The following is a 60,948-nucleotide window of genomic DNA, read 5'->3' on the forward strand; positions in this document are numbered from 1 at the left end:
TTTGTCAAAAGTGATTCCCTTGTTAGAGAGACTTCCCTTAAGCAGGAATACCTATCAGCTGACTTCAATCTAAAAAAGGTGCAGCTCTAACACCCACTACTGCAGGAATTTTCCCATGAGTGATCCCACCAACCCCACCTATGCTGTCACCTATAAGCTTTGCCAACCTCCCCTTCCCATACCTGTTGAGGTGCAGGCCGGGTCTAGTGAAACCCGTCCTGCTGATAGACTCCACTGACACCACTGAAATGTGACCCATGCTTTCTGGCATCAGCGCACCCCCAAGTCTCATGTTATTACGCCTGACGGCTGGATTAAGATGAGGCCGATCGTGACGCTGAAACAGTTCCATGAAATGCACATTCGTGTTGCCAGTCTGAGTGGCTATCTTTTCCAGGTCACCATCTACGTCATACTCCCCATCCCTATCAATACTATTACCAGCCCCACCCACAATCACTACTTGATCCTCTTTAGCAAAATCCCTACATAACCCCCCTATGTTAACAGTCACCTGAGCCAACCATGCATTAGGCTTCACAATGCTGGTGACCTGGTACTCACTCCCCAGCACTTCCTGCAACTGCTGGCCTACACCTCTGCCATGAGAACTACCTAACAGCAGAACCTTCTTCTTCCTCTTCGACTTTGCAACTGTTATAGGCACAGTAACTACTGAGGTCTGCGGCATACTTCCTACATCTACAGCCACTAGAGATTCCTCTCCACTAGACTCTGACAGTTGGTCATATCTATTGTAAACACCAATAGTAAAACTATCTGAAAATCTTCTTCTCCTAGCAGATCTCTTGCCAACAGCCAGCTCCAATTCCCCAACCCCCTTCTCCCTCCTCATCCTATCTAGCTCCTCCTGTGCGTTTTTCAACTGCACCTGAAGGGCACAGATCTTACGCTCCTGCTCCTCTATCAGCTTACTCTTGCTACATAACCTGCAGTTCCAGGAGAGGATCTCACCAGAATGCCCACTGGCTTCCCCACTGCATTCCCCCCAGTGAAAATACTTCGAACAAGTCTCACACAGCAATCCACTACTCACGAACCTACGGCAAAGCCCACACTTCTCACTCATGGTAAAATTTTACTTTTTCTAAGTTCCGCTACTACAATAAGAAGATGTTACAAACCTGACTACAATAATCACAAACTTACTCTACAAGGGAAGTAACGACTATTATTAACAGTATTAATAGACAACAAATGTGAATATAACAAGACTAATACAGAAAGAGAATCAAACGTCTAATGACACAGTAACGAAGCTGAAAACAGTTCCCAAAAGGTTCTTCTGAAATTATTTCACCAGAAAACACCAAGAACACCGGTTGAAGACTACTAAAGTTACTAAATAAACCACTATACACAAACAATTAATTAGTACTTAGCTTTCGATGCGCCGTTACAGCTGCAACTGGTCAGCGCGGAATGTAAACACAGGCAAGAGGTTAAGTTGCTCGATACGAAACAGTCACAAATATCAGGTCACAACACAAGAAAGGCAGAGGTGAATGAAGAAACCACTAATACATCACTTATATAGTAAATATTATCACAAAAACCGTTAAAATACATATCTGAAACCTAAAAATATATGAAAACTTAGAGAGCGATCTCACATGCAGTCACTCGCTTCCACGAACTCACGCGATTTGTAAATGGTTGCGAAAACACACTTGACCTCTTAGCTACAAACAATCCAGAGCTAATAGAGAGCATCATGCCTGATACAGGGATTAGTGATCACAAGGCCTTTATAGCTAGGCTCAATACCGTTTCTTCCAGATCCATCAGAAACAAACGCAAAATAATTTTATTTAAAAAAGCGGATAAAGTGTCACTAGAAGCCTTCCTAAGAGACAATCTCCATTCCTTCCGAACTGACTATGCAAATGTAGACGAGATGTGGCTGAAATTTAAAGATATAGTAGTAACAGCAATTGAGAGTTTCATACCTCATAAATTGGTAAGAGATGGAACTGATCCCCCATGGAACACAAAACAGGTCCGAACGCTGTAGCAGAGGCAACGGAAAAAGCATGCGAAGTTCAGAAGAACGCGGAATCCCGAAGACTGACTACAATTTACAGACGCGCGGAATTTGGCACGGAATTCAATGCGAGATGCCTTAAATAGGTTCCACAACGAAACATTGTCTCGAAATTTGGTAGAAAATCCGAAGAAATGCTGGTCTTATGTAAAGTACACAAGCGGCAAGACGCAGTCAATACCTTCGCTGCGCAGTGCCGATGGTACTGTTACCGACGACTGTGCCGCTAAAGCGGAGTTATTGAACGCAGTTTTCCGAAATTCCTTCAGCAGGGAAGAAGAATGGAATATTCCAGAAATTGAAACACGAACAGCTGCTAGCATGAGTTTCTTAGAAGTCGATACCTTAGGGGTTGCGAAGCAACTCAAATCGCTTGATACGGGCAAGTCTTCAGGTCCAGATTGTGTACCGATTAGGTTCCTTTCAGATTACGCTGATACAATAGTTCCCTACTTAGCAATCATATACAACCGCTCGCTCACCGATAGATCTGTACCTACAGATTGGAAAATTGCGCAGGTCGTATAAGTGTTTAAGAAGGGTAGTAGGAGTAATCCATCGAACTACAGACCTATATCATTGACGTCGGTTTGCAGTAAGGTTTTGGAGCATATACTGTATTCAAACATTATGAACCACCTCGAAGGGAACGATCTATTGATACGTAATCAGCATGGATTCAGAAAACATCGTTCTTGTGCAACGCAGCTAGCTCTTCATTCGCAAGAAGTAATGGCCGCTATCGACAGCGGATCTCAAGTTGATTCCGTATTTCTAGATTTCCGGAAAGCTTTTGACACCGTTCCTCACAAGCGACTTCTAATCAAGCGGCGGGCCTATGGGGTATCGTCTCAGTTGTGCGACTGGATTCGTGATTTCCTGTCAGAAAGGTCGCAGTTCGTAGTAATAGACGGCAATTCATCGAGTAAAACTGAAGTGATATCAGGTGTTCCCCAGGGAAGCGTCCTGGGACCTCTGCTGTTCCTGATCTATATAAATGACCTGGGTGACAATCTGAGCAGTTCTCTTACGTTGTTCGCAGATGATGCTGTAATTTACCGTCTAGTGAGGTCATCCGAAGACCAGTATCAGTTGCAAAGCGATTTAGAAAAGATTGCTGTATGGTGAGGCAGGTGGCAGTTGACGCTAAATAACGAAAAGTGTGAGGTGATCTACACGAGTTCCAAAAGAAATCTGTTGGAATTCGATTACTCGATAAATAGTACAATTCTCAAGGCTGTCAATTCAACTAAGTACCTGGATGTTAAAATTACGAACAACTTCAAAAAAATGGTTCAAATGGCTCTGAGCACTATGGGACTCAACTGCTGTGGTCATCAGTCCCCTAGAACTTAGAACTAATTAAACCTAACTAACCTAAGGACATCACACACATCCATGCCCGAGGCAGGATTCGAACCTGCGACCGTAGCAGCAGCGCGGCTCCGGACTGGAGCGCCTAGAACCGCACGACCACCGCGGCCGGCACGAACAACTTCAGTTGGAAAGACCACATAGATAATATTGTGGGGAAGGCGAGCCAAAGGTTGCGTTTCATTGGCAGGACACTTAGAAGATGCAACAAGTCCACTAAAGAGACAGCTTACACTACACTCGTTCGTCCTCTGTTAGAATATTGCTGCGCGGTGTGGGATCCTTGCCAGGTGGGATTGACGGAGGACATCGAAAGGATGCAAAAAAAGGACAGCTCGTTTTGTATTATCACGTAATAGAGGAGAGAGTGTGGCAGATATGACACGCTAGTTGGGATGGAAGTCATTAAAGCAAAGACGTTTTTCGTCGCAGCGAGATCTATTTACGAAATTTCAGTCACCAACTTTCTCTTCCGAATGCGAAAATATTTTGTTGAACCCAACCTACATAGGTAGGAATGATCATCAAAATAAAATAAGAGAAATCAGAGCTCGAACAGAAAGGTTTAGGTGTTCGTTTTTCCCGCGCGCTGTTCGGTTGTGGAATGGTAGGGAGACAGTATGATTGTGGTTCGATGAACCCTCTGCCAAGCACTTAAATGTGAATTGCAGAGTAATCATGTAGATGTAGATGTAGAATATGAGTTTAGGTGTTCGTTTTTCCCGCGCGCTGTTCGGGAGTGGAATGGTAGGGAGACAGTATGATTGTGGTTCGATGAACCCTCTGCCAAGCACTTAAATGTGAATTGCAGAGTAATCATGTAGATGTAGATGTAGAATATGAGTTTGCCACAGGAAAGACACATTACAAATGCGAAGGCACAGAGTAGTTAGTAACTTAGCACACATCAATATACACTCCTGGAAATTGAAATAAGAACACCGTGAATTCATTGTCCCAGGAAGGGGAAACTTTATTGACACATTCCTGGGGTCAGATACATCACATGATCACACTGACAGAACCACAGGCACATAGACACAGGCAACAGAGCATGCACAATGTCGGCACTAGTACAGTGTATATCCACCTTTCGCAGCAATGCAGGCTGCTATTCTCCCACGGAGACGATCGTAGAGATGCTGGATGTAGTCCTGTGGAACGGCTTGCCATGCCATTTCCACCTGCCGCCTCAGTTGGACCAGCGTTCGTGCTGGACGTGCAGACCGCGTGAGACGACGCTTCATCCAGTCCCAAACATGCTCAATGGGGGACAAATCCGGAGATCTTGCTGGCCAGGGTAGTTGACTTACACCTTCAAGAGCACGTTGGGTGGCACGGGATACATGCGGACGTGCATTGTCCTGTTGGAACAGCAAGTTCCCTTGCCGGTCTAGGAATGGTAGAACGATGGGTTCGATGACGGTTTGGATGTACCGTGCACTATTCAGTGTCCCCTCGACGATCACCAGTGGTGTACGGCCAGTGTAGGTGATCGCTCCCCACACCATGATGCCGGGTGTTGGCCCTGTGTGCCTCGGTCGTATGCAGTCCTGATTGTGGCGCTCACCTGCACGGCGCCAAACACGCATACGACCATCATTGGCACCAAGGCAGAAGCGACTCTCATCGCTGAAGACGACACGTCTCCATTCGTCCCTCCATTCACGCCTGTCGCGACACCACTGGAGGCGGGCTGCACGATGTTGGGGCGTGAGCGGAAGACGGCCTAACGGTGTGCGGGACCGTAGCCCAGCTTCATGGAGACGGTTGCGAATGGTCCTCGCCGATACCCCAGGAGCAACAGTGTCCCTAATTTGCTGGGAAGTGGCGGTGCGGTCCCCTACGGCACTGCGTAGGATCCTACGGTCTTGGCGTGCATCCGTGCGTCGCTGCGGTCCGGTCCCAGGTCGACGGGCACGTGCACCTTCCGCCGACCACTGGCGACAACATCTATGTACTGTGGAGACCTCACGCCCCACGTGTTGAGCAATTCGGCGGTACATCCACCCGGCCTCCCGCATGCCCACTATACGCCCTCGCTCAAAGTCCGTCAACTGCACATACGGTTCACGTCCACGCTGTCGCGGCATGCTACCAGTGTTAAAGACTGCGATGGAGCGCCGTATGCCACGGCAAACTGGCTGACACTGACGGCGGCGGTGCACAAATGCTGCGCAGCTAGCGCCATTCGACGGCCAACACCGCGGTTCCTGGTGTGTCCGCTGTGCCGTGCGTGTGATCATTGCTTGTACAGCCCTCTCGCAGTGTCCGGAGCAAGTATGGTGGGTCTGACATACCGGTGTCAATGTGTTCTTTTTTCCATTTCCAGGAGTGTACATTGAGCATCATCACTGTTTGAAGGTCCTGTGACTTTAGAAATACTGTTGTGGCTTCCACGTAAAAAGTGACAACGAATATTCGACCAGTCTTTGTAAAAACAAATCTGCAGGTTAGAGTTCTGACGAATAAAACCATTGAACGACATGACGCGATGAGTAATCTGTCACTTCGCCTTCAACAATGTGAGCATAATTTCTCGATAAATCATCTGAAACAAATAAATTCACTAAACAAATTCAGTGTGGTTCATGGTGTGGGTTCCTGTAGTCATGTCCTAGTTCATGAACCACGGGCAACGTATGAGTGGCCAAGTAAGTGGTCCCGACAGTCGGGATACCAGTTACTTTGGAATAAGGCAGGGCATCTCGGACATATTCTGAGTCGTGGTCACCTTTGTGCTCATACGACAAAGACTACCAAATCCACCGGTTAGTCCCTCAACCGTTAGGGGTAATACCCAATGGGACTCAGGGCAAGTAAGGCTAGCAACCTGCTTCCCTGGTACTTTAAATATGATGCTGGCAACCATCAGAGCAAAATGCCTCGGACCTTTGGAGGTGACGGAGTCCCACCTCTAACTGACAAACCAGGGACTCCTAAGATACGACTTGGCAAACAAATGGTAATGAGACGGGGAGTGATTAATATCAATGGAGGCTACTCTGGGAAGAAGGTAAAGCTGGCAGAGGCTGCAAGTAAGATGGGGCTGGACGTTTTAGCTGTTAGTGACATTCGGGTAAGGGGTGAGAAGTGGGAGAATACAAGGTCTACCTGTCAGGAGTCAAAGCAGGAATAGCACAATGGGGTGTAGGGCTTTACATCAGGAAAGAAATAGAACCCAGCGTAGTTGCAATAATGTATGTAAACGAACGACTGATGTGGATAGATTTGACAGTGTCTAGCAAGAAAATTAGGATTGTGTCAGTATATTCACATTGTGAAGGGACAGATCAAGATAAGATGGATAGTTTTTATGAGGCACTCAGTGATGTCGTTGTTAGAGTAAAGGAACAAGGACAGTGTTCTGCTCATGGGTGATTTTAACGCCAGGATTGGAAATCGAACAGAAGGGTATGAACAGGTTATGGGTAAATTTGGAGAGGATATGGAGGCCAACAGGAACGGGAAACAACTCTTGGATTTCTGTGCCAGTATGGACTTAGTAATCACAAACTCCTTTTTAAAACATAAGAACATTCACCGGTATACTTGGGAAGGCAGGGGAACCAGATCTGTCATTGACTATATAATAACAGATCAGGAATTCAGGAAGGCTGTGAGGGACACACGTGTATTCAGGGGATTCTTTGATGACACTGATCATTATTTAATCTGCAGTGAAATTGGGATTGTGAGGCCGAAAGTGCAGGAGGTCAGGTCCATATGTAGGAGGATAAGAGTGGAGAAACTTCAGGATAAGGAAATCAGGCACAAGTACATAACAGCGATCTCAGAAAGGTACCAGTTATTTGAATGTAGTCAATTACAGTAATTGGAAAAGGAATGGACAAGGTACAGGGACACAGTACTAGAAGTGGCTAAAGAATGTCTTCGAACAGTAGTGTGTAAAAGTAGGATGAAGCAAACAGGTTGGTGGAATGACACAGTCAAGGCAGCCTGTAAAAGGAAAAAGAAGGCGTATCAAAAATGGCTACATACTAGAACTCAGGTAGACAGAGAAAGTTATGTTGTAGAAAGAAACAAAGCCAAACAGATAATTGCTGCATCCAAGAAGAAATCTTGGGAAGACTTTGGAAACAGGTTGGAGACTATGGGTCAAGCTGCTGGAAAACCATACTGGAGTGTAATTAGCAGTCTTCGAAAGGGAGGTAAGAAGGAAATGACAAGTATTTTGGACAGGTCAGGAAAACTGCTGGTGAATCCTGTGGATGCCTTGGCAGATGGAGGGAATATTTTGAAGAGTTGCTCAATGTAGGTGAAAATACGATCAGTAATGTTTCAAATTTCGAGGTAGAATTGGATAGAAATGATGATGGAAATAGGATCACATTTGAGGAAGTGGAGAAAATGTTCAATAGATTGCAGTGCAATAAAGCAACTGGGGTGGATGAAATTAAGTCAGAACTCATCAAATACAGTGGAATGTCAGGTCTTAAATGGCTACACAGGATAATTGAAATGGCCCGGGAGTCAGGACAGGTTCCATCAGACTGGACAAAAGCAGTAATCACACCAATCTTTAATCATGGAAACAGAAAAGATTGTAACAGTTACAGAGGTATCTCTTTAATCAGCGTTGTGGGTAAAATCTTCTCAGGTATTGTTGAAAGGAAAGTGCGAGTATTAGTTGAGGACCAATTGGATGAAAATCAGTGTGGGTTTAGGCCTCTTAGAGGTTGTCAGGACCAGATCTTTAGCTTACGGCAAATGATGAAGAAGTGTTATGAGTGGAACAGAGAATTGTATCTATGCTATATAGATCTAGAAAAGGCATATGACCGAGTTCCTAGGAGGAAGTTATTGTCTGTTCTACGAGATTATGGAATAGGAGGCAAACTTTTGCAAGCAATTAAAGGTCTTTACATGGATAGTCAGGCAGCAGTTAGAGTTGACGGTAAATTGAGTTCATGGTTCAGAGTAGTTTCAGGGGTAAGACAAGGCTGCAACCTGTCTCCACTGTTGTTCATATTATTTATGGATCATATGTTGAAAACAATAGACTGGCTGGGTGAGATTAAGATATGTGAACACAAAATAAGCAGTCTTGCATATGCGGATGACTTAGTTGTGACGGCAGATTCGATTCAAAGTTTGCAAAGTAATATTTCAGAGTTAGATCAGAAATGTAAGGACTATGGTATGAAGATTAGCATCTCCAAAACGAAAGTAATGTCAGTGGGAAAGAAATATAAACGGATTGAGTGCCAAATAGGAGGAATAAAGTTAGAACAGATGGACAGTTTCAAGTACTTAGGATGTATATTCTCACAGGATGGCAACATAGTGAAAGAACTGGAAGCGAGGTGTAGCAAAGCTAATGCAGTGAGCGCTCAGCTACGATCTACTCTCTTCTGCAAGAAGGAAATCAGTACCAAGACTAAGTTATCTGTGCACCGTTCAATCTTTCGACCAACTTTGTTGTATGGGAGCGAAAGCTGGGTGGATTCAGGCTACCTTATCAACAAGGTTGAGGTTACGGATATGAAAGTAGCTAGGATGATTTCAGGTACTAGTAGATGGGAACAATGGCAGGAGGGTGTCCACAATGGGGAAATCAAAGAAAAACTGTGAATGAACTCTATAGATGTAGCAGTCAGGGCGAACAGGCTTAGATGGTGGGGTTATGTTACACGCATGGGAGAAGCAAGGTTACCCAAGGGACTCATGGGCTCAGCAGTAGAGGGTAGGAAGAGTCGGGGCAGACCTAGGAGAAGGTACCTGGATTCGGTTAAGAATGATTTTGAATTAATAGGTTTAACATCAGAAGAGGCACCAATGTTAGCACTGAATAGGGGATCGTGGAGGAATTTTATAAGGGGGTCTATGCTCCAGAGTGAACGCTGAAAGGCATAATCAGTCTTAAATGATGATGATGATGAACAAATTCAGTATGGCGATATTAAAATATTCATTAAAATAACTAGCAGATACTGATATTTATGAATGAAAGTACTATTATTTCATAAAAATACGCAATACGAGATATCATTTACTTTACCTCTTACTACTACGAAGGCTAAAAGAGAAGTAAGATATTAGAGAAGGATGTCTACGGTACATTCACATATAATTTCTTTTGTTTTAGAAAAATTAAAGTTATTTCTCACAGTGGTCTCTTTTTCCATTTCATATACACAGCCTGTGAATTTTCATTAAAATTTGTTAATCATTTACATTGCTCATTATTCATAGTATAATAATCATTAAAACATTGAAATTTCTTCGCTTAATGTTTTTTACGAGCTGCATTTTAGTAGTCAAGTTATTAGCAAACTAAATAGACTCCATAACCTGCAGTCCTGTTCTTCCTGTCATCACACTTCACTGATTTGAGCGACACGATCATTCTACCGTGTGGACTGAATGTGTACATTCACTATCATTGTCACCAACAATGTTTCACCTGTCTTCCATTGCGAGAGTACTTGCGCTGTATTCTGGCCATTGTAGTATGCACGGAACTAAAATTAACAGTGAGTCGAATTGTGGCTAAGATTTTGTCACAGAAGAAGACTGCGCTGTCATGTGCGCCGTTATGTCCACAACCCACCCACGATGCTGTGCCACACATAACAAACATCTGTTGACTGTGTTGTTCCTTTCCCAAGAAAAAGCGACTTCTCTCCAACAAGCTGGCCAGCCACTGGCTGCGCTATTCGTCTTCCCTTATTGGCTCTCGTGAATCCATTCAGTTTATAACAGTTTGATGGTTTCTACATTTACTCATTCCTTTTACATTTCAGTCTACCTTCAACACTAATCAGAATTTTAAAAGGCCACCATACAGCCTCCGCCAGTCATCAGGCACTCTGAAACATGACCTTATGCGTTCGCAAGAAGGACGGCACAGCGGCACTCAGCTCAAACATCGTAAGAGAGCATCGTACTTCGAAACGGTGCATAATCGTTACACCGCCATACCTTAAGGGGAGTTGGAACACCCTATCCCGACAATGTTAAATTTAGTGACTTGGCTTCCCTCTGTTTCAGGACCACTGTAGCCATTGACATGAAACTTTTAAAGGACGTTAAACTGTATGTTCTGAGTCTATTAAACCACAATAATTGCATTTCAGCCACTGCTTTCGGAAATAAAATTTTTTAATAACACGATTAAAATTTTGTGTACATTTTTTGGACGTAATCCTAAATAATTATAATTATACACAACACTATGTTCTCCGCCGGCCGGATTGGCCGAGCGGTTCTAGGCGCTACAGTCTGGAGCCGAGCGACCGCTACGGTCGCAGGTTCGAATCCTGCCTCGGGCATGGATGTGTGTGATGTCCTTAGGTTAGTTAGGTTTAAGTCGTTCTAAGTCCTAGGCGACTGATGACCTCAGCAGTTAAGTCGCATAGTGCTCAGAACCAGCCACTATGCTCTTCTTTTAGTTCAGTAGATTCGGAATATGTAAGTTATTACTCCCTGAAAATTTGAATTCTCTACTCGAAATGGTTTCTGAGATTTAGGGAAAAATGCAACAGAAAATGTTAATTTTCAGGAAGGGCTTCTGAAGTTTAGAGAGACTGTAACTCAATACATGCTTAATTTTTTTATTTTTATTTTTAGTTACTCAGAAGCACCCTGCCCATACTGCTCTTTTTCCAAGTTTTTTCTTCTTTTCTTCTTTCTGGACTCCTTACTGGCCAACTGTGCTGCATACTCTGCTTTATCAATGCGAACCTTGTCCACCTGTTCAAGTTTTCTGATGCAGTTTGCTCCAGGATTAATTCCCATATGCTGTAGCACTTTCACCCTACCAATGTTGACATCATTAAAAGGAATAACATCACTGATCCCCCACTTCAGTGCCTTCATTCCAAGAAAAACATTTTTTTGGTAAGCGAGTCCATGTAATATTATTGAACGACTCATTGGGATTTTGAGTCAGACCATGCAGACACTTCTCCAGTAATTAAGGATTTGCCAGGTCTCTCTGTAAATGGGTTTTACGATATCCATGACTGCTGCTGGGATGGAAAGTTTATCGCTGCATGAAGTGTTTGAGTACTGGGCACTGCGGTAATTGCACTATGAATCAGGTCCAGGAGGGCAAAGGTGGCGTACTGCTTTTTCATCAGTTGACAGTCTGTGTAACAAGGTAGCCCATACTGCCTGCTTCATTTTCAACAAATCCTCAGTATTATTTCTAATGGCTGTCCCATAATACTGCTGTAGTTCATGAATCATTTTGTCTGTCAGCCTGTCTCTTATAGTTTTGCCATCAGAAAGTTTCTTGTCTCTCAAACTTTGTTTCAGCTTCCTCAAGCCGGTGCCCATCCTATTCTGGACATGGCCCACAGCCTTCTATATAAAAAAAATTACCGATTTTATTAGATCTTGAAGTATGCACGTAAAAATTTCAACATTTTCAATCAGTATAGATTATACGTATTTTAACATTTACGTATTTTAACATTTTCAACCAGTGTAGATTATACGTATTTAAAAACTAAAATACTTCCCATGTGAGTTTATGAGTGATCATTTTATTTGGAAAATTGCAAATTTTATAATGAGATACAAATCTGAAAATGTGAAAAAAAACTTTTTTTCCGTTGTAACTCCCCTTATGGCTAAGGAGAAAGTGTCACTTAGCACATTAACGATAGATTTTGAAAAGGTGAATTGCTACTTAGCTCGAGAAATTGCCATCAACTGCATGGAGAAAATGCTGGACGAAAATATTGATGATTTGATGTTGAAACGAAAGATTAATGTTGCTCTAACCTGAGTTTCATATGTCCGGAAAACTGCCGACAAAAAGGAATGGTCGAGCCTCTTACTCCCTTTCAATGAGTTTGCGTTGCCAAGCAATGTGATGACGACGTAAGACAATTGTTCAGATATGACCGTGCAGCTTTTCAATGGGTCCCTTCTCTGAAAGGCAGAATGTCCATGAGCACAAAGTCAGCGATGTATGCAACGTTCAATCTGATGCAACAAGAAGTGGACCTTGACAAGAGTAAAGGTACAGTGATTGGCGGTGTACACCTTTTACACAAAGTTATGTGGATTGTAACTACAACAGCCACGTTAGAACCCGTATGTGACATCCATATGGACTGTGTGCAAAAACACATAGGATGTAACGGTGTATTAGTTTTTGATGAGTATCCTAGTAATGTTCGTTACCAAGAAACGAAAGAACAGAACGATCGCTTTGTGATTTAATGCCCTCGTACACAATTAACCTTCTCCCTAAGAACAGCCGTTACAGAGTCACAAGAAAACTTTTTATCCGACGAGACGAACAGAAGGAACCTCCTCTCAATACTGATGACTGGAATGGCACCAAGGGGCAGTGCAGTTAACCATGCACAAGAAGAAAACGATATGATGGTAATGTACAGCGCTGTAACAAAGGCTGCTGGTTTTGATAGTGTCACCAGCATAGGTTGAGACAAGCATTTCGGGAAGAGTGGGAGGGATAAGTCCCACAGAGTTCTGTGCTCTTCAGCAGTTCAATACACGGGGTATTTGTGGGGATCCTTAACTCACTTTTCCACTTCTAGTGCTACGTTCTGGCATGTTGCAAACTGGACAGGTCAGTTTGTCCAGTATAATGGCCCGCTCCCTGTCTGTAATTTTGCAACTGTGCTCGTACTGTGAGTGCCTACCTGTCCCTTTGTTCGGGGCAGGCAAGTATTGCTGGGGAGCCACAGTGAGCAGATTCGGCAGTTGCCTTGGAGACTAAACGGTGAGCAGATGTATGTCTCAGCCAGGCAATGATCGGAGAGCACTGTATCTTGCCATGTGTTAGAGTAACAGCTACCTTGAGGACTACATAGCGAACGGACATCTTCTCAGACAGACAAACGCTACAGCATGCAGTGAATAAACGTATGTTTATGTAACAAGTTGTGTTCTGTCTTATCATTTAACTGAAGATTAGGGGATGGCAGTGAGTCCTCTGGCACTATACACTCAAAACTTAACTGTACCAATGCAGGGCCAGAAGCCTGCAAATGAATAGCGTACAATATCTTTTTTTCTCTCCACGCAGCATGCCTGTGTGACAATACTTCAGTCCGCTTTGGACAAAGGAAGACCAAAAGTCAGCATTGTTTACGAGAGAAACCCTTCCATGTCTGATTCGGTATTTCAAACAGCCAGGCGCAAAAGCTCGCCAAATTTCTAAAGTAGTGGAAAAGTTTCTTGTGACATTGTATGCTGGACACACGAACAGAGATGCACTAGGCAATGCTCCCTAATAATAACACACTGCCTGACAACTGCTAGGGAACAGAGACATTGTTGGACAGGAATAATCACAGGCAATGATGGACGACATGAAACACAGTGTGTAATATAGGTGGAGTAGTATATTTATGACGAAAAATGGTACAGATTTCGCCACATGGGAAAGCAAGATAACAGACATAAATATCGTTTGTATTTGACACAGATCAGACACCCAACGGAAAGGTCAATATCGGACTGTCAGTATGGAACATGCCCTCCTCGGGCACTAATGTGCATTTTTCACCTGTTATTCATGCCTGTCTACCAACTGTTGAGAAGTCCTTGGGGGATATTGTTCCACTCCTCTCTCAAGGCGGTTTTAGGTTCTTGCACGGCTCGGGGAGTGGGTGGTCGTTGAGAAATAGATTTGACAAGAGCATCCCAGGCACGTTCTATAGGGTTTAGGTCCAGGGAGTCCGCAGATCATTCCATACAACAAACAGTCGGAACCTACCGCACCCCTAAAAAGCTAGGCGCGATCCACAATACTTTCCCTGCAATATCCCTGTACTGTAATAGTACCTCACACAAAGATATGCAATGGTGTTCTGCCATTGCGCATAATGTCTGTCCACACTCATAACGTCCAGGCAATTTTTGCTATAGAGCCGAGGCCGGGAACTTGTAGTCCCTAGTGATGGACACTCACCTGAAGATGGCTGGACGACTGCCAGCCGAAATATCGTGGCAAGAAGTCAACATGGTCTGCCTGCAATTCTGAAACCTTATCGAACATTCAGTACACCAGGAAAACTTCAAGAATAACAACAATACTGGTGACGTTCTTGAACATTCAGTCGTGTGTAACAGTAACTCCACATTAACTAGAGGCCAGACTCAACTTTCCACAGTGAAGCGGGATTGTCGGAGATCACTCTGGATCACTGTTGCTGACCCTAACCAACTAGCTCCCTACACGGGTCTACTGAAGAACGGGATACAACCCGTCAGCGTTGACCAATGACGTCAGAATTTGCCAGAGATCATTTATTACACAGATGTAACAGCTGAGAGGAGTTTTCAGAAACAGGAGAGAAAAAATATGGTAGACATATATCAAGGCGAGTGATATTTCGACCTTAATGCTAAGGATATTGCTTGTTTGTGCCCTAGTACTTCTTTGGAAAATAAAGGGGTTCAAAAATGATTCAAATGGCTCTGTGCACTATGCGACTTAACTTCTGAGGTCATTAGTCACCTAGAACTTAGAACTAATTAAACCTAACTAACCTAAGGACATCACACACATCCATGCCCGAGGCAGGATTCGAACCTGCGACCGTAGCGGTCTCTCGGCTCCAGGCTAGCGCCCAGAACCGCACGGCCACTCCGGCCGGCTGGAAAATAAAGGGTAAAAAAGGGATAGAAGTAGCAGTAGCATTATCTATGGCTGGAAAGTAAAGACATTAATATCTATGAGCAACCCAATACGTCATTGTTCAAAGCCGACGGGTTGTATCCCGTGCTTCAGTAGACCCCCCTACACCAATGAACTCTTTCTCGACGATAGTGTGGCTGAAGTGGGGTGCATTCAACAGACTTCCGAGCACACATACCAGCCTGATTTAATCGCCGCGAAATGAGTCTGACAGGTGTACTAGCAACCGTTGCAAAATCTGCAGCGATCTGCCTAGGAGGAGATGTCTGTTCCTTTTGGCCATTAGGGCTAGGTCCGCATACGACGGCCGGCATGCTTTCGCATAACATGTCCACATTCAGCGGCCTTGTCTAGTCGCGAACAGACACTCTTGGACACACTCATTACTGTGGCCACGGTAGAGACACTTTGACCGGGCCAGTAGCGACACTTTGACCGTCTTCGAGCCGTCCAACGGTTTGCCCTCGATCGTATGCTCTCAAATATCTTGCAGGCGTGTTGCCGTACCACACGGAATGTCGCACTAAACGGTTACACAACAATCTCCATCAAACACTATATTGCTTAAACTATCGAATACGTACAGAGCGTTCGTCAACCGCTTCACTGCAGTTAACACGTCTATTTCCTTTATTACTGTCTCATTGGTCGGGTGTTGCGTAGCAATTGTTGATTGTTCCACAGGAACTGGCAGTTGTTCCCTAACAATTGTTTAGTAGTGTAACTCTAACTAGGCGGCAAAATGCAAAATCCAACTTGCGAGATTTCACCTACTCAAGACGCCGCCCAGCACAATTTTTCATATCTACCTACATAGTAGGTATATACGAATGGCATGGCTGAGTAACGAAAAGAATCCGTCAGTTTGGGGCTAGAAACGTAAAAGAGGAGGGGTGAGTCCCATAACAGCAACGAAAAATGCAGTTCCAGATTCCTTACTGAAAAAGATATCTTGCAGATGCCATTTGTAAACACTGTTGTCGCATGCATGTGAAAATTCAGCCTCCTCAACGAGGAGGATGCTGACATTAAATGGCACTTAATGAGATTTGACTCAATGTCAATAAACAAACATTATTTTTAAGATTGACCTAGTATTCTTTGTTTAAAAAACCGTCCATCTCCCGTGTGTCACCCTGTATAATTTGAAAACTTTGTTTTCAATCTTTATATCTTCGTAATAGGCGGTATAAAAAAAACGTTTAAGCAGTGAGAAGTGCGGGAAACTTAACACACTACGAGAAGGTCCAAGTGCTTTTCGTCATAGGACCCAAGGATCCAGAGAAAACGACTATAGACAAAAAACTGAAAAATACTAAAATTTTGAGGCTATTCGGCCCCTCCCAGGAGGTCGAAAACTTGGATTCTACACTACAGAATACCTACGCACAACATACTAAATGTTTATAAAATTCGGACCTGTTGTAAGTTACTTGCACAGATTACCATTCCACTTGCCATGTGCGGAGACGCGGTTATAGCGTACACCGTCGTGCATCAACGCCCCATCTAGCCGCAACATTTGGTTGCCAGACATAGCACATCTTCAAATGGAGCAACCCTTCCTGTGACTTTCCGTCATTTATTTTATAGCCTGTTTTGCAAAGAACTGAGTTAACTGTGCTTTATACCGACTTATGTGGCACGCCATCCACCAATAAATAGACAATAGTTTCTTTCTAATCTCAGTTGCATTTCAGGAAGTGCACGATTTTACAGGTCTCTAAATTAAAAATTAGTGTCTAGTTCTTATTGATAGCCACATCATCTGTGAGGAAACCGAGGTTGCAGATATTATTACCCGCCAATACTTAATACGCACCATCAAGTGAACTGGCCTTATGACAGTTCCCTGGGGCACATCCCAAATTAATTCTCTTTTGTGAATGGCTCGTCTGTCCAGACTTACGTACTGAGACATGTCTGTCGAGAAATCTTCAACTTATTTCACACGTGGCTTGATCTTCTGTACAAATATATAAGGGGCAGACAAATGAAACCAAACACCTGTCACAACAGGACCATGGGAATGTTTCCATTTAAAACTAATTTCCAAACACGTTAAGACATTTAGCCAACTGAGAGACGAGATGATCAAATCCTGTTTCGTAGAACCCAGTCAGCCGCTGACAGATCCACAACCGCAACCACTTTTGCACATCCTCACCTGACTGGAACCGTCAAAGTGAAAATCATATGGTGAACGATCCGGGATTTGCAGAGGATGTTGCAGTGTTTCCCAACAAAATCAATGAATCATGGCCTTCGTCTGATTAGCAGCATCGAGCGGGCGTTATCGTACAACTGGTTGATTCCATTCCACAGTATTCCTGAGTGTTTTGACTTTATGGTGCATCACAGTTTCTGCAAAGTGTCTTCGTAGTACAGCGCATTGGTTGTGGTTTAACGCCCGAGGAACTTTACGAGCAGAATGGCCCTGCAGTCAAAGACGGTCATCATCATCTTACCAGAACTTGTGTGAACAGCTTTGGATTTCTTCGACAGAGGAGGTGTCGGATGTTTCATCTACATACGTACTCTGCAAGCCACCTAATTTATCGAATCTCATCTTCATCGTCCTTACGTGCAATATATGTTGGCGGCAGTAGAATCGTTCAGCAGTCAGCTTCAAATACCGGTTCTCTACATTTTCTCAATAGTGTTTCTCGAAAAGAATGTCACCTTCCCTCCACAGATTGCCATTTGAGTTCCCCAAGTGATGGAGAGCATTCTGTACCATCACTAGTCATTTCCTTTCCTGTTCCACTCGCAAATAGAACGAGGGAAAAACGGCTATCTATATGCACCCATATGAGTCCTAATTTATCGAATCTCATCTTCATCGTCCTTACGTGCAATATATGTTGGCGGCAGTAGAATCGTTCAGCAGTCAGCTTCAAATACCGGTTCTCTACATTTTCTCAATAGTGTTTCTCGAAAAGAATGTCACCTTCCCTCCACAGATTGCCATTTGAGTTCCCAAAGCACATCCGTAACACTTATGTTTATTCGAACCTACTGGCAACAAACCTAACAGCCCAATTTGATGTCTTCCTTCAGTCTGACCTGGTACGGATCCATACACTTGAGCAGTACTCAAGAACGGGTCGCACCAGCGTCCTATAAGCAGTATCCTTCACAGGTAACCAAGCACTCCTTCCTAAATTCTACCAATAAACCGAAGTCCACGATTCGTCTTTCCTGCCACAGTTCTCACATGCTCTTTCCATTTCATATCACTTTGCAGCGTTATTTTCACATATTTAAACAACTTGACTGTGTGAAGTAGGACACTAGTAAAACTGCGTACTGTAAGACCTTCGGTACACACACCATCAGATTATTTGACTTGTCTCTCTAGCTGCCGTTAGGTCAGACGATAGAAATGCCACTTGCACGCTTAGAGTAGCAGATTGACGGTGACCAACTTTAAACAGAATTTGATTAATTTTCACACACATTTATTAAAATAATAAAAATCATAGACATTACGTAACTTGATTCTGGATGCTGTTTACAATTGACAATCTGAAGTTCCTTTGGTCTAGGTACGTTAATCTTATTCTCACATCTCTCTGATACTTGACAAAGTGTCTATTCATTTGTCTTCATGGCTATGGACAGGAATATGATAATCTTATTAGGCGCAGACTGAAACTTGATTGCAGACTAATGCAGACTGACTAATCGGAGGTCTGTACACTCGTTATAATACCTCGCGCGTTCAGGTATCACTGCGCGAGTGTGATCCGCGAGGAGAAAAGGTTCTACGTTAGCAGCAATCTCATTGGCTGCGTTACATATTAATACGCGGATCGGCGGAAGCAGTATTTGGTCCGTCTTTGTGGTAGTGCGGATACGGACGAGCGCTGCGCCTGCGCTGTTGTGCTTAGCGGGGCGCGCTCTAGTGGGAAAGTTGTGTACGCGCTGACTGCGCGGGACTATGTACACAACAGAACATTACAGGCTTTTTCTTCCTATTCATCCCCGTTAATTTACATTTTTCCACATTTAGAGCTAGCTGCCATTCATCACACCAACTGGAAACGTTGTCTCAGTCGTCCTGTATCTTCCTACAGTCACTAATCTTCGACACCTTACCGCAAACCACACCATCATCAGCAAACAACAGCAGATTGCTACCCACCCTGGCCGCCAAATCTTTTATGTACATAGAGAACAACAGCGGTTCTATCACACTTCCCTGTGACACACCTGACGATATCCTCGTCTCTGATGAACACTCGCCATCGAGGAAAACACACTGGGTTCTATTACTTAGGATGTCTCCGAGCCACTCGCATACCTGTGAACTTATTTCATACGCTCATATCTTTGCAAACAGCCTGCAGTGGGGCACCGTGTTAAATACTTTGTGGAAATCTGGAAATATGAAATCTGCCTATCGCCCTTCATCCATAGTTCCTCAGTTGACTTTGCCATTTGCCCTAGGGCTCGAAATGGTAGCAACACGTAAGATCATGATTACCTTCTTTCTCGACTGCAGGGGTCCTCTACTCGTCGAGTTCCTTCATAAGATTTCAAAGTAGCCAATGACTGGCAGTTTGCTTTAAATATTCAGAACTGTGAGATTGTGGACTTTACAAAATGAAAATGTAGTATCCTATAACTACAGTTTTAACAATTCACAACTGGAATTGGAACTCATAGCTGTGTGTAACATTTTGTAACGGTATGGAATGGAACGATCACCTAGGTTAAGTTGTAAGCAAAGTGGGTGATAGGCTTCGATTCCTCGGTACAATACGAGAAGAACACATTCAGTCAACAAAGGAGCTTGCTTACAAAACCCTCATGCGACTCATCCTAGAAGATTGCTCAGGTGTGAGAATCCGTATCAAAGAAGACTGCCGCGCGGGATTAGCCCAGCCGTTTAAGGCGCTGCAGTCATGGACTGTGCGGCTGGTCCCGGCGGAGGTTCGAGTCCTCCCTCGGGCATGGGTGTGTGTTTGTCCTTAGGATAATTTAGGTTAAGTAGTGTGAAAGCTTCGGGAATGATGACCTTAGCAGTTAAGTCCCATTAGATTTCACACACATTTTTTGAAAGAAGATTAACAGCGAATATTGGACATTTACAGAGAATGACAGCACTAATAGTCACAGGTTTGTTTGACCCGTATGAGAGTGCCACGGAGAGGCTAAAAAAAAAAAAAAAAAAAAAACCGAACTGGCAGACACTTGAAGACTAACGCAAACTATCCTGATAAAGCGGAATTCGTTTTAAGAACTAGCTTTAAGTGATGAATCTAGGAATGTACCGAAACCCCCTACGACCTCTCCCACAAGGGGTCGCAAGGACAAGATTATGTTAATTGCAGCACGCGCAGAGGCATTAAAATTCTTCCCATGCTCCATACTGATTGGAATGGGAAAAAGCCCTAATAACTAGCTCGATTGGGAATACGACAGCCTAAGTCGCCCGTCGAAGTACCTTCTGCTATGCACTTCTAAGTGGTTTGAAGGGTATCGATGTAGAGAACAAGCTTATCAATTCTGTCTTCGGATCATGTCACTCCCGTTCAAATAAATGAAAACAATGATTTCATGTTCTGCCTAACCGAATCGCAAACTTACAATTAATACAACTCTGGCGGCACTTATCGAGTTTAGGGGGACAAAATTTTCGGAAATATGTTTTCTCACTTTTTGATCAGACTATGTTGATCTCGAAGATGTTATTCATTTTCATCCCCGATAAAAACTTTTTAATATATCGAGACTAAAAACATTTTCAATGAAAAATTTTTTTATCATTTTTTACCGGACCACGAATATGTTATTTGCAAACATCATTCAAGCTAAATCGTAGTACATCAAAGCACTTGGATAAAATCGCCTCATTCAGTTTACACTAAAGTCAAATAACAGTGTAATTAAGTGTTAGTTCGCTTTGTTCTGTGCGTTTGTTCTACTAACTCGTAATGACTAGAATTTTCCCTGATTTGACCGAATTTCGTATGGTAAATTTGTTCGACGTTTGCCGTGATAGTGATTCAGCTATTGAATGGGCTTTCGGTCATGGTTTGCTGTAATGTGAGATGTTCTGTGAAGATGGGACGATTCGTTGGCAGTGCGAATAAAATGTTCTTAGAACGCAAGCAATCTGCCGACGGTCGTATTTGGCGCTGCACGGGTGTCCCCCTAAACTCGATAAGTGCCACTCTGGCATTTATGTGAGGTGATAATCACTACGTTTGCATGCGACACGTCTTCCGAAAGACAAAAACCGAATTTCGGAAGCCGTTTTTCGCTGTCATGTTTACATATGAAGATCTGAAGCGGATTTGCTAGCCCAGTTCAATATGGCATCTGAAAAACAGCTGTTACACCGTTTCTAATTTAGTCACCACAATCGCTATTTCTCTTCACTTAAATACTAGTGGTAGGCAGCTTCATGTTTCTGTCTCATATTTCTGCTTCAGTGCATAATAAGTCACTCCGTTCATACTGGTCCAATATCTTAAAAGCAAGACGTAACCTTGCAATCCAAGCACTTTCCAAAAACAGTTGTGGGTTTACGTGAGAGCGAAAATCGATTGTGGAAGTTGGAAACCGGCAGCACAATCTAGACTGCGAATAGATTCTGGAGTGTTTATATGATCAACCAAAAATGTATTGTGAAATCTGTTTACGGGAACCCCATGTGAACATAGTGATATGCCTCACTTATTTAAAAGTTACCTCATTGAAAAAGGAGAGATAGACAGTAGAATGTCACATCGAGATGTACACACAGTCTGCTAAACATTCTGTCTATCGATTATTATCGCTCAAGTTTCAACATTGAACGTTAGGTTTGAGAGTGAAATATTCAAATGTTGCAGTAACACAGGGAATCAGTGCAACGAATAAAAGTAACTTTAATTATTCTGATACCTAATGTATTTGTATACATAGTTTTCTTCAAAGTACTCACTATTATTTCTTTGTAAAAGAGTTGTCAAGGTCGAAACCCTTATCTGCCGCTGCAACTGGAATCTGATTCTCGTACAGTTGTAAATAAAACACGATTGAAAAGGCGTGCATGTTTTGCAGATACACCTCCGCGGGAGGAAATATGATCAGAAGTTGTTTCATACGACGTTTTCTTATTCAACAATGGAAGCAGCCTAGACTGTTTGACACAGCAGTCGTTTTAAACAGAAACAATTGCAGTAGCATCAACTATTGTTTCTTGGTACGGGATTATATGTTGTATTGACAGGAGCGAATTTCGAGATTAATATTGCTAAACATGTCTGATGTTGTTACGGTATGATTTATTTACAGTATAAATTTGTGAATTTGAAGGCGAAAATTACAGTGCTGTTTTTGTGATGGACTGCTTTAATTTCTAGCTACTTAGTAAGCTATTGCTGTTACACAATAAGCGTGGCGAAGGAAGAAATCGTTTCCGCACTAACGATTGTACATTTTCAGTTGTTTCCGTAGGAAATGAAGTATTTGTTACCTTTCATGAAGCACAATAGGCTTTCTTTTTATGGGGGTAGCTATTAATAATTAGTGTTTTAATTGCCATAGATGCGGGAAGTTGAACATCGTGAGTAAAAGTGTGTCCCTAAAAGGCTTGACTGATTTCCAATTACATTCGATTTCCAATTACATTCTTCCCCAGGCCATGGGTATACTGTTCAGCGTCTTCGACGTTGACGGGAATCCGTCCATTCTGCATTTAGTAACTGTAGTATAATAGCTGTAATGCGAAATAAGTTTTGAGAGCAGTTTGAATCGTGTGACTCTATTTTAGCGCAATTATCGACAGTTGTATTTACGTGGTAAATGATTGGGCAATAGTTTGAACTGTATTAGCAATAGAAACATTTTAGAAATAGGCCTCTCATTTTCTGTGCCAAATTTATTACTGTCGAACAAAGTTGACCTTGGATTATTCTTGTGTAATGCATCTATTTATTTTAAAGTATTATTTGAAGAAAACAACTAATATAAAGTCAGACACTGGCAGATATCAGTCGTCCATAAATCTAGGTAACAGGATATGTTTCTAAATAATGCAATGGAATTTGATGATACCGCAGTAAATTAGTTACAGGTGGAACTTGTCCCTATATACAAAATTCTGTGGTTAAAAATGTACAGTTTGTACAATTGTGTTAGTGATAAGTATTGTGCAGTATGAGTGTAATTACTTTAGTCTGTAGTTCAGTGGGAATATATTGATAAACTGCAATTTAATGCTTTAGGGCTTTCATATCGTATGTGCAGACATGAAAATGAAGATAGCCCAAATGTTCATGTATTATTTCACTCTCAGAAATATGTCAAATGTTTCATTGGCAAACACTGTTGTTACTAGTTTTGTTGCTGGAATTTACTCACAAAATTGTTACAGAACACCATTCAGAAATCACTCTGAATTGACTACAGTGCTGAATAGCCATTCAAGCTGTAGGGCCTGTTCTTCCCATGCCCTTTCTCTAAGTGGCACTAGAAAAATGCTTGTCATTTGATGAATAATGCAACAAACAGAAATAAATTTACTTGAGAGATTATGTAATTTGTTGTGTAATGTATCTTTTACTTAAGAAGATAGATTCCTAGCTAAGGATATCACTTACTGTGCCAGTTTTCTTTCATTGCTCACACTGATCCCTGTAGAAACTGCAAAACTACCACATGGTGGGCAGGAAGTTTTGTTGGAAAGAGCTGAGCCTTCATTCAGTAGCCAATGAGTACAATGACAAATGGTAATGAGTGTGTTGACTAAAACTCTGTAAACTGAGGAGAATGCAGTGTTAGATTCTTTCAGTTCCTGTTATTCTGGGAAAATGATTGGTCACATATATCAGTAGATAGGCTATATTACACTTATCAAAAAACCTAGGAAAACCTCTGAAATTGAGCAGGCACACGCTGAATGTTTTAAGTTTTATAGTTTTGTGGAACTAATGAGAGTGCTGAGGGTGTGGCAGTATAGGTGCATAATAAGTAAAGTTACAAGCTGTAGATGATAATGAGTACTGCGCTTCAAACTGTTGTTTTCAAAAATGTTCCCCATTAATGATCTAAAAAATAAGTTATTGGTAGTCCTGTAAGTGGAAAGTGCTTCACTGTGCCTCAGTGATCAGCGCATAGGCTACCATGCAGGGACCCAGGTTCAATTCCAAGTACTATCCACTGAGTGAGGTGGCGCAGTGGTTAACATACTGGATTCACATTTGGGAAGACGACAGTTCAAATCCCAGTCTAGCCATCCAGATTTAGGTTTCCTGTGATTTGTTTAAATTGCACCATGCAAATATCAGTATGGTTCTTCTGAAGAGCGCACGGCCATTTTTCTTCCCCCATACTTTTGTAATCTGAGCTTGTGTTCCATCTAATGACTGCAATGTTGATGGGACAATAAACTCTTTTCAGCACTACCAGGGATTTTCATTGTTATGGGGACTGGAATGAGGTCCTCTTAGCGTCATGATGCCAATTGAGGAACTACTTCAATGAAAAGTGATAGGTCTGGTCTGGAAAGTTGACTACTGGCAGGAGAGCGATGTGCAGACCCCATGCCCCTCCATATTACTTCCAAATTATGCCATTTGACAGAGGATGGTACGGACAGGGATCGCAGGGGTTGGATCACAGAGTTAGTTTAGTTTGTTGATATCTGGAAAAACCAATAACAAGAAATGTTTTCAAAGTGTACGAGACTGCTAGAGCGAGTATTTAAACAATTTAATAGAAATAATTTGAAAAGACTGATTTAATGTCAATTCGACTGTTCTCTACAGCACTGTCTTTGATTTTGTTCAAAGATGGTGTACAGGTATGCCACACGATAAAAGCTAGCTATATAAATTTCTAGCCCACATATTTTAATACTTCAAGAGTACCTAGCTCTTCAGTGAAGGGTGACTGAAAGTTCCAGTGACATTTTCCCACAAAACATGGCAAGGTGGTTGTACTGTTTTAATTGAACACATTATGTAAGTTTTATATTATTTTGTTTGCTACTTTTGCCCCAAATGGTACTTGCATTTATCAATAAATTATTGTCTCAATAAAATTACTCCCCAAGTGTAAGTAGCTTGATTTGCTTTACATAGTTGATTTAGGAGTTACAAGAGATTTTCTGTGACCTTCTCAAGTTCTCTGTGATTGGATACACCTGAAAATTTTCAGCTTTGGAAGTTCAGAAATTATGTTGGGTGGGTGGAATTGTGGCAACCCACAAGTTTCTACATATGTACCCAGTGCTTGATTTGTGGCAGTGCACACTGGTATACCATACCAGTATCTGATGAAAAAACAGCATTAAAACAACATTTTAAGACGTCTAAATTTCAAACAAACATCCCTGGAAGTTCACACATATTAAGCTATCCAGACACCATCAAATCGATAGTTTCATTGATTCAGAGGAAAGAGGGTAACTTATAAAAGAAAGTCTGTACTAATTACAAATATTAAAGGCTGAAAAATGTAAGTTGTATGTCATTCACTAGTGGATCTTAAAGTGTAAAATTACTTAGTGGCCAGAAGGACAGCTATTGGCAGTGGGATCATCACACCAATAAGCTGTCGGAGAGACATGTTTTTGCTTGTGTTGTTCTGTCATTTCATTCATCCTGACCACTAGGCAAAGGTGTAAATTTGTGGGGGTCATAGCTTGGTGACCTTTCTTTCTGGTGCCACTTGGGCAACTTGCATGTCGTTAGTGAAGCTTTCTTGGATGACTGTGATGAGTGTATTGTCGTCGTCGGTGATGGTGAAAGAAGAGATACTGTGAAACCTAGTGCTAACACATATAGCATACTAAAGGAAACAAATTTTTCATTTTATGTTCTATTATGACACTGCACAATAATAATATGTTTTTGCAAGTTCAGTCAGGACATTCTAAAGTCTTCTGACCAAATGTTTCCTGTCATAAGCTACTAACTTCAGTTCATGAAGCGTCAAGACTGTCAATTTAAGATGCAGGATTTTCAACCAAGCAGGTTGTGTCTGTATTTTCAAGGAACTTTGTTTTATTACAGTTACATGCTAACACATTTAGGTACACTTTAATTTTATTTGTGATGAATAATTAATTCTGCTACTCAACATTTTTGATATATAAACAAACTCAATTTAGCTGGCCTGTACAAAAATAATTCTCATATGGGTGTTGCATTTCTCTCCAGGATACTGACTGAAGTTCTTCATTCTAATGCAAAATACTCAATAAACTGCTCACCAATATAATATAGGAAATTGGAAATCACTGGAAATTAAAAAAAAATAATCATATGTTAACAGGCATTGATAAATAAATTCTTCAGCAACTTCTGGGTTTCTAAGTCCTGTTCTGCACTGCATTTAAGAATGTTCATTGAAAATAAACTTCCATTTAAACAATTACATAATATCTATTACTCTTCAGGATTCATCAGTAGATTTACATAAATGTGGAGTAAATAATAATAATAATAATAATAATAATAATAATAAACAAGCGTAACTGAATACTCTGAGTGGAGAAGATGCAACTTTTCTGCTATTGTAAGATGATAAGGTGCAGCCTTGACAAGTTTAAATATAGTAAGACAAATGTTCTTAAGGCATACACAGTTTATTACACTCTGTGAAAGTGCTGGATTTGGAATTTGGTTGTCCTGGTATCAAGATCATTAGTGTCTGCACAGATAATAAAATAGAGGGACAGTTCCCAGCTAAGGCAGTGGCTGCTTTCTTATTAGTAGATAAACCACACTCAAAAATTGCCACACTGAAAGCAGTAAGCCACAAGTAGGCAAGCTGGGAGTCCTTCAGAGGAGGAAGTCCTAAGCTGTTATGCAGTACTGTCCAATATGGTCTTAAGAAGACTTCATCATTTCTTGGTTGTGAAAAAATCACATTACCTCCCCCCCCCCCCTTTTTACGGGACGTTGTTTCCATCAAACACCTCTCAGTCATTCAGTCTCCAATTGGTGCTTAATAGACTCCCCTAAGCATAATAGTATTGCATCTTGTAGAAGAGGGGACACTGTAAGTCTACCAAGGGCACAAAGGAATCCCTGTCAGATTCTACATAGAATTTGAAATTGATTTAGCCCATTTTTGCCAGTTTTATACCAGATGTCCTTTGAACAAAACACTGTACTCACTAGTTTGAAGAAAGCACTTGTTGCACCTGTCAGCAAATTCTGAATCTTGGAGCACATTCTGGACTCAAATGTATTGAGGGATCTGAAACACACCAACCAGCATGGAATTCGAAAACATCGGTCATACGAAACCCAGCTGATGCTTTTCTCACAACATCCTTAAAACTGTGGATCAGGGCAGTCATGCAGAAGCAGTATTTCTTTGTTTCCAAAAAGTGGTTGACTCTGTAACATGTCTTTGTGAAAGTATGATAGTGTGGGGTATCAAGCAAAATTTTTTACTGTATTGAAGATTTTTTTGATTTGGGGGACACATTGTGCTATTGTGAATGGAGAATCATCAATAGTTGTAGAAGTAACTTCAAGTATGCTCCAGGGAAGTATGTTAGGGCTCTTGCTGTTGTATATTATTGACCATGTAAACAATATTAATACAGTAGTAATCTTAAAAACCTTTTGCAGATGATACAGTTATCTATAATGAAATACTGTCTTATAAAATCTGTAAATTCAGTTAGCTCTTTGTTAGACTTTAAAATAGTGCAAAGATTGGCAGCTTGCTTTAATGTTTAAAAATGTGCACTCCACAAAACAAAAGAAATGAAGTTTTATATTACTACAATATCGAATTGCAAATTTAACCAGCCAACTCTACCAATACCTTGGTGTAACAATTTACTGGGATATGAAAAAGAATAATCACGTAGGTTCAGTCATAGATAAAAGCAGGTGGCAGACTTTGATTCATTGGTGGGATATTAGAAAATACAGTTGGTCTCAGTTTTGAGGGATAACTATTTGGACAATGGTGGGGGAAGGCAATTGCACATCTCCCTTCATTCCATCGGTGACCCCATTTCTGTAGCCAACACGGTTTGGATGAGAGCACTCATGGCTTTGCCGTACGTACATGTTTTGAAAACAAGTGATTGCAGCTCAAAGAGCTTTTCGGTGATGGTTCAACAATACCTTCCTAATGTGAACACAATTCGGTTGAGGCTTCTGCAGTTGAAGGAAACTAAAGAAGAGATACACATGGCCAATGCAGATCCATCAGAACACCAGAAAATGTGCATTGGTGAGAGCAGTGGTTGAGCAATCGCTAAGACATTCCACTTGAAGGCATGCTATTGCATTGAGGATTTCAGACTGCAGTTAGAAGAGGAGTCTGCAGTTTGATTTGAATTTAACCAAGCCCGTGCCAGCTGCCAGAATCTGAATAAGCAAATGCTTGCAGTTTGATTTGAATTTAACCAAGCCCATGCCAGCTGCCAGAATCCGAATGAGCAAATGCTTGCAGTTTGATTTGAATTTAACCAAGCCCATGCCAGCTGCCAGAATCTGAATGAGCAAATGCTTGCACAGATCTCTCCGGAGACAGCTTTTGTCAGTAGTGACAGGCACATTTTCATCTCGGTGGTATTGTGAATAAACAGAATTTTCCTGTCTGGACTGAGAATAACTCCCAAGTTGTCCATGAAAGACCACAACATTCCCCTAAACCAGTGATATGGTGCGCTGTATCACAGTTTGATGAGATAGGCCTTTACTTTTTTGAGGAGGAAGACATGACTGTGACTTCTGTAAGTTTACATTACGTTGCATTGCAAGATTTTCTGCAAGCCAGATTGGAAGAAATTGTTGAAGGAGCAGGATTAGGTGACTTGTCGTGCCAAGAGAATGGTGTCTCAGCTCACACTGCCCAAAATTCATTTAATGTTTTGTTAGAAGAGTTTTTGGGATTTTGGTCCCTTTGAGGAGTAATGGGGGATGGTCTGCACAGTCACCAGATTTGACCATTTGTGACTTCTTTCTTTGGAGATATCAAAAGGAAAATGTGTTTAAATGTTGCTGTCACACCAATATGTATAAACAGACAATATAGCGATATATCTCGGAAAGTGTATTGCTGCCAACAGCCACCATCTTGAGGACATTATTTTTGGCATTGAGTGAGTATAAAATAGTATGAACTACCAATTTCGAAATTAAAAGCATTTTTTTCTCTATATACACCAATTTTTTTTTTTTTTTTTTTGAAATTGCTCAATTGGTTCTGCCACACCCTGTACAAACCCTATGTGTTCCTCCCACAGGTCTCGAAAATACAAGATTAGACTAATTACAGCTCACACATCAACATTTGAGCAATTGTTCATCCTGCACTTCTTGTATATGGAACGGGAAGAAGCCCTAATGTTGTGAAGCACTCTCTTTTGTGCACATCATAGTGATTAGCGTAGTAGGCCTACAGATGTAGGTGTAGGTCCAGTGCAGATACCCCTTTGGCTGCAACATATGGTGAATCGTCCATTTTGTTTCTCGCTTGCCCTGGTAAACAACAGAATAAGATTATTGCGTCTGAAAGTGGAGAATGACATTCTGGATGTTGTGGAGAGCTTTATTTGCAATGCACATATACTGACTACCCTGTATTGGATCCAGGGTATCTCTGTAGATCAAGATTTTGTGTGCACACGATTACGTCTCGTCTGGTGTCATGCTGTGAGGACCACATAGGTTACAGTGAGAAACACTAAAATCTTTCCTTGCACTGAGCCATAAGACACAATTTAGGGTGTCCAGTAATTTTATAGTACCAGCAAACACCACTGTAAAATCGTGATGTCCATTACAAGTATTAGAAATTTATCACAAAACTTTAATCTTGAGTATGAAGTGGATTAAACTTCATGTGTCTGTAATCATCCTGGGTCTCATTAACAAGTAAAACGCAGTCTTATTCCCAGTGTACTTCTATGCATTTACATTTTCTGTACCTACGTCTGTAAGACACTGTTTCATACACAAAATGTCCAAATGACATTTTTTTGCTTTGAAGTGAGTGCGTAGTCTGCACGTACGGAGGTGGGCTGAGGAAAGACGAGAGATTGTGGTAGCAACTTAATATTATACATATGTTGCACAATAGGAAACTTCCGCCAAATAGTGATGATGGTTAGGGAACACAGACTTGTTACAGGCCTGGTTTTGTAATCGCTAGTCGCTAATCTGATGCCTTTATGACACGTAGAGTCTTGAATTTTCTTTTAAAAGGATCTTCCTGTTACATTCATTCTGAGACTGAATGGATCTGTTGTAGAACTATAACAGCATATATCTTTTATCCACTTCAAGGCCTTGAAATTTTGAAGTATTGAGAATGTTGAAGGTGGCTTGTACTTTTAAGATTGCTCATATTGAACTGCCAGCACTTCAAATATGAAGTGCAGCAACCTGACTGACTCCTTATTTTCAAGTTGCCTTAAAGGAGGGCATTGTTGATAAAGATAGTGTGTTGGGAGAATAGAAAAGTCATACACAAATGAAGATCATTACACAAAGTTTCACATTGTGGACAGTAAGCTACAGCTGTCTGCTGAAAACAGGCAGGGTAGTATGTAAAGGGATTGGGAAGCATGTTCCTGTCTCCATATCAAAACTAGTGTTGGTTGACAATGAACTGTAGGAAACTGGGAAGCTAGCCTTGAAAATTCCTTTGTGTAATTGATTAATGATGCCATCCTTCCAAGTAGTAGTGCATGTCTGTTGACTGCTGGAAACAACTTATTATTTATTGTTAAGTCTGCATCAGTGCTCCATGGTACGGTCTGTGGGAAAGGAGACACAGTGTACCGGTAATAATTGTGGGAAGGATACATAATGTACCTATATTAATTGTATCTATATCTGTGCTCAACAAGCCACAGTATGGTCTGTGGGAAAGGATACGTAATGTACCAGTATAATCTCCGCTCCCCCTTTCTTGTTCCTTTCATGTTTGGTATGTGGGGAATAAAGACTGTTGGCACACTTCTGATGAGCCTAAATTTATGTAATATTTATGTTGTGGCCTCTATGGAAGATGTATATCGCAGGAAGTAGTATGTTTTTTTGTCTTGCTTTAGAATGTTGGTGCTAGAAATTTTGTAAGGCTCTCCATTATTCAGAGTGACTGTCTTTTAGGAGGTTGTTGAGCATCTCTGAAACTCTTGTGCTTACTAAACAAACCCATAATGAGTTGAACAGCTGTTCTCGGAAACTTTTGTGGCTCTTCTAATCCAATTGTGTGGCAGTCCCAGGCTGGTGAACTATATCGAAGAATTTGGCGAATGAGGCTTCTAGAAGCAATCACTTTTGAATGTAAATTACACTTAGGTAGGATTTTCAGACATGCTTAGAGAAATTTCACAATTTCAGGACACTGCATTGGAAGAGGGGGAGCAGAAGATGAACTTCATCACCAGTGGCCTCCCAGGTCACCAGACCTCACTCCATGTGATTTTTGTCTGTGGGGTTACGTAAACTGCATTTTTATCCCACCAATGCTTCACATTCTTGAAACTGTGACATCACATTGTTGAAGCTGTGAATTTGGTGAAGAGAGACCAGCTGCTTCATGTGTGTCAGGAAATGAGTCACCGTTTTTGTATTTGTCATGTAACACATGGTGCTCACATTGATTGCATAAAAATTTGAATTTTTCACCTTCCAGGACTGTTGGAATTGTGTTTCTGTCTTTTGTAGTTTGGAAGCAATAAATGTTTGAAATGTGTTCCTTCTTTTTGAATAGCTCTGTACCATTTGAAAGAAGCTGCATAAATATTCAGTCGGATTTTGATAAGATTTCAAAGTGGTGCAGAGATTGACAACTTGCTCTAGATGTTCAGAAATGCAAAATTTTGCACTTTACAAAACGAAAAAAATGTAGTATGCTATGACTGTAATATCAGTGAGTCACTGTTGGAATCAGTCAATTCATACAAATACCTGGGTCTAACACTTTTTAGGGATATGAAATGGAAAGATCACATTGGTTCAGTCGTGGGGGTGAAGCAGGTGGTAGACTTTGGTTTATTGGTAGAATACTGGGGAAGTGCAATCAATCTACAAAGGAGATAGCTTACAAATCACTCATGTGACCAGTTCTAGAATATTGCTCAAGTGTGTGGGACCCGTACCAGATAAGGAACAGGACATATTGAATGTATGCAGAGAAGGGCAGCAGAAATGGTCACAGGTTTGTTTAATCTGTGGGAGAATGTCACAGAGACACTGAAGGAACTGAACTAGTTAAAAGACTCTTCAAGGTAGATAAACTATACCAAAAAAGTCTGTTAACAAAGTTTCAAGAACTGGCTTTAAATGATGACAAGGAGTATACTACAGCCCCCTACATGTTGCTCCCATAGGGATCGTTAGGGTAAGATTAGAATAATTACTTCACACACAGAGGCATTCTAACAATAATTCTTTCTGCGCTCCATATTTGAATGTAACAGGAAGAAACCCCTATAACTTGTACAGTGGAATGTACCCTCTGCCATGCACCTCACAGTGGTTTGCAGAGTATAGACGTAGATATAATGATAAACTGAATGCAATTTGGGCTACCTAAGAGTAACTGCAACATACTGCAATAGCCATTGGTGAGCACTTGTTGATGCATTGCATGTTACAAGCCACTTTGAATAAAAAGTATAAGCAAAGTCAAGATGCCAGTAAAATATTTCTCAGGACATTGTAAGGAATATTTATGATGAAATGCTTTGGTTTCAGATTCCAATATTGTTAGAAGGTAAGCACCATATAACTATGAAACTCAATTAAGTATTTGTAATCAGGCTCTCCATGTTACATTTGTGCTATGTACATTGTCAGTAGAATTATTTTTGGCATTTCGTATGGATGAGAAAATGTAACTGTCTGGTATCTAACTGTAAGAAAGGGGAAATATACAGATAAGTGCTTTCCTTTAATAGAACTGCAAGTTTTCTAAGTAGATAATTTATAATTTGGCATTAGTAAATGATGTGTAGAATGTATGAATAGCATGGTAACTGAGAATGGGTGATAGTTTGCCCCATGTAGATGTGCTGTAAGATGACGGGGCCATCAGTTTATACACATTAAAAGTAAATGTCTCAGTAAGTGGCAGAGTAAAGTATTATTGTAAAGCAAATAGTGGTTGAAATGCTGGAAGCATTAAGGGCTTGTCAATAAAAAACATCAGTAACCAACAAAGTTGTGAAATCCAAGAAACAGGTCGGAGTGTCACATTGAATATGCAACAAAAAATGTACCAGAAAGCCCTTATCACAGCTGATTCCTGTTATCACTTATTCAGAAAATTGACGATAAAAGAATAATAAAGGGATTTAATTTCAATAAGAAAAGAATGTGGTGTAGTTGATAGGACATTGATATTAAGGTCTCTGCTGGTAACTTTTGAGGGCAGTCATTAGGGGAAGAAAAGGTAATCAGTGTCTCGGAAGAAAAGGTAATCAGTGTCTCAAATGCTGATGTTGAGGAACTTCAGATGTTTTCTTCTTGTAAGCATTAGTTCCAAAGATACTTATTCTGTATATACTGAGAGTGTACTGGAGACCCATTTAACCATTGTATGACTGGAAAAAAAGTGTGAAAGCTGGTAGTAACGTTTAACAATTAAAAAGCCTTATACGTAAAGAGAAAATATGATTTCATTATGCTGTATTTAGTAGATGCATAATTGTAATGTAGTTATAACTGTTATGATGTGGAACACGTATGTCTGAATAACCCTAAAACACCCAAAAATTGAATTATATAAAAAAATCAATTTTAGACAATATAATATCACTGAATAGATAAAAACATCTATTCACCAAGCGGCAGCAGAACACTCACATAGAAATGTTAAAGAAATTGCAAGCCTTTGGAGCCTGTGGATCCTTTTTCTGGCAGAAGAATCGAAGGGGAAAGAAGAGGGATGAAGAAAAAGGAATGGCTATGTTTAGGAAATGCGGAGAATTTGGAAAAGTCACCCAAAACTTTGAGTCAGAGGAAACTTACTGGGCGGGATGAGAAGGAAAGACTGATTTTTGAAAGCTGTACTGGACGAGAATTGAAGCCTGAGAGCTTAGAGGTGGAAGATAGGGTAATAAGCAAGGGGGTGAATACTGACGAAACATTGTGGAGGAGTTAATAACAGTAGATAGCTAAGTGTATTGTATTTGCATTGGAAGGTTGGGTAAACCAGACAGGTCAGAAAATAAGAGATATAGAAAACTAAAAGTGAGTGAAGAAAGGAATAGTTACTGACAAGGGAACCTCCCCATCGCACCCCCCTCAGATTTAGTTATAACTTGGCACAGTGGATAGGCCTTGATAAACTGAACACAGATCAATTGAGAAAACAGGAAGAAGTTGTGTGGAACTGCGAAAAAATAAGCAAAATATACAAACTGAGTAGTCCATGGGGGACATAGGCAACATCAAGGAGGACGTGAGCTCAGGAGTAATGTGGTCCCATGGTAGCGTGAGCAGCTGTAGAAGTAGAGGTCCTTGGTTCAAGTCTTCCCCCGGGTGAAAATTTTACTTTCTTTATTTTTGCATAGTTATTATCTCTCCGTTAGTTCATTGACGTCTCTGTTCACTGTAATAAGTTTAGTGTCTGTGTTTTGCGACCGCATCGCAAAACCGTGTGATTAGTAGACGAAAGGACGTGCCTCTCCAATAGGAACCGAAAACATTTGATCGCAAGGTCATAGATCAACCGATTCCTCCACAGGAAAACACATCTGATATATTCTATACGACACTGGTGACGGCATGTGCGTCACATGACAGGAATATGTTGTCGACCCACCTAACTTGTACACTTGGCGAATGGGTAAAAAGATTCTTCTACCTTGCCCGATTTAGGTTTTTTTGTGGATGTGATAATCACTCCCAAAAAAGTGATGAAAACATAAGAGTTTGTCACATAAACTGAAAATAAAAAATTAAACTTTTCACTCGATGGAAGATTTGAACCAAGGACCTTTTGTTCCGCAGCTCCTCACTTTACCACCAGGCCACGACGCTTCTGCGTTCCCAGTGTCCTTGATGTTGCCTATCTGCCCATGAACTACTCAGTTTGTATATTTTGCTTATTTTTTCATAGTTCCACACAACTTCTTCCTGCTTTCTCAATTGATCTGTGTTCAGTTTTTCAAGGCCTATCCACTGTGCCAACTTATAACTTAATCTGAGGGGGGTGCGATGGGGAGGTTCCCTTGTGAGAAGAAATGGTGAGACCGAAGAGATTAACATAAATTGAGGCCAAAGGTGAGTGGCAATAAACAAGGTAGTCTTGTGATGCCAGTGCCCACCTGTGGAGTTCTGAGAAGCTAATGTCTGGGGGAAGATCCCAGGTGGCACATGTGGTAAAGCAAGCACTGAGTTCACAACTGACATGTTGTAGAGCATGCTCTGTAGTAGGATATTGTGTGTTGCCAGTGTACATCTCTCTCTATGTCTATTCATCATGGCTGATAATGGTGATAGTCATGTCTATGTTAAATGACAAATAGTGTTTACATAACAGCTGGTACACAGTCGGCTGCCCCTTTGACAGCGTATGTTACGTTAAAGGGCTAGTATGTGTGTGCTAGTATGTGGTGGTGGGAGGGTGCATAGAGCAAGTCTTACAACAGGGATGGAGCAATAAGGTAGGAAAATGGGTGCACAATGGGAGAATTGGGTCGGACCAGGATATTTCGGAGATTTTTTTTTAGCTGTGGTGGCCAAAATGCCTGGCAGAGTGGACCTCATTTTAGGAAGTCTGATATCCTGGTCTTGAATATGTTAATCAGCTACTTCAACAACACTATAACTTCTCATATCATGTCCTGAAATTAGATTCATTTTGCCTGACATTTTGTCTACAACATCTAGAATAGCTTTTCATCCCCTGCCCCCAGTCTCTGCATTACCTGGTTAGACCCTATGCTGCTCCTGCGCCCATTTCCCTACCCTGTGACTCCCTCCCATATGACCACCCACATTGTGAGATTTGCCCTGTGCACCCTCCTACTTCCACCGTAGCAGTCCTGTAAGTGACAAAATATACACTATCAAAGCAAGACAAACCTGTAAAACGACATGTTGTGTACCAGCTGTTATGTAAACCCTGTTTGGCCTTTTACACTGGTATGATTATCACCAAATTATCAATTAGGACGAATGGAAATGAACAAAAAGGGTATACACACGCAACACACAATAATCTGTTAACTGATTTTTCCACCAGTTCTTGGCAGAACATTATTACAGTAAATGAAAAGCACTATATTGGCGATGACTGCAATGAATCCCATGGAATATTAGCGGTATATTGTTTTTTATTTATTAAGACAATCACCTGTTGTAGAGTATGCTCCACAACATGACAGTTGTGATGATCTCTGTGTCTGTTCCACCACATGTGCCATCTGGCTTCTTCCCCCAGACAGTGGCTTCTCAGAACTCTTTGCAGGTGGGAACTGGCATTACAACATGCCCTTGGTTCTCACCAGGTCTTTTATTTTCACACCTGTTCATTTTTCCCTGCTTTCCATCTCTGCCACGTATAATGCTCCACAATGTTTTGTCAGTAATCTCAGACTTGCTTATTACCCTATCTTCCACCTCGTATAACTTCTCAGGTTTTCAAATCTTATCCAGAACGGTTCCCAACAATCAGTCTTTCCTTGCCATTGCATCCATTAAGTCTCCCCTGACCCAGTTTTCTGGCCAACTTTTCCAAACTCTACCCATTTTCTAAAGCTCGCCAGTACTTTTTCTTCATCTCTCTTCATTCCCTTTCAACCCTTCTGCCAGAAGTAGGGGCTACTGGCTCCAAAAGCCTGCAAATTTCTTTAACCTTTCTATGTGCGTGTTCTCTTGCTGCCACTGAGTGGGCAAATTTTTTTGATCTGTCTAAAACTGAATTAGATGTACCAAGCACATGCTTTGTTTTTCTTTTTATATCAGGTAAATTGTAAGAGTGATGACTAATAAGATATGTTTTTAATCTTATTTTAATTTTAAAATTATTTCAAATATTTCTGGTTGTGTGTCAGATTGAACTTGTTGAAGATCTTGCACAAAAATACAGAACACAATTCTGAAGTGTTAACATTGAGACAAAGTCTAGATAGATATTCTTTTTCTGTCTCTTATTGTAACTCTGTAAATCACAGTTAAGCTGATACTGAAATTAACAGAACTGCAAACATTAAAGAGTAAATGTATTTAGAAGGGTGTGTAAGAATTCCAAGATCCTTGAAGAGGCTGTTGAAAGGTGGGTGTTTTATCAAATGGTTTTACTAATAAATATTGTAATTAATTTGGAGATGGGAAGATGTTACACAGGTGATATGGAACAGCATAATGCATGCCATATCAGTCTTCATAAGTGTACTTGATATTTCATGACCTACTACACTTACTTTCAGAGAGGTTCCATAACCATCAGGCCAGTGTTAAGAGAGTGTATTTCACATTAAGAGTCAAAGTAGCGTTGTGAAATAATGCATAGTTGATACAAACATTGTGAGAAGTAGCTCATGCTGTCATTTTTCCATATGGTATAAGTAACTTTATTGTAAGTAAGTTTTCATTTCAAGACCTTCAGGTTAACCAGTTGTAACAAGAACTTATTCTCTGCAGATCCATGTATAGATTAAAATGATTGTGATACTAGGCCCACAAGGGCTCAAAAGTATTCACTGTGTGACTACGTTGTGGTTCTCAAGTTTCATGTAGCTAGCTCACAATCAAAGTAACTTCTTGGCATGGTTTTGAACAAACATTTGGCAAATCTGCCATCTACATGTCTTCTCTGCAAATTATGGTGAAGAGTACAGCAGAAGGTACTTCCCATTGCACCAGTTCTTCGTGGTTCTTCCCGTTCCATCTGTATACAGACAACGGGAAGAACAACTGTTTAAATGTGTCTGTGTGCTGTATTTAATCTAATTTTGTCCTTTTGATCATTATGAAAACAATACATGTGGGATACGTATGGGGTTGTAGTATATTCATAGAGTCATCATTTAAAGCTTTGTAAGTAGGCTTTCTCGGGATAGTGTCTGTCTGTCTTCAAGCATCCGACAGTTGGGTGTCTTCAGCGTTTCTGTGACACACTACCATTGATAAGCCTGTAACCATTTGTGCTTTCTTTCTCTGTGTACATGCCCTATTCCCTGCTAGTCCTATTTGGTATGGGTCCCACACACTTGACTAATATTCTAGGCTGGATCACACGAGTGATTGGTGAGAAATCTCCTTCATAGCTGACCACATTTCCGTGGTATCCTACCAATAAATCGAGACTTCCACCTGCTTTACCTGTGACTAAATATATGTGATCATTCCAGTTTATATCCATACAAAGTGGTACACCCAGTATTTTTATGAGTTGACTGATTCCAATTGTGACTCATTGATTCTGTAATCATAAGAAGATATATTTTCTCATGCTGTGAAGTGCACAATTTTACTTTTCGGAACATTTAAAACAACTTGCCAATCTTTGCACCACTTTGAACTCATATCAAGATCCAACTGAATATTTCGGCAGCTTTTTTTCAGACAGTACTTCATTACAGATAACTGAACCATTTGCGAAAAGTCTGGGTTAACTATTAATACTGTCTGCAAGGTCATCATTAACTTACAACATGAACAGTGAGGAATGCAACACACGCTTCTGAGGGCCACCTGAAGTTACTTCTACATTTGTTGATTCTCCATCCAAGATAACATGCTGTGTCATCCCTATCAAAAAATCCTTTCTCCAGTCACAGATTTTGCTTGATACTCCATACTATTACACTTTTGACAATAAGCATACATGTAGCACTCAATTAAATGCTTTTCAGAAATTGAGAACTACTGCTTCTACCTGACTGCCTTGATCTATGGCTTTCTGGATGTCATGTGAGAAATATGTGGGTTGGATTTCACATGTTTGATGTTTTTGGAATCCGTGCTGGTTGACATGAGATACCTCATTCACTCATGCTCAGATTATGTGTTAAGATCCTGCAAAAAATGGATGTCAAGGATATTGGGTGATAGTTTTGTTGTTCACCTGTGCTACCCTTCTTATAGGCTGTTGTGAGCTGTGTTTTCTTCCAATTACTGGGCACAATTTTTTGTTCGAGGGATCTACAGTAGATTATAGTGAAATGCAGGATAGAATGTGGATGGGACTTCAGTGGGGCATGGAGCTTTGTTCAGTTTTAGCAGATTCATTTGTTTCTAAACGCCACGGTCTCACTCACCTTTGTAATGGTGCGAGAATTAAATTGGTGCACTACCACTGGATTTTAATTTGTAAGGGAAAATTTGAAAAGCTTGTTCAGCATTTCCACTTTTGCTTTGCTACCCTCAGTTTCAGTTCCTGTTTTGTCCATGAGTGTCCAGACACCACCAGACACTAACTTTGGTACTACTAACAATCTTTATATATGACTGGAATTTCTTTGTGTTTTGTGGTGAGAGGTCCTTCAGTAATATCCTGCTACATTATTCATTCATGGCTTCCTCTGCAGAGCTAAATCTTTCAAGTTCCATACCAAGATATGGTGCTACTGCCACCTTACCTAGTTTTGTGAAATATAAGTCCTTTTACTTGGTTTAGTTACAATTGCACTTTCGTAATTATTAATGCTTCAGACACCTCTGGTCACTGATACCAGTTTCTATGAAGACATCCTCGGAGAACTTAGCTCTATTTATTACTACTAGATCCAATATATTTCCACCGTGAGTTGGCTTCTGAACAATCTGTCCTACGTACTTCTCAGAAAACACATTAAGTAATGTTTTGCACAATGTGTTGCCACACCCACCAATTACAAAACTGCAATTTTTGTAATTGATTGTTGAATAATTAAAGCCTCATCCAGTGATGACATTATGATTGTGGAACCTGTGCACTAGTAAATTTTGGGTTTCCCTTAAGTTTTCCATAACATCTGTGGAGACTCTGGTGGTTGGTAGAAGGATCTGACTATAAGTTTTTGTCCACTCTTGATACTGAGACTTCGCACAAAAAGTCTCACATGCAGCTTCAATTTCTACCTTGGTGGATTTGAGTTTTTTTTTTCCCTTCTGTGACAAATATGCCTCCTTCATTTACCATTAACGGCCGTATTTATGTATGCTTAAATTTCCCCCAAAAATCTGACTGCTGTCAATTTCAAGGTTTTAACCAACTTTCTGTACTAGTATAATGGGAGCTCCACTGCTTTTTAGGAATGTTTCAAACTTTGGTACTTTGTTGCGAATGCTTTGCCAGTTAATCATGTGGATTTTAGTACTCTTGCTTGTAGGAGACATGTCTTTAGGTCTTCCATTGACGCTTCTAGTTTTCCTATGGCTGTTGTTATCTGGACTGGATGGAAAGTTGCATTAAAAAAAAGAAAGAACCTTGTGTGTCCCCTACACTAAGTCAACTACCTTTTAAGAGACTCTGATCTTTAGTGTCGTAATCTGCATTTGGTCGTACCTGTTTCCTCAGTGGCTGCCGTGATAGCCTCATCAACATTGACTGAAGCCCCCAGGTGTAAACACCGAGTGCACCTGGTATTCCTTATCATCCCTTGCTACCGTTTCTCTAAGGGGTACATTATTTGCCGTATGTTTGAACTGTCAATTACTAATAGACCCCTACACTTCTGCATTTGCCCCCTTGTGCACAGGACACAGCAGGTTTACCAATTTACCAATAGGTGGAGTGAATCTCACTGGCTCGGTTCCAGTTTTAGTGAGAGACAGCACCTCGAACTTGCTGATTTTTGTGGGTCCTGAGGTCTCTCTGGTCCCTGTCTCCCCTGCACAAGACACCTATCCCCTGACACACCACTCACAATCAAGTGAACAAGTATTGATAAATCCCATACTGTAGAGTTTCTCTGGCACACGACTTGTGGGAGCTCTCCCAACACTTCCATTCACACCAGCTTCCAGTCTTTTGACAGTGATGGGATGATACACTAAAGAATTTTGGCTAGAAAGTGCTTTCCTAGGGCGTACTCCAGAACTTGTTTTACATGATTTCCCATTTTACCTATTCATCAGAAATTTAATGCAAGAGCATACCCAGGGGTTGACGTAGGAGGTGGGGGGTGAAGGCAGCAGCTCATGCTAGTTATGCAGTGAATGACGTAACAGTTGTAAGATGTCATGACAAATAGCTTTGAGTACATTTACTATCAGTCATTCTTGCTTTCTTCAGACTGACATTGAATTGATAGATCTGCTCCATAAGGGCATCATGCAAGCTTGGTTGGCAAAGCTCTTTCTTTAGGAATGAATGAGAGGGGGGGGGGGGGGGTTGGAGGAGGATGGCAGCTATGCTTCTGTGCCCTTCACTGCCTACATCCCCTCCTTCATTTGTGATAGATCACAAGTGAAAGATTGTTGCAGTCTTAATCCACATTCAGTAAACTCCAAAGTATAATACTGGCAATTCAAAACAGTCTCTCTTTTTTGCTGTCCACACTGAGGTGACAAAAGTCATGGGATGCCTCCTAATATTGTCTTGGATGTCCTTTTGCCTGGCGTGGTCAGCAACTCCATGTGGCATGGACTCAACAAGCCATTGGAAGTCCCCTGGAGAAATATTGAGCCATGCTGCCTCTATAGCCGTCCACAACTCTGGAAGTGTATCCCATGTAGGATTTTGTACCTGAACTGGCCTCTCGATTATGTGCCATAAATGTTTGATGGGATTCATGTTGGATGATCTGGGAGGCCAAATCATTCACTGGAATTGCCCAGACTGTTCTTTGTGAACAATTGTGTCCCGGTGACATGGTGCATTGTCATCCATGATTGAAGTCCACAAATGGCTGCAAATAGTCTCCAAGTAGCCGAACAAGTCAATGATCGATTCAGTTAGGCCAGACGACCCACTTCATTCCGTGCAAATACAGTCCACACCATTAAAGAGCCGTCACCAGCTTGCACAGTGCCTTGTTGACAACTTGTGTCCATGGCTTTGTGGGGTCTGTGCCACATTCGAACCCTACCATCAGCTCTTACTAACTGTAATTGGGACTCATCTGACCAAGCCAAAGTCATCTAAGAGTCCAATCGATGTCATGGTGTTAGCAAAGGCACTTGTGTCAGTCTTCTGCCGCCATAACACATTAATGCCAAATTTCGCCAGAATGATGCACTAACCACTATGCCACCCTGCCACGGTGGCTTTGCTCGACTGCATGGACTTCCTTAGCACACCTGCCCCCTCAGTCCAAATTCCCATTCACACCTTAGCCCACTTGGTATTCCCCATTAACTCCTTTGCAGAGGCTCTCCAATTTATTGGTAAGCACCTCAGCACTGAACAAAATGGGGAACCATTCAGGCCACTGTGCCAGGGTGGCATATTGGTCAGTGCATCTGCCTTGTGAGCAGGAGACATGGATTCGAATTCTGGCCTTAGTACAAATTTTCATTTGTTGCTTCAGTCTGCATATATACATCATACATGTTCGAATTTTGAAAATATCTCTGGAACCATGTAGTTTTATTTGATTAAAGCACCTATACCTGGTTTGCAGGCAAGATCCTCCATGTCACTTGGTGCTGAGGTGCCATTCCAATAAGTCTGAGTGTCTCTATGATGCTGTTCAAGTTTAGGGAGACTACCAAGTGGGTTGAGACATGAATGGGAATTTGGACTGAGGAGGGAGACATGGTAAGATAGTCCATGCAGTTGTGCAAAGCCACTGTACTACAGTGGCGCAATGTTTATTGCATCTGCCTAGTGAGCAGGAGACCCAGGTTCAAATTCTATCCTTAGTACAAATTTTCATTTCTCGCCTCAGTCTGTGTATATGCATCACAGATGTTTGAGACTTGAAAAGATCCCTGGATCCATGTAGTTTCATTTCATTTCTCTTTTCTGTCAAGTAATTGTTTCAATTCTATATAAAACTGAAAATTATGCATTTGAATATACCTGAAAATAATCTGTAAACATAATTATAAAATCTTGACAGGATGCAAGGCATTACACCAGTGAAGTAGAAAAGTCAAAAAAAGCAACTAAAGTGAAAGGGCCAACAATTTTTGACAAAATTATTAGAAGAGAAATACCAGCCGACATTATTTATGAAGATGACTTGTGTTTGGCATTTAATGATGTAAATCCGCAAGCACCAGTACACTTTCTTGTTATACCCAAAAAACAAATACCAATGCTTGGAGATGCAGAGGATAATGATAAGGAGGTAAAAAGAAATGCCATATGCAATATTTAGGACAGTTAGATACTGTAGATATTGTTTTAAGATATGTGTTTGTTCTGGTTTCAGCTTTTGGGTTACCTTCTGCTAAAAGCACGCAAACTTGGAAATGAACGGATGAAAAATGGATACAGAATTGGTAAGCATTTGTTTATTAAGATAAAGTGCTCTCTGCCATCATAAATGTTTATTACAGAGTTAATGATAAACTGAATAACATTTGTGGAGAATAATAGCGCTTCATTAAAGTGGAAAGTTTTTTGCAGTCTGACGCTGAAAATTGTCTTCTGTGCTGGTAAACATTCAATAGTGTCATTTGTTCCTAGTTTTAAAATATTGTGTAACTTGACAGCATTGGTGAAAAGAGCATAATGCATGATAACTCTAGTGACATGTTTCCTGTATTGAACAGAGATTTAATACAGTACATCATGTAGCTGTCCAGCTTTTATGAATGTTTTAGTTCAGCTTTGTTCATAGGAATGTCATGCAAGCTGGTTTGTGCTTACACTTAAAAGGTGAGACCTTTTCAGGCTTGTAGTATGCTGTTGTAGGAGTGGCACAGGGGAACTGAAAGAAGATAAACTGTGCACAAGAATCAGCTGCCAATGTATCTAATTTCCAGGCTCCTGGCATCTTGGTGTGAGGAAATGTTTTACACAACAATGACGTATCATTACATGAGGGTTTGAGAATTACCTTGCATCTGCAACCCTCCGGGTCAAATCATTTGATAATTTTATCATAAACCTCTGACCTGTGGAAGAGTAACAGTCCCGCACAGCTGTGATAGTTGAGACTCAGAGATGGCTGATTTACAAGTAGCTACTTAACAAGAAATGATTCAATACCAGTGAGTGTAACTCTACATCATTCACATACATTAATGACACTGTATGCCAGGCTTAATGGAGCACCAGTTCCAGTGGCTTAGTTAGATACTTCTGAACTCATAATGTGGCATGTATCCTTAGTGGGCAGTATCATAGAATAATTTTGTGGAAATTTGGGACACAGTGACTGTTGTGTATTTTAAGTCACATAATTCAAGTTGCGTGTTACAGAACATTATGCTTTTTGGCTAATTTTTTTATTTATAGAGGAATTACAACAAAATTCAACATTTAAACACATTCATCTTTTTAAGAATATTCTGATTAGGTAAAGTATATGGAACAGATGCACTGTTAACAATATACTCGCTACAAGTGATGCAGACTGAAAATGAATAGCACATATTACTTCATAGTTCCTGTACACACTAACTTACATTTTGTGGCTATTATATTTCCAAATTGAACACATTCATGATTGATGTAACTTACTCTCTTTTTCACTAGATCATCAGCATTTGGTAAATACTTCTTCACCATTTCTGTTTTGAAAACATACTTTCGAATGAAGTATGTCAATAAATCCCTGTGGATGCATTTTACTATTTGTGTATTTTAACTTAGTCAGTTTTAGAAATGGTTGCTTGAAGGAAGTGAAATAAGTTGCACCAAGAATGGTGGCAATCATAAGAGAGAGGAGCAGTACAAAAGTGAGTTACACGCAGAGGTAACAGAAACTTAAATGGCTCATGTGAGCAAAATTGAAACAGTTAAATGTGCAATATGACGTAACTGCTACAAATATGTTCATCTACATCTACATCATACTCCACAAGCCACCTAATGGTGTGTGGCAGAGGGTACTTTTTGTACCATTAACTGAGCCCTCCAACCTTGTTCCACTTGTAAATAGTGCATGGGAAGAATGATTGTCGGTAAGCCTGTGTATTGGCTCTAATTTCTCAAATTTTCTACTCGTGGTCATTATGTGAGATGTATCTAGGGGGAAGTAATATGTTGTCTTCGTGCAAAGTGCTCTCTTGAAATTTCAATAGTAAATGCACAATGCCTCTCTTGTAATGTCTGGCAGTGGAGTTTGTTGACATCTCCGCAATGCACTCATGCTGACTAAATGATCCCATGACAAAACATGCTGCTCTTCATTGGATCTTCTCTATCTCTTCTAGCAGTCCTATGTGGTAGGGATCGCAGATAGATGAACAATACTCGAGAGTGGCTCGAACAAGTGCCTTATAAGCCACTCCCTTATTGGACGAGTTAGATTTTCTTAAGATTCTTGCCCCCAGGGGCTCAGCATTCATTTGCTGAGTACGGGCTTGGCGACCCCGGGGTCCTGAGCTGGGGACTGGTCAGCGCCGCCAGTCTCCTGTCACCGTAACCCCCGGACATGCTTCAGCGACCACCTTATGGCGCGGTGGTGGAATGTTGTGTGCTGCGGGCAGTGGTAATCTTGGCTTGACCGCCTGGATTGCGAGGAAGGTAAACCTCTATAAAAAAAACCTCAATCTTACGGTGTGCTGCGCGCCTATAAGATGCATGGCTGTTGGGGTGGAACACTCGCAAGCGGGCAGCCCCTGGGGCACCTGCCGCACCCCAGTTGTATAAGGCTTACTCAGACATGCGGGGCTCTGTCTGAGCGGACCTTTAGTTCCCTAGCTGCTCGTGGGACCGCAATGGACCCTTAGACCTCTACATTTCCCCTACCAGTGGATTGGGTTGGCCACTGGTAGGAACACACACCCCACCGAAAAAGCGACTTCGTGCTGCGAGTCCTCCAGCGCATGGTGTTACTAGAGATTTATCAGACTGTCGTAACAGAGCACATGCTGATAACCAGAATGTGTTTTTGATTGTCAAACGGATGGAGGGTAGCTTTGAGAGCATTTCTCCCTTTTACATCCACAAGGGTCCTGAGGGAAGTGGAGGAACACTGAAACCTGTGAAGCGACTGCGCAGTGGGACTCTGTTAGTTGAGACTTCTAGTTCCCGTCAAGTCACTTCTCTTCGGAAAGCAACCTGTCTCGGAGAGTATGCTATCGAGACCGAGCTCCACTCCACTTTGAACTATAGTAAGGGTGTTGTGACATGTAGGGATTTGGTGGATATCGCCAAAGACGAGTTGAAATCTGAGTGGGCTGACGAAGGTATTGTTGACGTGCAGCATATTATGAAACGAGTCGATGGGGACCTAGTCAAATCCGACTCGTTTATTCTCACGTTCAATTACCCGAGACTCCCAGAGCATGTTAAAGCGGGGTCTTACGTTTGCCAGTACGGCCATATTTCCCCAACCCAATGCGCTGTTTTAAATGTCAGCGCTTCGGGCATACTACGTTGGGGTGCAATGGGATAGCCACTTGTGGTAAATGTGGTCAGCCTGCCCATGAAGGAGCCGATTGCTCATCGCCTGTGAAGTGCGCGAATTGCTCTGGGAGTCACCCTGTCTGGAGCCAGGTCTGCCCCATCTATCTCGAGGAACGGAAGATACAGGAGATCAAAACATCTAAGCGCATCCCCTGTGGTGAGGCCAAGAAGCTCATTAAGGCCATGCAGCCTCCTGTGTTTACAATATCTTTTGCTTCCGCTCTGCAGAAACCAGTACAGTTGGCCACTGTTGCTACACAAACGGAGGTTGCTAGTGTCAGCACCAATATCTGCGTTTGCCAGTGCACTTGTGCTGCTGCGGCTGTTTTGCAACCTGCAGCTCTCCCCACAACGTCGGACAAGGCCGTGGTTGCTGACATTGGAGTACTTCCTGCCCCTCCCCATATGGCGCTTTCTGCCCAGGCGAGTAAAGCTTCAACTGTTGACAAGATTCTGCATTCTAAGCCCCCCAAGACAAAGACGCCAAAGGTGAAGGTTTTGCCACCTGAGGAGAGTAGTCAGGGTTGGTCCGATGACGAGGCCATCATACTGTCTGCAATCTCCCTTGGGTCGCCATCGGAGCTGATGGACATTGATGTTGACTGGGGGCGATCTTCTCGCCCCAGGAATAAATCTCCGGCCAGTACGGGCTCTCCTCCAAAGCACAGAGGCAGGGTGAAAGTTCAGCCACCCTGATTGCTGGCTCCCATATTACAGTGGAACCTGAATGGGTTTAGGATGCATGTGGCTGAATTACAACTCCTTGTATGAGAGTGCCCCTTGTGCTTATGTCTCCAAGAGAGACATTTTCGGGCCACTGATGCTCCTTCTTTACGGGGCTATACTGTGTATCGAAAAGATTATCTGATGTGGGGGAAAGGGTGGTGTTGCGGTTTTTGTCCGTGACATGCACCACTCATCTGAGCTCCCTCTCGTTACGGACTTGCAAGCAGTTGCAGTTGACCTTCTTGTGGGGCGGAGGCTCACAATCTGTTCCGTTTACTTACCGCCTCAGGTTGCAATAGACTCTGTGGCTCTCACAGACCTTATTAGCCAACTCCCCCGCCCATTTCTCCTTCTGGGGAACTTCAATGCTCATAATGTCTTATGGGGCTCTACGACTACTTGCCCCAGGGGTCGCGTTCTGGAAAGCCTCATGACATCCGAAGAACTGTGCATCCTCAACTCTGGTGCTCCCACTCATTTCTGTACTGCTTCTGAGTCGTCGTCAGCTATTGACCTTTCCTTTTGCTCTCCAGCACTCACGGATTCTGCTCTGTCTGAGGTTGCTGCTGACCTCCATTCTAGTGACCACTTCCCCCTTTTGATTCACCTCCTGGATGAGGCTGTGGCATTACCAGCGCGCCCAGGTGGCACCTCTGCAGAGCAGACTGGACACTTTTCAGCCATTTGGCTGTTTTGGAACACCGTGCCAGCGTCCACGAATGGGTCAACCATGTTACAGCCGTGATCTCCCATGCTGCTGAATTGTCGACCCCACGGTCCTCAGGTCATCCCAAGAGGCGTCCTGTCCCTTGGTGGACCACTCGGTGCTGCTCAGCCATCCGAGCCCGCCGTGCAGCTCTGCGCTGCTTCAAGTGCCGTCCCTCAGCCTACAATCTTGCGGCCTTGCGGGTGGCAAGGGCCAAGGCGCGGCGAGTGATTAAAGAGAGCAAACGACGGTCATGGCAATCGTTCTTGAACTCCATCTCCCGCTCCACTAGTTCTATGAAAGTATGCGAAGCCATCAGGAGGATTTCTCCTCACGGCGCCAATAGACATTGCCCAGACACTGGCCATGCATTTTGCGGAATCTACTGCCACTATTAACTGTGATCCAGATTTCTGCCGCTACCGCACTGCCATCGAGAGGGGACACTTGGACTTCTGGTCTCCAAATTCTGAACCCTACAATTGCCCCTTCACAATGTGAGAACTGGATTCGGTGCTGTCTGTGACTCATGATACTGCACCCGGTCATGATCAAATCCTGTACAGCATGCTGCAGCACTTGTTGCTGCCATCCAAGGAAGTTCTCCTGAATTGTTTTAATATGATATGGTCATCCGGCACATTCTCTGACTCGTGGAGGGAGGCGATTTTGATTCCCCTCCTCAAAACGGGGAAGGACCGAATGCATCCCAGAAGTTATCAGAGTACTGCTTTGACGAGCTGTGTCGGGAAGACATTGGAACGATGGTCAACCGTCGCCTGGTTTGGCTGCTCGAGACCAGGCAGCTCCTTAGCCCCTCTCAGTGTGGCTTTCGGAGATGTCGTTCAACTATAGACAACTTGACCCTGCTTGAGGCGGCCATCCAGCAGGCCTTCCTATGTAACCAACAATGTCTAGGTGTATTCTTTGACATTAATAAGGCGTATGACACTACTTGGCGCTGCCTTATCCTCAATCAACTTCATCAGTGGAGCTTTTGCGGCCATCTCCCCATCTTCATTCGGTCCTTTCTTTCCCGCCGCCTTTTTCGATATTGGGTCGGTAATGTGCTATCCGATTTGTACGTGCAGGAGAATGGTGTTCCTCAGGGAAGCGTTTTAAGTGTCACCCTCTTTGCCATCGCCATTAATAGTATCACGTCCACTATCCGGAGTCCTGCCCAGTGCTCCTTGTTTGTGGACGATTTTGCTGTTTTCTGTTCTTCCTCTGGTCTTGTCACTGCTAGTCGGCAGCTGCAGCTTACGATAAAGCGATTAGAGGCACGGACTGCGAAGACGGGTTTTACCTTTTCTGCAGACAAATGTGTGTGTGTTCATTTTAATCGTTCTCGACGTCCTTTTACCTCCCCTGAATTGCGTCTGAGGGACACCATTCTTCCTTTTAGAGACACTGTGAGGTTCCTTGGCCTCACTTTTGATTCCAAGTTGTCGTGGTTGCCTCACCTTAAAGACCTCAAGGTGCGGGCCCTGAAGGCACTGAATATTTTGAAGTGTCTGAGCCATCGGTCCTGGGGAGCAGATCGGGCGCGTCTGCTTTAGTTTTATAGAGCTTTCGTCCGATCGCGTCTTGACTATGGATGCACCATGTATGGGTCAGCGATGCCTTCGTATCTGAAGATTCGTGACGCTGTACACCATGAGGGTATCAGGCTGGCCACTGGTGCATTCCGTACCAGTCCCATCCCCAGCCTGTGTGCCGAGGCAGGGGAACCGCCGCTCACCATCCGGCGGAAACTCCTCATGGTGTGACGGGTGTGTTAATTCCTTGCCAGTCCTACCTCCGCTGTGTACTCTACCGTTACCCGACCGCCTATGGAATGTCTCTTTTCCGGTCTTCCCGGGGCAACGAGACTATTTGGGATTTGTGCCAAGCATTTGCTTGAGTCCCTTGGTGTGGAGAGTGTGGCACCCCAACTCCAGGGTTTTACTCGCCTGCCTCCCTGGTTGCTCCAGAGGCCCAGCATCCTTTTAGACTTGTCAGAGTACAGAGGAGCTGCACTCCTGCGTTTGTTTTTACCTCCTTATTTTACGATATTTTAAACCAGCATCCCGACCATGTACCAGTATTTACGGATGGCTCTAAACAGGGGAACTCTGTTGGTTGTGCTGTTGTTTTCCCTGATTGAGTCGTCAAGTTACGGCTTCCTGCGGCGTTTACCATCTTTGATGCCGAATTGTTTGCGATCTTGCGGGCTTTGGAGCAGATGAGATGTGTTCCCAGTCTTAAGTTTCTCATCTGTTCTGACTCCCTGAGTCCCCTTCAGACCATGCAACACTTGTACCCAGTGGATACAGTCGTCCAGAACACCCATGATGCCCTACTCCACCTGCAACGGCAGGGGAAGGAAGTATCTTTCTGCTGGGTGCCCGGGACACGGGGTATTAGGGGAAACGAACTGGCGGATGTGGCTGCCAAAGATGCATGTTCCCTCCCTCACGTTGTTGAATGTGCTGTCCCCCTCCATGCTGTTACCTCCCTTTTGCGTTTTCATGTTATGCGTCAATGGGAAGAGGAGTGGCTGGCAGTCGGTGGAAATAAGCTGCGTCTGGTCAAGGCCACCACGCGGCCATGGCGTACGTCCTACCAGTCATGCAGGCGGGATGAGGTTCTCCTCACTCGCCTCCGCATCGGGCACAGTCCCTTGACGCATGATTTCTTACTCTGGTGGGAGGACCCCCCAATCTGCAGTGCTTGTGGCATCCAGATTACTGTCCGCCACATTTTACTTGACTGTCCTTTATTCTCTGAGCAGAGGGCGGTGGTTTCCTTGCCACCGGATTTGCCCTCTATTTTGCAAGACGACGCAGTGACTGTGGTTAAGGTCTTACGGTTTTGTGTCCTGTCCAATTTGTTGCCTCGGATTTTAGGGAGAGGATTTTAATGTGCTGCTGGGTGACTGGCTCACCCAGGTTTTAGGTAAGAGGTCCGCCAGTCACGATTACCTACTTGTTTCACTTCGATTTCTGTTCTCTTCTCTTTTTGTTTCCTTTCCTTTTTTAGTGCATTTCTTCTCCTCTTGTTTTGCCTCTGTATGTGAGGATTTGGAACTACGTCAGGTCTGTGTCTTTTAGCCATTCTCCTTGTTCGCTGTCTGTTTTCGTCCCTTCACGGCGTGTGTTCCTGTTTCTATGCGTTTGGGCGCTGATGACCATGCTGTTTAGCACCCGAAAACCTCAAACCACACACACACACACACACACACACACACACACACACACACACACACACACACACTTCCTATGAATCTGGGTCTGGCACCTGTTTTTCCCACTATTTGTTTTATATGGTCATTCCACTTAAGGTCGCTCTGGATAGTTACTCTTAGATATTTTATGGCTGATACTGTTTCCAGCAGTTAGTGTAGCTATACAGTAGCAGATTTCTTTCCCTATGCATGTGCAATATGTCACATTTATTTATGTTCAGGGTAAATTTCCAGAGCGTGCGCCAGTCATCAATTCTCTGGAGGTTATTCTGCAAATCGTTACTGTCTTCTGGTGTTGCTACTTTGTTATAGACAACCGTATCATTTGCGAGCAGCCTTGGAGAGCGTCCGACAATTTCTACTGGATCGTTTGTATGTATTGTAGACAGTAATGGTCCTATCACACTTCCTTGTGGAACATTGGAAATTACCTTTACATCTGTCGATTTTGTTTTATTAAGAGTGATTTATTGAGTTCTGTCTTCAAGAAAGTCTTGCATGCAGTCACAAATCTGCTCTGATACTCAATAAGCTTGTATTTTTTTCGCTAAACGGCAATGCAGGACGGTGTCAAAATATTTGCTGAAGTCAGGAACACAGCATCAACCTGAGTGGCATTGTTTTTGTCGCTGTGGAGCTCCTGGTGAGTTTTGCAGGATCTCTGTTTGTGGAATACATGTTGGTTTTGATAGAGAAGATTTTCCTTCTCCAAAACCATAATAATTCTTGAGCATACAACATGTTGCATAATTATACAACAGATTGACGTCAATGACATAGGGCTATAATTGTGTGCATCTGTCCTACAGCCCTTCTTAAAAATGGGAATGGCATGCGCTTTCTTCCAGTCACTAGGTACCCTTCGTTGCTCAAGTGATCTACAATAAATTACTGCTAGTTCTTTTGTGTAATCTTTGTAGAATCTTATAGGTATCTCATCTGGTCCTGATGCCTTTCCGCAAGTAAATGACTGTAGTTGTTTTTCTGTTCCGTGATCGGTTAGCTCAATATCTGCCATCTCGACATTTGTATGATGACTGAAAGGAGAGACCTTCATCTTCCGTTTTGGTGCCAGTATGGTCACTGAGTGAATGAATAGATGATTATGTTCCACTTACTGATTTTACATATGACCAAAACCGCTTAGGGTTTTTACTCGGATTGGTTGACAAAGTTTTACTTTCAAAGTCATTGAACACTTCTCTCATTGCTCTCCTTATGCTCATTTTCGCTTTGTTCAGTTTTTGTTTGTCAGCTAGGTTTTTACCTCTCTTGAATCTGAGGTGAAGTTCTCTTTGTTTATGTGGCAATTTTCTAACATGGCTATTATGCCATGGTGAGTCTTTCCCATCTCTTAAGACCTTACTCAGAACATACTTGTCTAGGGCATATTGCACGATTCCTTTGAATTTTTTCCATTTGTTTTTCACATCTTCATCCTCGTCACCGAATATTTGATGCTGACTGTTGATGTTACATTGAAATGAAACAGCGTTCTACGATGATACTGTGCACAGTACCATTCAGTAACTAAGGTTGATAGTGACTAAACACAGAACACTACTAGCCCAATATCTTCAGATTTATACCATTTAAGAACTATGCACAGACCATGCACCAACATTAAGCATCATCGTCATCATAATCAGGTCATAGCTCCAGTTTCCCGGGTGCTGGTGATGAGCCTTTTTTTATCCTTGTACAGCTCTGTTTCATGGATCCAATCCGAAAGTATAATATCTACAAGGAAGAGCTGTAAAAGGATAGAAAAAAAGAGTTGGAAGAGGCTCGTCATGAGCACTGTGACCTGATGATGATGCTGTATCTTGGTGTATGGTCTCCCCCTAATTCTCGTATGGTAAAAAGTTGAAGACATTGGGTGGGTAGTGTTTTGTATTTGACAGCTATCAATCTTAGATACCAAATGATACTGTAAACTGTTAATATTGTAAAATGCTGTGCCATTCAAGATGAAGTATACATTTAGTTTACTTGTAAATGAGAAAAAGTTTCTCACGTATATATGTTGCTCTAAAATTAGATGTAATTGTGCCTGGTTGGTAATGAAATCAAGGAAATTCAGATGAGGAAAATCACAATAGAAATCTTTGTGAACAGTTTTGTTACAGAATTTACCACATACTGTCAAGTCTGTGGAGATCATGCAATGATTTTTGACAGCTTTCAATTTTTTTCTTTTTTTTTCCCCATATTGCTAAGTGTGGCAGCTGGAGGTGTGACTGAAAAGTGTTTTCATTTCTGGCCCACAAATTGGCTACCTATTATTTATCTTTCAATCCTGCTACAAGTTTGTCACTCACGTGCATGATGAGTACATCTGTTTAGCTTTAACGTTGTAAGAATCTGTCAAGAATATGATGTAGCTTTAGTTAATATATCTCATAGTAAAATGACAAAGCTCAACAAGTGATTTCCAAATTTTCCACAGTCTTTGAACTGGTGATGTTAATCTATACTACAGAGGTAACTTGCTCAACAAGTCAACACACTCATGACTTTATCCATGTTGATGCTCTTTACATATACGGGGTAATAATCATTGAACTGGAAGTTTGAGTCCTCTCTCGAGCATGGATTTGTGTGTTGTCCTTGGCATAAGATAGTTTAAGTTAGATTAAGTAGTGTGTAAGACTAGGGACCGCCGACCTCAGCAGTGTTTGGTCCCACAGAACTTACCACAAATTTCCAATTTTTTATATGAAAAAAAAACTTAAATTAGTTACAAACTACGGCATGCACACGGTTTATTCAACATGTAAACGCCACTATAGATAATCGGATTTAGGTTGTGAGATGTTTGACATGCCTGCCATAATTGGCAATGATGTGGCGCAGACGAATAGTGAAATTCTGCATGACGTGCTGAAGTATCAGAACATCAATGACCGCCTGAATGGCTGTTTTCAGCTCAGCAATGGTTTTGGGGCTATTATTGTACACCTTGTCTTTAATATAGCCTCCCCAAAAAGGAGTCGTATGTGTTTAGATCCGAAGAATATGGCTGCGGCCTCTGGATATCCCAGAGCCAGAATGCGATCCCTAAAATGCTCCTCCAAGACACCAAAAAATGCTCCTGCTTTGATGGGTTTGAGCTCTGTCTTGCATGAACCACATCTTGTTGAAATCAGTCACATACTATTTGGTAGTCACTGTGCCATCAAGGAATATTGCACCGATAATTCCGTGACTGGGCATTGCACACCATACAGTCACCCCAGTCACCCATTGAGGGTGAAGAGACTTCGCGATTGGGAAATGCGGATTATCAGTCCCCCAAATGTGCCAATTTTGCATATTGGTGAACCCATCCAAATGAAAAGTGGGCTTTGTTGCTAAACTTAACCATATTCACATCAAAGTCCTGTTTGTCAATTCTGTGGACAATAGTATTGGTGAAACACAACTGCTGTTCCATGGCCCTTGGGGCTTAATGGCTGATGGGTTTGAATTTTGTATAGGAAGAGATGCATGTCTTCAACAACACTTTGTCACAGTGTCTCCCTGTTGATTCTCACCTGTTGTGCAGCTCGTCTGAACAATTTCCTGGGGGTGGTTTCAAACACAGCACATGTCTTCTTGATGTTTTCAGACGTTTCCACCCTTTTTGGACAACCGGCATTGTTAATGCTGTCATCATGAACACTACCCATTCTCTCAAACTTAATTCTTGATTGTTAGCACTATTGGACCAGTTGTCTTCAGCTTGAATTTGGTCGCAAACTTTCTTTGAGCCATAGTAGGGCTGTTATTGCTCGTGTAGTAGGCCATCACAAGCGCTATATGCTCAGGCATGCTGTACTGTGACCTTTTCATTTGCAAATGGTCAACAACAAGAAGGCACATGCGCATTCACATACTAATTCCCATCATGCTCCGCGGCCTACCATGCAGTTTGAATGTCCAAACATATAGCATTCAGAAGTTATGACGATTTTATTTCATGAAGTTCAATAACTGTCACTCTGTAACTTCTACTGATGATAAATGAAATATTGTAGAAAAATCTTTTGTAGAGGTAGCAGTGATTTTGATGTGTCTCATAAAAGTGATGTTCCATACTATGATAGCTATTTTGACATGATAGTCACAAAAGGAAGATTCTCCTATAGTCTCTGTCAGTGTATTTTGTTCAGAATATAGTAAAACCTTGGTAATTTGAGCCATGGCAATCCAAGCCTCCTTTCAATCAAGGGTGGACAATGGGTGACTATTACGTTTAAAAAAAAATCACAAAGAATATCGTGAATAAAATTTTAAAAAAATCCAGGAAGTGGGTGTGACCAGTGACAGAGATGTGTGTGTGTACATTTGTGCCTGCTTTAGCTACTATTGTTGTTTCACCCGCTGCCAGTTAGCAAGAGTCTGCTCAGTGTTCTGTGTATGTGTAATCAGGTTGTGTTACGTATTTATTATTGTTTCTGCCATTTCTTCAGTAACGTGAACACTGACTCTTCAAAACATAAGAGAAAATTTGTTTCTTTGGAGACGAAAGTTTTAATACTGAACAGATTAGACAGAGGAGGACTATAAAAAAAGGCAGTGGCAGAGTTGGGCTTAGGTGAAGTGAGTGACTGGTGATAAAACGGGAAAAAAAAAGAAGAAAAAATTTGGAATCCACGTACTATGAAAAAAATCAGAATGCAAAAGTCTAGTGAAGCCTTTTACTTTTAGTTTACTAACAGTGAGCCAAAGGAAGCACAATAAGTAGTCCAATGACTCAGGAGAAGGCACTTTTATCAGAAGAAGGAGAAGAAAGTTTTTCTGCTAGTTCTGACACTCTGTATGGGCAAATTAGGTGCAAGAGATATGGGGTGAGCCAGCTTGAAATTTGCAGTGAAAGCTATCCACTGACAACAGAGCTGTCAAAGTAATCCTAAGAAAAAATACAAAAATATAGTAAATTAGGAAAATCTGTCACTGGATCAAGTTTATAGTTGTGATGAGACAGGACTCCAACTAAAGCACTAGCAGCCAGAAATGAAGCTTCCTCTCCAGGTTATAAGAAATCAAAAGATAGAGTAATGATCCTAGCTTGCAGCAATGTCTCTGGAGACCATAAATTGCCCACCTTTGTTAATTGTTAAATCTGCCAAACCAAGATCATTCAAAAATATACAAATGTCAGCCTTACTAGTTCTCTCTCTCTCTCTCTCTCTCTCTCTCTCTCTTTCTCTCTCCCCCTCCCTCCCTCCCTCCCTCCCTCCCTCCCCCCCCCCTCCCCGCCCCCCCCTTCCATACATCTGTACTGGAAACAAAAATAAATACTTAACAAGCAAAAAATTATCATTCAAGACAACACAGGATGTAACCCAACGAAGTGAGTCATAGTGATGGAACAGTGGCATTAGAATTAGCACTGTGCTGTGTGGAGCAGCAAAATCTGGTGACACCGGATGATGTTATGCTTTTACGAAGATGGCAGGACTACACTGCTAACAGATATTCTTAAAAACTCTATTGATTCTTTCTGAAAATAAAATATGTACAATAGCAACAGTTCTACAGTAAAATGTGTAATACGTATGTGTTTATCGTAAATGCTTGAGTTTATACTAGAACATAATTTGTAAAACAAACTTTAAGTAGTACAATAACTAATAAAATACCTTTGTTTATTGTAATAATACTGTGAACATCAAATTTTGACCCTATTTTAAAGAAAAGGACTCTAAAATTGTCACTCTTTGTGTAATTTGAGTTTTCCCAAATTCGAGCTCTACTCGGACCCAATTACCGAGGTTTTAGTATGAGTCTTAGTAATTATTTAATAATAAGGCTGCTTTTGAGATGGAAGAATAAATAACCGTCCAAACAGTATCACAAATGGTGGTGCATTCATCTTGTGTCAAAGAAAATGCAATTAAATTTTGTGCAAGAAGCCTCGTTTTCACTGTTAAGTGAATGACAATGTCTTGAATTCTGCAACTTATGGTTCAGTGAGACAGGCTACATGAAATTTTCTGTTTTCAGGCTAAATCTGATCAGTTGTAGATACCAAACATGTTGTCACTAATTATCCTTCAGTTGAACTAGACACCTTGTCCAGTATTAGAAAAGCAATAAGGCAAATTGCTTTTACTGACTTTCTTCTGCAAACACATATAGATGTACAAATGAAGTTACTGAAAAAATGAACACAGTAAGTTACTTTTGTGCTTCCACTTGATGAACACATAAGTTAGTCACATTACACAATCATGCTTTCTTTGTTTTGCACCTCAGCAACCGTAAAATCTTGTTATAACATCATGAATGAGTTTTTTTTTAAATCATGCAAAACATCTTGAAATACTGTTCCATTATCATTGATTGTTATTAATCTTGTGTGGACAGTTTTTACAGTGGTATTAATATGTCTAACTTTAACTTTGAAGTTATATCCTAACAGCTGTGCCACTTATCACGAGTTTAAACAGAGAAGCTCTTCATACTGAGTGGCATTACATTAAAGGCTGCACCAGAAGTAACATGTTTTCATTCCTCAGAAGTCAGTGCAAAACTGTATTCTCTCCTCTGCTGCATATCATTTTTATATGTCCCTCACTCGTTCTACATGTCATGAATGAGCAACCATGCTTGTACTTGCCAAGTCACATCCTGAACAGATTTGTGAGTTACAGTAACAGTATATGTTGAAAATGTAAATATTTTAAGATAGAGTAAACAAATACAAATCATACAAAAAATTATTATAGTTGCAACACTGACTCTGTGTAACTGCAATATAACTTCCCTATTTTTTGCCCTTTTGAATGTCTTTCTCTTCTCTAGAATTAGCCATTTTCAATCACCAGCCAGCTGGTGTGTATCTAGCAGCCTCAAGACAGCCAGCAACTTTTTAATCTTTTGATTTATAATCGTAGTCTCCACATATCTCTTCTCTGCAAGCAGTGCATTTAATTTATTCCCATTTTATGTGAATGTCAAATTGAATATTTGTTTATATCTAAAAACAAAGATGATGTAACACCAAACGAAAGCATTGGTATGTTGATAGAGCCTTCTTGGTTACCCAGGCCTGCCAACCCAAAGTTTGGTACAGATTTATTGACGACATCTTCATGATCTGGACTCACAGCGAAGAAGAACTCCAGAATTTCCTCTCCAACCTCAACTCCTTTGGTTCCATCAGATTCACCTGGTCCTACTCCAAATCCCATGCGACTTTCCTTGACGTTGACCTTCATACATCCGTCCACATCAAACCCACCAACAAGCAACAGTACCTCCATTATGACAGCTGCCACCCATTCCATATCAAACGGTCCCTTTCCTACAGCCTAGGTCTTTGTGGCAAACGAATCTGCTCCAATCCTGAATCCCTGAACCATTACACCAACAACCTGAAAACAGCTTTTACATCCCACAACTACCCTCCCGACCTAGTACAGAAGCAAATAGCCAGAGCCACTTCCTCATCCCCTCAAACCCAGAACCTCCCGCAGAAGAACCCCAAAAGTGCCCCACTTGTGACAGGATACTTTCTGGGACTAGATCAGACTCTGAATGTGGCTCTCCAGCAGGGATACGACTTCCTCAAATCCTGCCCTGAAATGAGATCTATCCTTCATGAAATCCTCCCCACTCCACCAATAGTGTCTTTCCGCCGTCCACCTAACCTTCGTAACCTCTTAGTTCATCCCTATGAAATCCCCAAACCTTCTTCCCTACCTTCTGGCTCCTACCCTTGTAACCGCCCCTGGTGTAAAACCTGTCCCATGCACCCTCCCACCACCACCTACTCCAGTCCTGTAACCCGGAAGGTGTACACGATCAAAGGCAGAGCCACGTGTGAAAGCACCCACGTGATCTACCAACTGACCTGCCTACACTGTGACGCATTCTATGTGGGAATGACCAGCAACAAACTGTCCATTCACATGAATGGACTCAGGCAGACAGTGTTTGTTGGTAATGAGGATCACCCTGTGGCTAAACATGCCTTGGTGCACGGCCAGCCCATCTTGGCACAGTGTTACATCGTCCGGGTTATCTGGATACTTCCCACTAACACCAACCTGTCAGAACTCCGGAGATGGGAACTTGCCCTTCAGTATATCCTCTCTTCCCATTACCCACCAGGCCTCAATCTCCGCTAATTTCAAGTTGCTGCCACTCATACCTCACCTGTCATTCAACAACATCTTTGCCTCTGTACTTCCGCCTCGACTGACATCTCTGCCCAAACTCTTTGCCTTTACATATGTCTGCTTGTGTCTGTGTATGTGCGGATGGATACGTGTGTATACCTGTCCTTTTTTCCCCCTAAGGTAAGTCTTTCCGCTCCCGGGACTGGAATGACTCCTTACCCTCTCCCTTAAAACCCACATCCTTTCGTCTTTCCCTCTCCTTCCCTCTTTCCTGATGATGCAACCGTTGGTTGCGAAAGCTTGAATTTTGTGTGTGTGTTTTTGTTTGTTAGTGTCTCTATCAACATACCAACGCTTTTGTTTAGTAAGTTACATCATCTTTGTTTTTAGATATATTTTTCCCACGTGGAATGTTTTCCTCTATTATATGAATATTTCTTTATGTATATGGCTACAGGATGACCCAGAGTATAATATGAACGCCCTATTTTGAAGAAGCTTCTTAAGAATTTTCTTATTTTCAACAAATTCAGACTAGCAAAATTGGAATTGTCGTATTGAAATAAAATATCATATGATTTCCCAAAGAAACTGTGGCCCAGAAATTGGTATAAGTTTACTACAGGTAAACATTTGTCTGATTGTCACTGTCCATATAGCCTAGCAGAATATAAATAATGGAAGGTGTGAAGGTAACAGCTAACGTTATAGTGTAGGTGAGACATTGTGCTATTTAGAAGACTGAAAATGTTGCTAAGTTTGTGAACATTGCCCTCCTTGCGAACTATGACAGAAAATATACTACTGCTACTGTTGCTGCTACCGCCACCACCACCACCACCTCTCTCTCTCTCTCTCTCTCTCTCTCTCTCTCTCTCTCTCTCTCTCTCTCACACACACACACACACACACACACACACACACATTCAAGATGTAAAATGTTAATATTTTCACTTTATCTGTGTGATATTAAATTTCATTTCAGTTATAAATAACGGGCCTGATGGATGCCAGTCTGTGTATCATCTCCATATCCATGTAGTCGGTGGGCGACAGCTTGGTTGGCCACCAGGTTAACTATTGCAGTTTATTGTGCACATATTTTTGTTATAACTGTTGCTCAATTCTTTGGAACCTGTAAATAAGAGAACAATAAACAAGTTTACCATGAAAGAATAATCAGAAATGCTTTGAATGTGTGGACTGTTATTTTGTTCTTTTTCCTTTGAAGGTGCTGTCATGGCAATTGTTTGAAAAATTGTACTTGCTGATCTTAAGTGTAAGCTGTTTGGCAGTTATCAGAAAAATTAGAATTGCTAAAAGAAGTGGATTATATCTACATAGGAGCATTATGTAAGCTGGCAGGATGGAGGTGAATTCTACCAAGTCAGACAAAAAGATTTAAATATCACATAGTTCGTTTACTTTAGACATATCATACAGCTTTGATACTTCAGTGACTGTGCATACACACCAAGATATTAAGAAACAATCTGTCAGTTACGGTAAAAAATGTGTAAGGTGATGCTAGTAGTCTGACAGCATAAAATACTAGGGGTGTTCAATAAGTAATGCAACACATTTTTTGTTTCTTGGACAATTTCATTGTGACATCGGGAATGTTCTCAATTCAGCCCCTGTAGTTTCATGAAGTTCTGATTGGTGACAATGTATACCCAGCCTGTAAAATGGTGTCTGGAACAG

At 41.8% G+C, this 60,948-nt stretch overlaps 1 protein-coding gene across 2 annotated transcripts; it reads left to right on the forward strand.

Annotated features, from left to right (window-relative positions):
• The first annotated feature begins 22,044 nt into the window (after positions 1–22,044).
• Positions 22,045–60,423, forward strand: LOC124712498 (uncharacterized HIT-like protein Synpcc7942_1390). Of its 2 annotated transcripts, none has more exons than XM_047242795.1 (4): positions 22,045–22,359; positions 43,012–43,242; positions 43,327–43,396; positions 60,230–60,423. In XM_047242795.1, exons 1-4 carry the CDS (start codon positions 22,342–22,344, stop codon positions 60,319–60,321), a joined length of 411 nt encoding a protein of 136 aa, XP_047098751.1. In that variant the 5' UTR covers positions 22,045–22,341; the 3' UTR covers positions 60,322–60,423. The 2 variants fall into 2 exon arrangements, with proteins under 2 accessions (XP_047098751.1, XP_047098750.1); XM_047242794.1 differs by having other exon boundaries at positions 22,049–22,284.
• The last annotated feature ends 525 nt before the right edge of the window (positions 60,424–60,948 follow it).

The sequence above is a fragment of the Schistocerca piceifrons genome, chromosome 8 (assembly GCF_021461385.2).
Source record: "Schistocerca piceifrons isolate TAMUIC-IGC-003096 chromosome 8, iqSchPice1.1, whole genome shotgun sequence".
NCBI classification, from domain to species: domain Eukaryota; kingdom Metazoa; phylum Arthropoda; class Insecta; order Orthoptera; family Acrididae; genus Schistocerca; species Schistocerca piceifrons.

Coding starts and splice junctions, on each gene's coding strand:
- LOC124712498 (XM_047242794.1), top strand. CDS start 22,132: ATGTTTTGCAGATACACCTCCGCGGGAGGAAATATGATCAGAAGTTGT. Junction 22,285..43,011: donor GCATCAACTATTGTTTCTTG/GTACGGGATTAT, acceptor AAATCTTGACAG/GATGCAAGGCATTACACCAG. Junction 43,397..60,229: donor GAAAAATGGATACAGAATTG/GTAAGCATTTGT, acceptor ATTTCATTTCAG/TTATAAATAACGGGCCTGAT.